Source organism: Phoca vitulina, unplaced genomic scaffold, assembly GCF_004348235.1.
Source record: "Phoca vitulina isolate PV1807 unplaced genomic scaffold, GSC_HSeal_1.0 scaffold25, whole genome shotgun sequence".
NCBI lineage: Eukaryota > Metazoa > Chordata > Mammalia > Carnivora > Phocidae > Phoca > Phoca vitulina.
The window spans coordinates 1086345-1158433 of record NW_022589728.1 but is presented as its reverse complement, the minus strand read 5'-3'; the positions used below and the strand labels follow the sequence as shown (position 1 = coordinate 1158433).

The 72089-nt window shown below is 37.3% G+C and overlaps 1 protein-coding gene across 1 annotated transcript; it reads right to left on the bottom strand.

The window, feature by feature from the left end:
* Positions 1 to 18401: 18401 nt before the first annotated feature.
* Positions 18402 to 59097, bottom strand: UBE2V2 (ubiquitin conjugating enzyme E2 V2). The gene is made up of 4 exons (XM_032421674.1): positions 59019 to 59097; positions 32414 to 32562; positions 27315 to 27440; positions 18402 to 20772 (listed from the first exon to the last, which is right to left on the bottom strand). The coding sequence occupies exons 1-4, from the start codon at positions 59032 to 59034 to the stop codon at positions 20626 to 20628; spliced, it is 438 nt and encodes a 145-aa protein (XP_032277565.1). The 5' UTR covers positions 59035 to 59097; the 3' UTR covers positions 18402 to 20625.
* Between the last annotated feature and the right edge of the window lie 12992 nt (positions 59098 to 72089).

Here is a 72089-nt window from a genome sequence, read left to right as displayed (position 1 = left end):
CCATCCATATGCTGTCTACAAGAGACTCATTTTGAACCTAAAGATACATCCAGACTGAAAGTGAAGGGATGGAGATCCATCTTCCATGCCAGCGGACCTCCAAAGAAAGCTGGGGTAGCAATTCTTATATCAGACAAATTAGATTTTAAACTAAAGTCTGTAATTAGAGACACAGAAGGACACTATATCATTCTTAAAGGGTCTATCCAACAAGAAGATCTAACAATTGTAAATATCTATGCCCCCAACATGGGAGCAGCCATCTATATAAGCCAACTATTAGCCAAAATAAAGAGTCATATTGGTAACAATACGTTAATTATAGGAGACCTCAATACTCCACTCTCAGCAATGGACAGATCAGCTAAGCAGAAAATCAACAAGGAAAAAAGAGCTTTGAATGATACATTGGACCAGATGGACCTCATAGATATTTACAGAACATTCCACCCTAAAACAACAGAATACTCATTCTTCTCAAGTGCACATGGAATTTTCTCCAGAATAGACCATATACTGGGTCACAAATCAGGTCTCAACTGATACCAAAAGATTGAGATTATTCCCTGCATATTCTCAGACCACAATGCTCTAAAACTGGAACTCAATCACAAGAAAAAATTTGGCAGAAATTCAAACACTTGGAAGCTAAAGACCACTCTGCTCAAGAATGTTTGGGTCAACCAAGAAATCAAAGAAGAACTTAAACAATTCATGGAAATCAATGAGAACAAAAATACATCGGTCCAAAACCTATGGGATACTGCAAAGGCGGTCCTAAGGCGGAAATACATAGCCATCCAAGCCTCACTCAAAGAAATAGAAAAATCCCGAATTCACCAACTAACTCTACACCTTAAAGAACTAGAGAAAAAGCAACAAACGACGCCGAAGCCACCCATTAGAAGAGAAATAATTAAAATTAGAGCAGAAATCAATGAATTAGAAACCAGAAACACAGTAGATCAGATCAATGAAACTAGAAGTTGGTTCTTTGAAAGAATTAATAAGATTGATAAACCACTGGCCAGACTTATCCAAAAGAAAAGAGAAAGGACCCAAATTAATAAAATTATGAATGAAAGGGGAGAGTTCACGACTAACACCAAGGAAATAGAAACAACTATTAGAAATTATTATCAACAGCTATATGCCAATAAATTGAGCAACCTGGAAGAAATGGATGCCTTCCTGGAAATCTATAAACTGCCAAGACTGAAACAAGAAGAAATTGACAACCTGAATAGGCCAATAAGCAGTAATGAGATTGAAGCGGTGATCAAAAACCTCCCAAAAACAAGAGTCCAGGGCCTGATGGATTCCCTGGGGAATTCTACCAAACATTCAAAGAAGAAATAATACCTATTCTACTGAAGCTGTTTCAAAAAATAGAAACAGAAGGAAAACTTCCAGAGTCATTCTATGAGGCCAGCATTACCTTAATCCCCAAACCAGGCAAAGACCCCATCAAAAAGGAGAATTTCAGACCGATATCCCTGATGAATATGGATTCCAAAATTCTCAACAAAATCCTAGCTAATAGGATCCAACAATACATTAAAAGGATCATCCACCACGACCAAGTGGGATTTATCCCCGGGATGCAAGGGTGGTTCAACATTCGCAAATCAATCAATGTGATAGAACACATTAATAAGAGGAGGGAGAAGAACTATATGGTCCTCTCAATTGATGCAGAAAAAGCATTTGACAAAATACAACATCCTTTCCTGATTAAAACTCTTCAGAGTATAGGGATAGAGGGAACATTCCTCAAGCTCATAAAATCCATCTATGAAAAACCCAGAGTGAATACCATCCTCAATGGGGAAAAGCTGAGAGCCTTTCCCTTAAGATCAGGAACACGTCAAGGATGCCCACTCTCACCACTGTTGTTCAACATACTACTAGAAGTCCTAGCAACAGCAATCAGACAACAAAAAGAAATAAAAGGTATTCAAATTGGCAAAGAAGTCAAACTCTCTCTCTTCGCAGATGACATGATACTTTATGTGGAAAACCCAAAAGACTCCACCCCCAAATTACTAGAACTCATCCAGCAACTCAGTAATGTGGCAGGATACAAAATCAATGCACAGAAATCAGTTGCTTTCTTATACACTAACAACGCAATTGTAGAAAGAGAAATTAGAGAAACGATTCCATTTACAAGAGCACCAAAAACCATAAGATACCTCGCAATAAACCTAACCAAAGAGGTAAAGGATCCATACTCTAGGAACTATAAAACACTCATGAAAGAAATTGAAGAAGACACAAAAAGATGGAAAAATATTCCATGCTCATGGATCGGAAGAATAAACATTGTTAAAATGCCTATGCTACCCAGAGCAATCTATACCTTCAGTGCCATCCCGATCAAAATTCCAATGACATTTTTCAAAGTGCTGGAACAAACAATCCTAAAATTTGTATGGAATCAGAAAAGACCCCGAATCGCCAAGGAAATGTTGAAAAAGAAAAACAAAGCTGGGGGCATCCCGTTGCCCGACTTCAAGCTATATTACAAAGCTGTGATCACCAAGACAGCACGGTACTGGCACAAAAACAGACATATAGACCAATGGAACAGAATAGAGAACCCAGGTATGGACCCTCAACTCTATGGTCAAATAATCTTTGACAAAGCAGGAAAAAACATGCAATGGAAAAAAGAGTCTCTTCAATAAATGGTGCTGGGAAAATTGGACAGCCACATGCAGAAGAATGAAACTCCACCATTCTCTAACACCATTCACAAAGATAAAACTCAAAGGGGATGAAAGACCTCAATGTGAGACAGGAATCCATCAAAATCCTAGAGGAGAACATAGGCAGTAACCTCTTTGACATCGGCCACAGCAACTTCTTTCAAGATACATCTCCAAAAGCTAGTGAAACAAAAGCAAAAATGAACTTTTGGGACTTCATCAAGATAAAAAGCTTCTGCACAGCAAAGGAAACAGTCAACAAAACAAAGAGGCAACCCACAGAATGGGAGAAGATATTTGCAAATGACACTGCAGATAAAGGGCTGGTATCCAAGATCTATAAAGAACTTCTCAAACTCAACACCCAAAAAACAAATAATCAAGTCAAAAAGTGGGCAGAAGATATGAAAAGACATTTCTCTGAAGAAGACATACAAATGGCTAACAGACACATGAAAAAATGTTCATCATCATTAGCCATCAGGGAAATCCAAATCAAAACCACACTGAGATACCACTTTACACCAGTTAGAATGGCAAAAATGGACAGGGAAAGAAACAACAAATGTTGGAGAGGTTGTGGAGAAAGGGGAACCCTCTTACACTGTTGGTGGGAATGCAAGTTGGTACAGCCACTTTGGAAAACAGTGTTCCTCAAAAATTTCCTTTGGAAAACAGGTTCCTCAAAAATTTAAAAATAGAGCTACCCTGTGACCCAGCAATTGCACTACTGGGTATTTACCCCAAAGACACAGATGTAGTGAAAAGAAGGGCCATAGGCACCCCAATGTTCATAGCAGCAATGTCCGCAATAGCCAAACTGTGGAAAGAGCCAAGATGTCCTTCAACAGATGAATGGACAAAGAAGATGTGATCCATATGTACAATGGAAAATTACTCAGCCATCAGAAAGGTTGAATACCCAACTTTTACATCAACATGGATGGGACTGGAGGAGATTATGCTAAGTGAAATAAGTTAAGCAGAGAAATTCAATTATCATATGGTTTCACTTATTTGTGGAACATAAGGAATAACATGGGGGACATTAGGAGAAAGAAGGGAAAAATGAAGAGGGGGGGAATCGGAGGGAGAGACGAATCATGAGAGACTATGGACTCTGAGAAACAAAACTGAGGGTTTTGGGTGGGGGGGGGATGGGTTAGCTGGTGATGGGTATTAAGGAGGGCACGTACTGCATGGAGCACTGGGTGTTATACGGACACAATGAATCGTGGATCACTATATCAAGAACTAATGATGTATTGTATGGTGACGAACAAAACATAATAAAAATTTTTTTAAAAAGATAAAAAAAATAAGAAGTCATGGCATATATACACAATGGAATATTACTCAGCCATAAAAAGAATGAAATCTTACCATTCACAAAAGGATGGGCTTCGAGGGTATTAATGCTAAGTGAAATAAGTCATACAGAGAAAGACAAATACCATATGATTTCATGTATATGTGGAATCTAAAAAACAAAACAAACAACAGAAACAGACTCATAAATACAAAGAACAAACTAGTGGTTGCATAAAGGACACAGTGGGAGGGATGGGTGAAATAGGGAAGGGGATTAAGAGGTACTGAATACCCAACTTTTACATCAACATGGATGGGACTGGAGGAGATTATGCTAAGTGAAATAAGTCAAGCAGAGAAAGTCAATTATCATATGGTTTCACTTATTTGTGGAACATAAGCAATAGCATGGAGGACATTAGGAGAAGGAAGGGAAAAATGGGTGGGGGGAATTGGAGGGAGAGATGAACCATGAGAGACTATGGACTCTGAGAAACAAACAGGGTTTTAGAAGGGAGGGGGGAGGGGCGATTGGTTAGCCTGGTGATGGGTATTAAGGAGGGCACGTACTACATGGAGCACTGGGTGTTATACGAAAACAATGGATCGTGGATCACCACATCAAAAACCAATGATGTATTGTATGGTGACTAACATAACATAATAAAATTAAAAAAAAAAAAAAAAGAGGTACAAACATCCAGTTATAAAATAATTAAGTCCAGCATAGGGAATATTGTCAATAATATTGTAATAACTTTGCATGGTGACAAATAGTAACTAAACTTATTGTGGTGAGCATTTCGTTACTGCATCATACACCTGAAACTAATATAATATTGTATGTCAACTATACTTCAACTAAAATTAATTAGGCATGCCTGGGTGGTTCAGTCCGTTAAGGGTCTGCCTTCAGCTCAGGTCATCCCAGGGTCCTGGGAGCCTTCTTTTCCCTCTCCCTCTACCACTCCCCCTACTTGTGCTTTCTCTCTCTGTCAAATAAATAAAATCTTTTAAAAATTAAATTAAATTAAAATATAAATTTGTTTTAATGGATAAAAATTTGAACATATTATCTGACACCACAAAATCCCTAGAAGAAAACATAGGTGGTAATCTCCTCAACATTAGTGTTGGCAATCAGTTTTTGTATTTGGCTCCAAAAGCTAAGACAACAAAAGCAAAAATAAGCAGGTAAGACTAAATCATACTAAGAAGCTTCTGCACAGCAAAGGACCCATTAACAAAATGAAAAGGCAACCTATGGAATAGGAGAAAATATTTGCAAATCATGTATCTGGTAAGGGGTTAACATCCTAAATATATAAACAACTCATACAACTCAACACCAAAAATAATAATAAAAACATCCAGTTAAAAATGGGCAGAGGATTTGAACAGAAATTTTTCCAAAGAAGACATACAGATGGCCAACAGACACATGAAAAGATGCTCAATATCACTTAATCATTAGGAAAATGCAAATCAAAACCACAGTGAGGTAACAACTCCTACCTTTTAAAATGGCTAACATTAAGAAGACAAGAGAGAACAAGTGTTGGCAAGAATGTGGAGAAAAAGGAACCCTCATGCACTGTTGGTGGGAATGCAAACTGGTGCAGTCATTGTGGAAAACAGTATGGAGGTTCCTCAAAAAATTAAAAATAGAATTACCATATGATCTAGGAATTCCATTCAAAGGAAACAAAAACATTAATTCAAAAAGATATCTGCACCCCCATGCTCTTCAAAGCATTATTTACAGTATCCAAGACACAGAAACAACTTAAGTACCATCAATAAATGAATTGCTAAAATGGGGTGGGGGGGGGAAGAAATATATATATATACTCACATAGACACAATGGAATATTATTCAGCCATAAAAAAGGAAATCCTGCCATTTCCAACAACACGGATAGACCTAGAAGGTTACATGCTAAGTAAAATAAGTCAGACAGAAAGACAGATACCTTATGATCTCACTTTTTGTGGAATCAAAAAAACAACAAAAAACTTTATATATAAAGAACAGATTGATGGTTTGCCAAAATGGGGTGAAGATGATAAAAAGGTGCAAATTTCCGGTTACAAAATAAACAAATTGTGGGGATGTAGTATACACTGGAGACTAAAGTTAATAATACTATATTTATATTTGAATGTTGCTAAAAGAGTAGATCTTGAAAGTTCTCACCACAAGAAAAAAAATGTCTTGTAATTATGTGTGGAGATGGATATTAACTAGACACTGTGGTGACCATTTCACAATATATATGTATGTTGAATCATTATGTTGTACACCTGAAACAATGTTACATGTCAATTATATCTCAATTATTAAAAATTATCGATTATGTTAGTTTTGATAATAACTTGACTATGTAGGACCCATGTTATTTTTAAGAAGTATTTAGAGGTAAATGTTAGAATGTCTGTATCTTTAAAAATACTTCAATATAAACATAGAGTTTTCAAAAAGGACGGTCAGTTGCAAAAACAATTGTAAAAATGTGAGTATAAATGGTCCAAGTTTCAAAAATCATGCTCCAGTGTCATGAATTATACTTAACTGGACAAAATGATGCATGGACACAGAAGCTTTAATCTCAAGAGACCTCCCTATAACCATCCCCTCACCCCCACACAAAATGCTAAATAAAAATTTCTCTAAAGTAAAATATCAACTTTAAGTGATCCCCTAATATAATTTTAGAGAAACTTTTAGGTTTGTTATACCAATGTTCAGAATCACTAAAGACAGGGATTAGAAGATCTGAAATTATAACGAAGTATTCCAGAATAATCACTACTCAGACAACACAGAATGTTGATTTTCATACTGTTGTCTTTATTGCACGTGCTTCATTTTCACACCCTACCCTGGAATTATTTCCTTTGTACAGTAACAAACATCCTTTGTTCTAAGCACATATCTAACAAGGAAGCAAAGATCAATGTTTGGGAGAGAGGAATTAAACTCCAGTTAATGCTAACAACTAACTCATTTCATCATATGACTTGATAAGCTGCTGTGGCTGACAGTGCTGGTCATTACCTGGGAATAATGTAAAGGCAACTAATGAAAAGTAGTAAAGGGCTTAGATTCTTTGGGATATAAGATCAATCTAATTAAGATACAAATGGGTTAGACCTAGAGAGTACACATAATTTCTCTTCAGGGAGCCTACTGCAGAGGAAAAAAATATTGCAGACACATGATCAATATACAAAAATCAGTTGTAGCAATTAATCATCTGAAAATGAAATTAAGAGAACAATTCCATTTACAGTAGCATCAAAAATAATAACATACATAGGTATATACTTAAAAAAGTACAAGACTTGTCTACTACAAAGACAACTATGAAGCATTGTTGAAAGAAATCAAAGATGTAGATAAATAAAGTCACCCCATGTTCACTGGTTGGAAGATTTAATATTGTTAAAATGGAAATACTTCCCAAAGCAATCTACAGATTCAATGCAATCTCTATAGAAATTTCAATTTTTTTTCCCACAAGAATGAACAAGCTGGTGTTAAAAGTCATATGGAAATGCAAAGGACCAGAATAGTCCAATCTTGAAAAGAACAAAACTGGAGGACTCACAATCCTTGATTTCAAAACCTACTGCAAAGTTACAGGAATCAAGACAGTGAAGTACTAGCATTAAGGCTAGACTTACAGCAGATTGATGGAATAGAATTGGAAGTCCAGAAATAAACCCATACATATATAAATTTGTAGAAGAAAACATAGATGTAAATCTTTGTTACTGTATCGGACCAATAGACAGATCAATTGATCAATAGATATAGGTAGACACAACATAGATAGACAAATTTATTACAAGGAACTGGTTCAAGTGACTATGGGGGCTGGCCAGTCTGAAATGTGTAGGGCAGGCTGGCAGGCTGGAAATTCGGGTAGGACTTGATGCAGAATTTATTCGGAAACCTCAGTTGTTTCTCTTAAGGCCTTCAACTGACTGGAAGAGGCCTACTCCCATTATTGAGAGTGGTCCCTTTACTTAAAGTCAGCTGATTTTAGATGTTGCCTGTATCTGTGTCTACATCTATAAAGTATCTTAAGAGGAACATCCAGTTTAGTGACTGATTAAATAACTGGTTACTATAGCCTAGCCAAGTTGACACATAAAACCAACCATCATAATGACCTTGGACTAGGCAATGATTTCTTAGATGCATGAAAGTATAAGCAGCCAAAGAAAAAAAATAGAAAAATTGGACTGCATAAAAATTTAAAAATTTTGTGCACCAAAGAATAGCGTCAAGAGAGTGAAAAGATAAGACAAAGAATGGGTTGCAAACCATGTATCTGATAAGGATCTAGTATCCAAAATATATAAGAACTCTTACAACTCAACAATAAAACAACAAAGAACCCAATTTTAACAAGGGGCAAAGGACTTGAATAGATATTTCTTTAAAGAAAATATACACATCTTGTAAAAAAAAAAATGCTCAGCATCATTAGTGATTAGTAAAAACCACACTGAATTACCACTTTCTGTCCATTAGGATTGCTAGAATCAAAAACAAATAAGCGTTGAGAAGGATGTGGAGAGATGAGAACCCCCATACACTGCTGGTAGGGATGTAAAATGACACAGCCACTGTAGAAAATATCCAGGCAGTTCCTCAAAATGATTAAACAGAGCTGCCATATGACTCAACAATTTTACTCCTAGGTATCTATCCAAGAGAAATGAAAACATTTGTCCATGCAAAAACTTGTAACACAAATGTTTGTAATAGTGTTATAGCCAAAAAAAATGGAAACAGCTCAAATGCCCATCATTCTGGAAATGTTCTAGAATTAGATAGTGGTGATAGTTGCACAATCTTGAGGATATATTTAAAAACACTGAATTGTACACTGCTAAATGGTGAATTATATGGTATGTAATGTATATCTCAATTTAAAAAGAAATAGAAATGAAACGCTCAGGAAATGTAGATATGACATCACTCCCAGCTATCCTGGCCTCAGGGCTAGTGCTGTCAGGGCTGGAATGGAGTGGGCCTAGTGGAGTAGCAGACCAACACTGCAGCATTGTCCAACATAGCTTCAACTTCAGGGAGCACCTTCATCGGGTGCATGAACCAATCATGCTTAGGAGAGGACCTGACCAGGTTGTCAGTCAGCACATTCTAATAGAGAGCACTACTGGGCAGTGTTCCATACCATGTTAGCTCAAAGGTAGACTGGCTTCATCAATATGTCCAACCTCTACATGGTTAACTTTGAGAGGCAGGTCAAATGGCTGTATTTCAGGTAAGCCAGTGAAGTGTACGCCAATACCTGTGTTGGATCAATGAACTACACCAGCAATACCAGTTCAATTTGTAACTTATCTTACAACAGAAAAAGAAGGCAAACCATCATAAATATCTATTAATGGTCACATGACCATGAAAAGGGCAGGTGGAAAGGGCAGAAGTGGAGCTGGGTTTTAGAGGCAACAGGAACCAGAATTGAATACCACACCATCCTTTCTGTCCATCTCTTATGTCTGTCTCTGAGGGCCAACCTGTCCTGACTGGCTGCACCCTCACAGTGAGAATAGCAGTCCACACCACCTCCTCTCCCTCAGCCCACACACATCTGCCCCCAGAGGGAAAATGAGCAGTGTCCACGTCTCAGATGAAAGGAAAGAGGTGGACAATGGTTGTCTACCACATTGCCTTTCAAAATTTGTTTCAAATTATACATAGTTCATTAAAATTTCAATCCAGACTAGAACATAAATATTTAGAAAGTGAGCTGATGACAAAGTTCTGGAAATCATGGGGTTTTTATTTGCACTTTTACTCTTTGCTTAGAGACAACAATTCAGAAAACTAGTATATTTGGTAACAACAACAGGAGTAATTTTCAGTGATGAAAATATTTTCTAACATGAAGGTGGCTCATGATGTCACTGCTCCCCATCTTTGATTCTAGCAAGATACCCCTTCAACATCGCTAACTCTTGACAAGTACCTGACTTTTCCCTTATCCAGGGAACATATCTAAACTCAGTGGTAATCATATTTAGAGCCATCGTTATTACATGAGTAATGTTTCTCAAAAGAAATGGTCTCAAAATTATAGTCATATTCACCCACAAGTGCTAACAGGGTGGCTGTAGATAAAATAGCAATACAACGTTAGAAAGAGAAATGTCTGTAGTGCTTGGAATGTTTTAAGAGCCATCCTACCTAACTCTACAACATTATGTGCTGAAGTTCGGAACTAGAAAGGAATTAAAATAAAGATCATCCAATACACAACATTGCAGGTAACCTTAAAATCACACTTTACATAGTAAACTATTAAATCAACAAGTATCTATTACATAATTATCTATAACTATCATGTATCAATTTGCCCTGGTCAATTAAAAACGTTTGAGAAATAGAGTTTAAAAAAAAAAAAAAAACCCTCAACAGTTCTAGTAGTAACTGAGGAGGCCCCTCTTTTCAATTATCTCCCTCTTGCACTGCAAGCTGGCATTTCTGTGACCTCAAGCAGCAAAGTTTGCTTCTTACTACCCTGACCCTTTCACTCAATGGTTATGCCAACACCAGACAGGTGAGGCTGGCCATGCTGGTGGGGGACTGCACTTACATCATAGCAAGCCACTTTGTTGCTCCCTCCAGGAAAATAATGCCTCCACCTACAAGTTTTTCCTTTATATACAGTTTGGGAGAAGAAGAAAGTAGTATGAGATAACATTTTAATTGAGATAAGATTTGAACTTAGCCATAACAGGATACTTGAAAGAAACCTCGGTTTGCAAAAGTAAATGGCCATGTGTCTGGAACAGGGGTGAGGAGCTTCCCAGGGTTGGTAAAAGAACTAGTATTAACAGGGGATGAAGGTTTGGATTCTGTGAGGCAGTGTTCAGAAATGCCTATCCAACCAGGGGAAGGGAGTAGCTTTGCAAATAAATTCAAGACCAGAGCAATGTGGACATACACCAATGGTGGGTCCACAGAGACCAGAGGTGCACTGAGGGGATGGGGGGCTGGAGGCATAGAAATATCACTGTCTGCACAGGAAATGCCAAGAGCAGCAGTCACAGTAAAACTAATTTATATACAGCCTAGATAGGAACATTTGAAAGAGAATTAACCTTCATGATGTAGCAATGTCAAATTTAGATACTAGGGTAGAATCAGCCCTACACCCCTCCACGTATACACACAAACACACGATTTGACAGTCAGCAGATCTCAAGTATGGGGCTGGTGAAGAACACCAGAGGAATTAACAGCAGAGGGCCAGAAAAGTAAGCAAGGGAGAATTTGGAAAGACAATCAGCACACATGGGGACTCCTCGGTGCAACTGCCCTTGCTCCTTCTCTGTATAGAGTAAGAGAATGAGCTTACGCACCCATATTGTGGTCTACTCAACAGTGTCTGCTATATGCTAGATTCTCTTCCATTACCTTCCCCCAAAATACTGTTTATTAGACCCTTTGGTACTGAAAGTGTGGTCCACCAACCAGGGACATCACTGGGAATTTAAGAAATACTGAACCTTAGGGCCTATCCCAGATGTACTGAATTTAAATCTTCCAACAACTCCCCACTCAAATGCCATTAAAATCTGAGCAGCACTGGTCTATACCACTAAATTAAATCCTTTCCAGATTGCACACTATACACAAACAAAACTATGATTCTGTGTGCCCCCACAGGACCAGCAAGGCTCAACACATGATAGAGCATTCTATGCTGCTTAGAGCACACACTGTAAATGACTGAAAAATCAACAAACTTGGCACTGAAGGCATTTCAGAACTTGTCTACTCCAACTTCCTTTTCGTGGGTCAGGAAACTACCCCAGAGAATATGTGGGCTATTTAAAGTCTAAGTTATTCTTTAATGACAACATAACCCTTTAATAATTCACAGGTTACCAAAGAAGATAGCAGGAGGGGAAGAAAGAAGGGGGGAAATCAGAGGGGGAGACGAACCATGAGAGACTATGGACTCTGAAAAACAAACTGAGGGTTCTGGAGGGCAGGGGGGTGGGAGGATGGGTTAGCCTGGTGATGGGTATTAAAGAGGGCACGTACTGAATGGAGCACTGAGTGTTATACGCAAACAATGAATCATGGAACACTACATCAAAAACTAAGGATGTAATGTATGGTGATTAACATAATAAAATTTATTAAAAAAAATAATTCACAGGTTACCAAACACCAGGATGAGCAAATCAGTATGTATTTATACTCTTTAAAAGACATGCTATCAATCATAGTATGTGTAGCTGTTCAAGAACCTTAGGAATTCAGTCCCAAGAAGATAGATGTTCCTTATGAATGTCACCCAAAGGCCAACGCTTCACCTCTCTTGGCATTTGTCACTAAATAAATTGCCTATTTGCCCATCTCTAAGCCCCAATAGCCTGTAACCATAAGATGCTGTGTGACACTACCATGTGACACTCACCACCGTACACACATGCCTGGTGGACTGCACAAACCTAATACAGTTTTGTTGAATTAATGAACTAATATAACCAAATAAAATCAACTAACCAAAATCAGACAACTGTTAGTGGTAAAGAGAGTATTAAAAGCCAGTCTTTTAACACCTGGCAGGAGAATTAGGGGCAAGTATTATTAACTTAACCCACATTTTTGACTAGATAAAACACAATTAAATAAACATTTACTGAGGTCTTAACCTATCCAGGAATTACATTATATACAACTCCAGGAAGGCAAGGATGAGCAAGCCCTTTTTTTTTTTTTTAATATTTTATTTATTTATTTGACAGAGAGACACAGTGAGAGAGGGAACCCAAGCAGGGGGAGTGGGAGGAGAAGCAGGCTTCCCGCCGAGTAGGGAGCCCGATGCAGGGCTCAATCCCAGGACCCCGGGATCATGACCTGAGCCGAAGGCAGATGCTTAACGACGGAGCCACCCAGGCACCCTACTCTTGAGATTTCCTTGGAGGCACCACATATTGACATTTACTACAAGTAGACTTTTTTTGCAGGGGGAAGGGGGCTCTACAACTCAGATGACTTCAATATGATTACATTCAAGAGTGAAGATGATTGGGACGCCTGGATGGTTCAGTCGGTTAAGCGTCTTCCTTTGGCTCAGGTCATAATCCCGGGGTCCTGGGACTGACTCCCGCATTGTGCTCCTTGTCCAGAGAGGAGCCTGCCGCTCCCCCTGCTTGTGCTCTCTCTCGTCTCTGACAAATATATAAATAAAATCTTTAAAAAAAAAAAAGAATACAGCTCTCTTCTCTTTAAAAAAAAAAAAAAAAAGGGAAGATGATTACCGGAGGATGTAAATTTGATGTAATCTTTTCCTTTAATGTTTCTTAGCACATACATTCACTTTATGTGGGCTGCATATACAAAATTTTCTACTGGAATGTAGCTGAAATAGTGGGGCCTTCAGCCCAAGTTACGCAAGCTCTCTTTTGCACTACAAGTAAGTTACTTCTTTCCAATGGAATTCATTGTAAAAACCTGCTGATACCAAAACAACCGTGCCCATCCATATGTGGATCCACCAGGCCCACCACACCCAGGAGGAGGACAGGGGGAAGGGATCCTCTGGCCAATGTCAGGGGTGCCAGTCATGCCAGAACTAACATCCAGAAGCCCATCTGTTTACCTTCAACCATGACCAGAAATTAAATTCATCCAGAATGCACAAGTAGCTAAATAAAGCCTACATAACCTCATATAACTTTTTGAAAAATCAGCCCACACTTTCCACAGTAGACACTTAATGCAAATGCGTATTTTAACATAACTTAAGATTTAATGCTTAGATTAATATTTTTAAATGCTACCACTTATTGATCACTCTGTATCAGACTGTAAATAAAACTTTCATATTATTTCATGAAACCACAACTCTGGGTAAACATGGACTTTAAGAAGAAAGTGAAGATTGCAGAAGCTAACTGGCCTGAAGTCAGGGCACATGGCAAAACAGTATTCACCCCAGGATTTGCACTAACTTCCTCTCTACTGCTCTTCTTCATTTACCAACTGTTACTATCCTGTTCACCTTAGAACCTTATTGCTAATGGGCACTTAGGCTCTATCAGTAAAGAGTATCTCTCCTCCTGCCAACATCATTCACTCAATAACCAAGAGTTGACCATAATTTATATTTATGTATAAACTCCATATCATCTATATTCATGTACTAATAAGTGGCATTTCATAAGGATTTAACACACGGAGTTCTTGAAAACAAGTATCCCAATGTGTTTCGTAAACAGAACTCAGTAAAGTTTTCATGACATAAAAAGTTACCTCATATCTGGTAGTCATGATTCCAACAACTTTTAATCCAAATAAATAATTCTAACATTTCTTTGTAGCCAAATACATTTGTTTTCAAAAGGTGATATTTTTAAAAATCTTAAGTATTTCAAATAAGAAAACATCCAATTTTTTAGTTTCAAAAAATATACTTTGGAGGTATGTTATTTAAAATTCAAATAATAGAATTATTAAAATACATTTATAAATAACTTACAACTTTACTGTGATGATCATGACCACCATAGTTGGCTGCTTGGACATCAACTCTCAAAAGTTAAAGCCAAAAACATCAACACAAAGCCAAGGAGGACAACAGAGATAGGTTGAGAAAAAGATCTACAATCAGAGTGGTAAAGAAGTTAGGAAGGAAACAGGATTACAAACATTAACAGAGGTGATGAACAAAGGGCACATGGTAGGAAGGAGTCAGAGTATATCAACTGATTCAAGCTGGTGAAACAATCTCCCAAGAGTATTCTTCAAATTCATGGTTAATGTTGATGCCAAAGGAAGAGGATGGAGGAGATCACATCCAGGATGATGCGGAGAAGAAAACTGAAAGTGCCTGAAGGAACTGCAAGGAAAAATCCACTCAACAGGACAGAAGAGAACTGGTCACAAGAAGAACAGAGGTGACCATGAGCTGATGGAAACGGAGATTCACCAGAGCATGGTGACACAGTACTCAAAACAGAGAGGGAGGGGTCTCTTTTAACTGCAGTTTATATTCTAAAACAATAAATGTGTTTAGCACTCCTTACCACTGAGCTTGGGGATCATACCATTTAGCTTGAAGACATCAGATTAAAATGTGTTACCCTAGAAACTAGTAATACACTATATGTTAACTAACTTGAATTTAAAATTTAAAAAAAGGAAAAATTGTTACCTTAAATTAAAATGTTATCAATATATCAAGTTACCTATCATCACCAATTATAATTGTTATTCCTGTACAGGACCACAATGACAGTAAAGTGAGTATCACTGTAATCCTTCATAATCAAGGGTTTAAGACAATTGTGGTCTCAAAGTAGAATCAAAGACTCAGGAATTTTAGTTCTTTGCAAGAACTGTCTGGCTAACAGAAAAGAACAGTAGTGGACTTTATGTAATAAAGAATTGTATTTACACCAAACGAAGGTCAGATAACATAGCAAAGATGTTTCTGTAGCAGTCTGGCAAGGGAAAAAAGGTAAGAAAATTTGAAATATGGCAGCATATGGCAGCACATCATAGTATGGACATGGCAAAAAAAAAGGTGGGGCAGGGGGGGAGCCAAAAAGAAACACCACCAATATTTACATTTCAAGCAAATTAAATAAAACATCCTCAATTCTAAATTATTTTACATTTTAATTACTCTGTAGTTGAATGTAATTTACTTTATAATTTTATAAAGCCCAAGAGCATAAGTTTATACAACATTTGCATTAGTACAGTTTTATGCATTAAACAATGTTTTAACAATAATTCAAAACAATACTGAGTCCACAAGTACTATTTTTCTCCTTAAAGAAGTCCATACGTTACTCAAGATTAAGAAATCTAGGCATTTAGATATTTTACTTTTCTTGTGTACTCAATTATTTTCATTTGGGTATTGCAATTACTGAAGAAAAACCTATCACCCACTTTGAATTTGTCTATCACCCACTAAAATTATCTGGAGTTTTTAAAATTATAGCAATAGAATGATAATTTATGATAATAAGCTGGACATCTGACAATCATTACTTGGCCAATGTGGCTTGAAAAGGAGCAAAACAGTAATACATTACTTTGTCAGTTATCAACTGTGAAGAAAATCTATTTTTTCTCTATTAAAGACTGCTAAACTACAATTCATCCCACCCTTGTATAATAAAGCATTTACATTTACCTTGCTTGTTGACTGTAAAAGGAGTCGTCTTTGGACCCCCCAAAAATGACATTATCAAAACAAATTTTACTACATTTTAATATGAGGATATCCTGTTAAAATCTCACATTATATTTTAAATTTTCGAGGTTACTTTTTTATGTTTTTAAAAAAGCAATTATACTACATGAAGAATATACACTCAATTGTTAACAGTGCTTCTTTATAATCTTTGAAAAAATATTTTAATTTTTTTTAAAGATTTTTTTTTTTTTTATTTGACAGAGACAGAGAGCACAAGTAGGCAAAGCGGCAGGCAGAGGGAAAGGGAGAAGCAGGCTCTCTGCTGAGCAGGGAGCCCAATGTGGGGCTCGATCCCAGGACCCTGGAATCATGACCTGAGCTGAAGGCAGACGCTTAACCAACTGAGCCACCCAGGCGCCCCGAACAAAATATTTTTAAAAATTATCCAACTACTGCACTGAACAAACTAAAGTTTTTACTCTCAACTCAGTAATTTGCTTCTTTGCTGGCCACAGGTTTCTCATTACTACTGGATTCTTAGTGCCAACTATTAGTCTTCCTTTGGGGTAAAATATTAACTTCACTTTTGTATAATTTCTTGGCTGCAAAAACTTCCAGATAAACAGCTGTGCATTGTTGAACAAGGACAAGATAAAAGAATTCACACAAGCCTACATTTGGCAGCCAACGGATCACTGCACGAACCTTACGTGGTATTTGGTCAGTTACTCATTTTAGAATGATTGATTCCTGGAACCTTTCTAAGTTAAGAAAGTGAGATCTATCTGGCTTTGATCGTTGATTTCCTAATGAACTTGCCAAAAAACTCGTGGCTCGGTCTTACACACTACATGGGAAATGAGATGAAGCCTACCCTTAGAAACTTTTTTTGGTGAGAATATCCAACTAAGGATGTAAACACCATGGTAACCTCTTCATATCCACTGATTTTTTTTAAATCATGTACTCACTCCATGAGTTCCCCAAACTCCCTTATTCCACAAATTGATGGTTTTGACGTCATTTTTCTGTATCACCGAATACCTTCAAATTTTTCTCTTCAGAAAATGCATATGGTGTATCTTTTATTTTCAATGTTCCACTATACTTTTAAAATAACATTTTCAGTGTGAACTGTGGTAAGATTTCCATCCACTCAATATAACTTCTATAAGGCATATTAACTTTAGCATATAAGGTATTTTATTTCCATACATTTCCTGCTTTTTAGTAAACACAGTTCTGGGTGGGAATTAACTGCTAATGCTCATATAAATTCTGTAATACACTGTATCCATTCCATTCCTTTTTATAATGTTTCTATTTTATATACAAAATACATATACTTCCCAAAATTGTGAGAATTGGAATCTTTTTGTGAAAATAACCAAAAATCAATCAAGATGATACTGGAAAATTACATTGATACTTATCAGAAAAGTAAAATCAGTGCCTTTTAGATCCTTCCCAGCAATAAACAATACTATGATTCTACACATAGGTCTAAAAAATATACTTCTAAAATGAAATCAGGGGGAAAAAATTCCTTAAATACCTACCAAATCCCACTATTCATTATACTAGACTTTATCATTAGTACTTACATTCTTTAAACTGTACATAAGAACACAATCATGTGCTCATTAAAAGGGTTAACATAGTTTTGACCAAAGTCTGTTAATTCCATGATGCAGCACCTACCTGAACCGCCCAAAGCCATACACACCAAATCTATTAAGGATAAGGTACTAATATTTTCCAGCTGTGTCCTCTAAATTTTTAAAACAATATTACTTTCACATGTATTTATCAGTAAAAATATATACAGTGGGAAATATTTAAATCAATGAACTGGCATTAAGTAATCCAGACTAATAAACCATATGTGAGTAAAACTAATGTACTCTCCAAGCACTTACTCAAATTGAAGTGTGATAAATTCTTTTAAAAGGATAATTTGAAATTATAAATTTCCTCTGTATTACACCCAGAAGACTCAAATGCCACTATCCTTACAAATGTTTTATGTTCCAAATTCTGAAAAGTAACACTTAACCCATAACAAATGCCATCACTTTAAAAATATTAGAAAAAATATGTTAAAACCAGCAATTCTGAAAACTAGTAACTAAAACCATTAAAACATAACACTGACCTAATAGGACAAGAATTTCATTTTTGTAATCTTTATTAAATGTGTTGATCATCCCCTAGGATTGCAACTGGTAGCCTTTTAAACAAATTTTGAAGGCAATTTTACAGTTCATAATACCATACACTCCTATAACCTTAGCCACTTTAGAAAACAAAGGAAAAATTGCTTCAAAAATGCAGTCTTAGAAATGTTACTATAATTAAGAGCGGTTCTATATTAGCTCCTTCTATAATCAACCAGTGTGTTTCAGATTGCCATGTATATCTTGATTGTGACATGCAAAATGGATTCTGCTTTGGAAACTGTCTAATTGGCATGCAAAATTCTGCAGAGATCCACAATCCCAAAAACAAAACAGGGGAAATAAATATCCTCAGGCCAACTCAGACAACATATACTTGGGGAAAGAAACCCTTCACAATAGTGGATTTGGAAAAGGAAGAGGACAAGAGATCAAGGTACCCAGATTTTCAGTGCACCAATTTAACATTCAAATGGTTATTAGCTACACTGTATGACAAGACACGCTTCCAAAGTGGAAAAGTAGTTGCTAGACTGATTTAGACCAGTAATGGTCTTAAAATGAAGTCACTGTAATTCAAGTTAATCTTCAACCATTTAAAATTTTTAAGAATGTATTCCAATATAATTCATTTCAAACCTACTTTAATAAATTACACATGCACTAATTTATGGGTATATAATTTCTATGTATCATCTGAAAGCATTTTAAACATCTTTGATAATTAAAAATAGCCATGTAGAAATTAGTAAATTTAGACAAACTGTCACTAACTTTCATGTATTATTAACCAAAAAAAAGTAGCTCAGAGCTTTAACTGTGAATGACTTGATAATAACATGTCAGGCATCTTTGAGAAATTTGTCCTTGTTACCTTACTGCCTTTCTATTTTCTTCAGGGAATTCATAAGAAAAGAACATTTTTAACAAAGTAGTATACCCAGTGCTTTGAAATGAAAAACAGTGACTTAAAGCCTTGAGTCATTTTGGTAAAGGCAGACCATAAATGAGCTTTCAATTAAGAATTACTATTCGCCAAAGTGGAGGTTAAGTGAAACTGGATAAAATTAATTGCAATTAGTAAGTATTAGAAGCATTGGGGGAAGAAATGTCACAGAAAACTAAAGAAAAAAGAGGTTACAAAGAAAAAATGGAATGTGTATCTGGATAATTTGCAATTTATAATTCCGTAAGAACTGCTAGAATTCAAACATTTTTAAATAATAGTCTGGTAAACTAAAATTCAAAATATAATACCTGGGATTCCTCTTTCTCCAAAGAAGAAATTAAACTAATTAGGTAATTTGTTCTCTGAAATACTCTGCAAATTCCAATTCAGAAGAAGTATATAAGATAGGATAATAATAAAAGGTGTTTATAGATGAATAGCTACAATAATTCCAATTTTTGCTACCTCAGCAAGGTACTGTATATATACCACATCAATATAATAGAAATGGCACAGTTTCTGAGGACACGTTCCACATTTTATTTACATTTTAAGACTAACTTTAATCTCAAAATCACATATCCATACACCTATTTCCTTTTTGTTGATTTCACTTAAATGCATGGTTTGTCAAACAAAGACTGTAAACAAATATTTACCATGTCTGTTACATGTAACACACAGGAACGGCTTTTAACAGAAATTCATCGACCTCCCCCACAACATTTTTTTATTATAAATACAGGTATCAAAACAATCCTGAACATATTTTTGATACTACTAGTAGTCAGCACCCACACCGCTTCAAAAATTAACACAATTTGTGACAATATTCATTGTACCTGCTACTTTAGACAATTTCAACTGAAGCTCTTTCACTAAAGCAAGATGGATAAAGCATGCCATTTCTGTTTTTCCTTCTTGAGATTTTTTTTTACTTTTCAGAAACACATATGCTTCCACAGCATCTGACTCTTCTCTCCATGCTTTCATCTTGTAAACCTGAATTCTATTTTGAGTACTCCAGGTTTATGCTTAAATGACAGTGCCTTAACAAGAGAAAAAAAATTGTGCTGCATTTTTCCTCCTGTAACCTGAAAACATAATGGTGTACATATATTAAATATATTCTTACAAATGTCCAGGTCATGTTTACCAGCTGGAATTCTTGTACTTAATGTGTGGGTATTCTGCATTGTGATATTTAATCAAGACATTAACATGAGTAGAAGGTTGTTGATTTAAGACAAGTTTGAGAGCCACTAAAATTAATTGTTGTATGTTTGTCCTTCTGGTGGCTGTGGAAGCTTCATATTTTCTTTGGACATCATTAGACGTCTTAGCTCTTGAAGTACAACTTTAATGCTATATGAATTTTGCCATTTTGCTAACACTGGTATGCTCCGTGCATCCACCTGAAATGGGGGGAAAAGAGCAAAATTAACTACAAAGTTTAAAGTACTATGGCACCAATTTATTAAACAAACTTTAATGAGAAGAAGTGCTTTTAAAATTCATAGCCTGGCTCTATTTTCACAAAAGAGAACATTATGAAACTACAGGTTCATATCATACTTAGGAAAAATAGTTACTTCTGTAACAGGTATTTCCTAAAAATGTATGTCTTTTGTGTGTATGTGCTTTTCTTTATCTTACAATAAACATGTAGTGAACTTTGGAGATCAGAAATAAACAAATGTTAAATAACTACACTGTAAACATATTTAACAATTGCTTCTTGATGAGATAAGGTCTGAAGGTTCCTCTCCATTTCCAATGCCACTACCCAGAATCTGGGCAATTATCTTCACTGGGATTTAGGAAAAAGCTGTGAACTTGATCTCTGCTTTTGGATTTTTCTTTCCAGTGTCTTCTCTGCACTATACTAAAATAACCTTCCACTGAAGAAGATGGACAGAATGGGACTGCAGCTCCTTCAAAGCCTTATTCCCAGATAACTGACATCACTTGACCTGTCTGGCAGTTCCCTGGAAAACCCAACTCACAGGGTTTTTCTTTATCTGACCTCAAAATTCACCCATTGAGTACTGCCTACTACTCCTCCCAACCACATCCACACCTACCCCAGGAATTTGTCAAAAATAATCAGCGTCAATTGCTTTAATATCTCTGCTGCCTGGGGAGACAATACAAACAGGAAGGTGATCAAAATATTTCAGAGGAAAAACTGGGAAATAAGATGCCCATAGGGGCTTTGAAAAATTCCAACATATCCCTGGGAATCTAGAAGACTACACATGTACAGGGCTGTGCACAGGCTCACAGAAGACTTGATAAACTCCCACCTGTGGCTGACCTTGAGTAACACATAAAAAAGATTATAACCAAGTGGGATTTATCCCAGAAATGCAAGTTTGGCTCAGGATTTTAAAAATTAGTCAATTAATAAACCATATTAATAGAGAACAAAAACCATAATTATTTCAACAAACACAAAAAGACATTTGATAAAAATCCAACAACTTTTCATGATAAAAAACACTTAACAAACCAGGAATAGTACTTCCTCAGCCTGAAAAAGGGCATCTATAAAAACCTACAGCTAACATCATACTTAGTATCACTGCTACTCAACATGGTTCTGGAGGTTCCAGCCAGGCAATCAAACAAGAAAATGAAATAAGAGGCAATCAGACTAAAAAGAATGAATAGATCAATCTCCATTTGCAGATGACATGATCTAGTATATAGAAAATCCTAAGGTATCCATTAAAGAAACTAGCAGAGCTAATAAATAAATAAAGCTGCAGGATACAGAATCAATTTATAAAAACCATGTCTATATACTTGTAATAAACAATCTGAAAATAAAATTAAGAAAACAATGCCATTTACAACTGGATAAGAATAAAATGCATAGGTATAAGTGTAGGACTGATATAAGGAAAACTATAAAATACTGTTCAAAACTTAGACCTAAATAAATGAAAAGACATCCCCTATACATGGATCGGAAGACCTAATATTGCTAGGATGACAATACTCCCTTAATGGGCACGGGGTTTCCTCTGAGAAGTTCTAAAATTAGATTGTGGTAATGGGTCCACTACCCTGTGAATACTAAAAAAATACTGAATTACATGCACTTTGAATGAATTCTATGGTATGCAAATTATATCACAATAAACTGCTTAAAATAGAAGAGAAAGATAATTTTTAAATAATTCTCTTACAAGTAACTGAAACAGTAAGAAGAGTATTATAATGTTAAGATATACTTAAAGTGCTTATCCTAATGCTTTAACTTATGGAGTAGCAAGCCCCTTAGCCTATTTTAAGTACACTCCATTAGTGAACAACAGTTTACAAGTGGAGAAAATACCAAGTTCTTTCCAAAGCAGAAACAAACACTTCCAGCTGTAAAGTTACATGATAGTTAAATAAACATAAGTGATTGCAAATCCTGTGAAATACTAACAGAGTACACAAAAAAATTGGGGGAAAAAAAGATGGAGAGAGGAGAGAAAAAAAGAGCATGGGAAAATAAATATCATGTCAGAACAACTCTGCATCTTATCATTCTATAATATACAATAAACTCCAAAACTTGAGACCTCACAGCATAAATAACTATGATTTACGTTTTACAGTGCTAACCACCCACAAGGAATAATTCTGCCTTGCTGTATTAAATAAATATAAACCAAAATTACTAAAGCAACACCCATAATTCATCAGGTACTTAAATAACCTCAAAATATATAAAATTATCCTGGCACATCACCAATGGTCAATGTGAGATTATGGCTATTTATTTACTAGTTACGAAAGTAATACTTTAAATTCTTAAATATCAATCAAAAGAAAAACTGATGTCCAGTGTATTCACCCTACCTCTAACCCTCTACACACTCATCTACACTCTAATAATTAAAATCAGTATTTCCTTTTCCTGTTTTCAAATCCCCATTCCAGATTGACAATATGAAGTGTTGGTGAGAATGTACGATCACAGGGTACTGTTATACACAGCTAGCAGGACAGATGTGGATAAAGCCCTGTAGAGAGTAAGCTGGCAATATTCAATCAAGTCAAAGGCAAGCCCCACACCTCAGCAGACATTCCACTTCTAGGTGTATGCCCTGGAGCAATGCTACTCAAAGTATGTTCCATGGAATGATGCCAGGCCTTGAACTAATTTTTTGCTGATGCACCACAAGATAAACACAGAAATTGAGAGTATTTCAAGAGTTCTATGATAATTTGACAGAGAAATTTTTATTTAAAAAATCTGAATTTGTATTTTATCTTCTTTATTTCATTTTCTTGGTAATTTTTATTGTATTTTACAAAAGTACTGATCTGTAACATACTGGAACCAACAAACCAACCAACCAATACCCAAGTCTTGAGAACCACTGCCCTAGGATAAAAGAATACATGTATAAGAATGTCCACAGTAGCAATCTTTTCAGTGAAAATTGAAAACAGGGGTGCCTGGGTGGCTCAGTCATTAAGCATCTGCCTTTAGCTCAGGTCATGATCCCAGGGTCCTGGGATCGAGCCCCGCATCGAGCTCCCTGCTGGGCGGGAAGACTGCTTCTCCCTCTCCCATTCCCCCTGCTTGTGTTTCCTCTCTCCCTGTGTCTCTGTCAAATAAATAAATAAAATCTTTAAAAAAAAAAAAAAAGTTGAAAACAGCCTAAATGCCCAGAAAGTGAAAAACAGATGAAGCAATAAAAAGGAACAATCTAATTTAAATGACTCAACATGGATTAAGCTCAAAAATCACTGACAAAAGCAATACAATACACAAGTACACACACACATGCATAGTAAAAGCACAACAATCATGCTCAGAAATGATAAGCACCAAATTCAAGATGAGACTACGTCTCTGAGGAAAGTGGAAGGGGAAACTGGGGAAAGATACACAGAGCTAACAACTATTTAAAATATAGTCTTTAAAAAAAAAAAAATACTAATAAGGGCTATTACAAACAAGACCAACATTCTAAAATTTGACAAGGGAAATGGAAGATGTTGGTTGTATCATCTTCTAAAACTTGTCTACATGTTAAAAATATTTCTTTTAAAAACACCAAAAATGAGGGCGCCTGGATGGCTCAGTCGGTTAAGTGTCTGCCTTCAGCTCAGGTCATGATCCTGGGTTCCTGGGATCAAGCCCCGAATCTGGCTCCCTGCTCAGCAAGGAGTCTGCTTCTCCCTCTCCCTCTGCTCCTCCCCCCTGCTTGTGTGCTCATTCTCTCTCCTCTCTCAAATGAATAATCTTTTAAAAAAAAAAAAAAAGACACCAAAAATGAAAAAAAAGAGAAAAGTGGTAATGAACTTATAGTAACTGCTACAAAGAAAAAGATTATCAGAGTAAAAAAAGAAACAGAATTCAGACTGGAGAATCAGGAAGGACTCCTCTGAGAAAGTGACGTTTACACTAAGAAATGAAGCACCTGTAAGGATTAGCCAGAGTGGAAGAGATGTCCAGACTGAAGAACAGACAGTGCAACAGTCCTAAGGCAAAATGAAAGGTGTGTGGGGCAATGTGTACCCTGTGAGTCCCAATGAGCCATAGCAAAAAGCATGCACAATGAGGCTGAAGTCGTTAAAGGATATTAAAGCACAGAAGTGACATGACACAATTTCTATTTTAGAAAGATCCTCTGGCTCCTTGCTCTGCAAAGACTGGAGGAGGTAAAAAAGCAAATTCAGAGATAGTGTTGCAAGACAAGAGATGATGGTCAACATTCATTCAGTGGCAATGTAAAGAGAAAAGTAAGACCTGACTCAAGTTACATTTTCAACAAAGACTGACAGGACTGATGGTAGATGGGCAAGGGAAGAAAAGCAGAGAGAGAGACAAAATGTCAAAAAGTAGATAAGACACCCATGAGATCAGATAAACTTGTTAGAGGTGTGCCTGAACTTTAATCCTGAATTTCCTAGTTCCCACAACAATGCAGAACCCACCATTAATTAATTTAGAGAGTCTATAATATGAAAACAAACCAGCAGTTGAGAAGAACAGCTCCTCCTGGTAGAGAAATTTAACAAAAATATCTTCCTCATAAAGGCAATGCTGTATGTCACAAAAGAAATTCCCTAAACAATATTCTTTCTGTAAATTCAAAATGTTTTATAATACTGCTTCTATAACATCTCTTAACATTACCTGACATAGAAATAATTATTTCTAGAATAACCACTGAAAGAACAGAAACAGAATTCAAAAAGTTGAGAACAACCATTTCAAAAGTAGACAAGAAACAGAAACACATGGAAAAACAGAAACCACAAAATAAGGTAATTTATTAAACCTAAACGTATTAATATATTGTATATTAAAAGGACTAAATATTCCCAGTAAATTACAAAGATTGACAGACTGACAGGAAGGACTCTCAGAACCCAGCTTTTAGTTGGCGTGCACCAGGTAGAGAGGTTTGGAAGTGACCCAGCAGGTCCGGAGCTGAGATTTCCAATGACCTGTTCACCTTCTTCCTGTTAGGGTCATGCTTTCATCCAGTGCACCCAGCAGCGAGGCACCAGCCATTCTGGGGCCTAGCTGTGTGCTTGCATATTTGACTGAGGTTGGGGGCTAGAGGGATAACTCTATGTCCAAGGCTCGACTTGTAGCCAGAGGGAATTACAAATGTGGAATAGATGAAATATGGAATATGCTCTATCGTGTTGGAATAGAATTAAAGGTACTAGCATAAACTCATGGTTTTTTTTGTTTTTGTTTTTCATTTATTTGCCAGAGAGAGCGAGTGAGCAAGAACGAGCAGGGGGGAGGAGGCAGAGGGAGAGGGAGAAGCAGGCTCCCCGCTGAGCAAGGAGCCCAATGTGAAACTCAATCCCAGAACCCTGAGATCATGCCCTGAGCCGAAGGCAGATGCTTAACTGACTGAGCCACCCAGGTGCCCCATAAACTCATGGTTTTTAATAGATGATATATTAAGGTAGGTATATAGGTAGATAAACAGGAAGAAAAGGAGGAGGAAGGATAGGTAGACACATGTGATACACTGGGTAAAATTTTAAAAAAAGTAAGAGCATAAAAGAAAATCTTTAAGATGTTAATTACCATTGGTGAGGAAAAGGAACACAGGGATGGGATGAGGAGGAACACACAGGAAGTTAAGGATACTGATAACACTCTATTTCCTAAGATGGATGACGTTCATTTTATTATTATGTTGTTGTAACACCTCCTAACATGTATTTTGCATGTCAGTGTGCCCTCAACATGGCATCTTAAGAGTCTGGATTTAAAAGTCTTAACATTAGGGACACCTGGGTGGCTCAGTCGGTTAAGCGTCTGCCTTCGGCTCAGGTCATGATGGAGTTGTGCATCGGGCTCCCTGCTCAGCCGGGAGTCTGCTTCTCCCTCTCCCTTGCCCCTCCCTCTGCTTATGCTCACTTGCTCTCTCTCTCTCTCTAATAAATAAAATCTTAAAAAAAAAAAAAAAAGTCTTAACATGAACCTTAACAAACTACTCATACTGAAATTCAGCCTTTCCACTAACTTCCCTGTGTGAATCTGGTAGAACATGTCATTTTGGTTTATTTGCTTTCAACAGACAAGTGCTTAACCTGTTTGTTCTAATACAGACATACTTGTTCCTCAAAGAAAAGCCTCCTCTTTAAGAATATTCATCCTCTTAATTTCACCAAATGTACCTTAACCTAAAGAAAAATAACATTCAAAAGGAAATAATGGTCATCTTTTCACCAAAAAGGATTCAACTAAAATATGACTACTGAAGCAATTAATAAAACCCTAAGAAAACTGCTGTCATCACATCTATCTAGGCTGGTACATAAAGGTTTTTTAAGGACAGGTTGATTTATAAGAGAAAAACAACATTAAGACTAACTTCTTTTAGACTTCCAGCTCAACAAAGGTCCTTTTTAAATTCTGTTTCTCCTGACTACATATTATTCATTATATAAGAATAAAATGACTATTTTAACTTACCATTCCACTGGAATTATTAATTCCATTCATATTAATTTTGGTTACAAATCTAACTGATGGAGGAGCTTCTGGGTATTTAGGTCCACATTCTACTTTCAGGCTATATATTCTGTTTTCATAATTTGTCTGAAAGGCAAAAAATAATAATAGTAATAATAATAATAATTACATTCAAGTGCTAATAAAGAGCAAAAGTACAATATGAACATATTTGATATTACTTTATGATCAAGAATTTGCTTTTCTACATTCAAATTTATTTGACTTATATGGTCAGAAAAAAATGGAGCAAGCATACTTAAAAGTCAAGATTTTATAATATTAAAATAATTCTACAAAGTAATATCGAGACAATCAGAACTTGCTTTTTGTGGTACAAACAATGCCTATAACAAAATTAAAAGTAAAAAACAAACAAAACAAATTCAGATTTTATTAAAAAGTTTATATTGTGGGGGACGGACTACTTGACTTGTATCAAACATATGTAAAGGTTCCCATTTGTCCAGAACAATTCTATCTATTCTACTGTCCCAGTATTAATTATTAACAACACTTCTTCACTCTCAAAAGGGTCTGGCTGGACAATGAATTACACGGTTATACAGCAATCAAAAACTTATAGCTAAAGGGAAACCAGCATATTATACCACCTTACAGCAATAAAACAATTATTTCATGCCTATTATATTTATATTACTTCATTACCCTTGTGATTCATTAAATTCCATTTTCAGAGCTACAACAGCAAGCTTTATGTCTCCATATCGTTTTAAAATAGGTTCTTAATTAAGAAGTTGAACATCACCACATTATAAAACAACTATTTTAAAGCTCCCAAACTAAAATACTTCCAAATTATTTAGGCTTATTTTCATGCTATAATTAACTCTTTACCCTATGGCTCTTGCTCACTTGGCTAACTTATTAATGTAGAATTAATAATAGCAAAGAAAAAAATAAATGAAAGTGACAAATTTAATACCTGTTGGTTATTGCATAAACCTGGAAAAACAAATTAGCTAACCAGCTACAGATTTCACTTACCCAAACTGATCCACAGCTTCCTTTCCCTTAAGAGCTATTCCCAAGTGGAGGTCAGATCTGGGATATTAAACTACTGTAATTTAAAGTGTATGCAACAATCTTGTACATATGATTATTAAATATTTTGACACTTTAAAAAGAAACACCTGTATAAAAGTCATCCCAGTTTAACAGCACAAATCGATTAAACAACACGCCCAGCACTTTGGATATGTATAGACAGGACTAAAATCAGGGAGATCTCAAGGAAATAATCCAGTCTGTGGTTCTCCAATCTGGATACACATTAGCCTCTCTATAAAACTTGCATTAAAAAAAATAATAGCCCCCAAGAAATTCTACAATGTTGGAAATACTCACTGTATGTAGAAACAACCAGAACTCTCACACTTTGCCGGGAAAAGAGAATGGTATAACCATTTTGCAAACAATTTGGCATTTTCTTATAGAGAGAAATAAGTGTCCACCTACCCTATGATGTAGCAATTCCAATCCTAGGCATTTTATCCCCCCAAAAATGGAAACAAACATGTTCACAAAAGACTTTTAAAAGAATGCTCATAGCAGCTTTATTTCTAATAACCACAAAGTAGATAAAATCCAAATACCATGAACACATTGTGGTATATATCCATACAGTAAAATACTACAGAGTAATAAAAAGAAAGACACTCCTACCATATGGAACAAGGCTGAATCTGTAAGATACTGTGCAGAGTCAAAAGCAGCAGACCAGTAAATACAAACACTGCATGATTCCACTTATACCAAGTTCTACAACCTGCAAAACTGCTCCAAGGTGCAGGAAGTAGTGCCTGGGGTGGAGGTGGGAAGAGGCACAGGTGACTGAAATGTTCTATATCTAGAGTATAGGCAACAAGGTATATTTGTGGAAACTCATGGTAAGATTTGTACATTTCATTATACATAAGTTAAAAAACTCTAAGCTAGCCTTTTGATCTAATTCAATGCTTAGAGTAATCATCATCTAAACTTTGGACACCTTGGACTAATTTTATAACCTCTAAATTTTATTTATTTTTTAATTTATTTTACTTATTTATTTGACAGAGAGAGAGACAGCGAGAGAGGGAACACAAGCGGGGGAAGTGGGAGAGGGAGAAGCAGGCTTCCCGCCGAGCAGGGAGCCCGATGCGGGGCTCGATCCCAGGATTCCGGGATCATGACCTGAGCCCAAGGCAGACACTTAACCGACTGAGCCCACCCAGGCGTCCCTATAACCTCTAAATTTTAAAAAACAGCCACATCTTTCTGTTATCTAATAAAATAGTAAAATAAAAAAGTAAAAAAGGCACTAATATTTACTAAATATATACTAGTCAGGCACCTTCCTACTGTCTAATTAAGTCATTTAATTCTCCATATTTCTTTAAGATTTTATTTGAGAGAGAGAGAAAGAGAGCACTTGCACATGCGTAAGCAAGGGGATGGGTAAAGGGAGAGAGAGAATCTCAAGAAGACTTCATGCTGAGCCCGACACAGGGGTCAATCCCACAACCCTGAGATCATGACCTGAGCTGAAATCAGGAGTCAGACGCTTAACCGACTAAGCCACCCAGGCGCCCCTCCATATATATATATACATATATATAAAGATGGATATAGTATCTTCATTTACACATAAGGAAACTTGGAAAAGTTACTAAACCTCTAATGCTAAAAAGTATTGCTTCAGAAAATTTAAAACACAAACATATATGGAAAAACAAAATTGCTAATCATATAAATCCAACAAATACTGGAATAACATAAAGAAACAGGGATCTTAATAATGCATAAAACAATTTAAAAACCATTAACCAAGTAACAGTATGGTAAGGTAAAAATTTTCCCATTATCCGGGTTAGATGTAGATACCTAAAGCTGAGGACAAACTGCTCTAAACATGGTACCTTCTAAAGAGAAAACAACTAAGGTGAGACAGCAACCCCTGCAGGTTTTATTAAAAGGCAACTGAGGGCGCCTGGGTGGCTCAGGTCATGATCCCAGGGTCCTGGGATCGAGCCCTGCATCGGGCTCCCTGCTCAGCGGGAAGCTTGCTTCTCCCTCTCCCATTCCCCTTGCTTGTGTTCCCTCTCTCGCTATGTCTCTCTCTGTCAAATAAATAAATAAAATCTTTAAAAAAAAAAAAATTCAAAAGGCAACTGAATGAGTGCACAGGCATTCACTCCACTGGGTCCCACATGCCTCAGTGAGGAAGGTTAAGTAGAAAGCGGGTGATGCAAGGGAGAAATCACTGGCTGGCTGGAAAGATGCTGTGCCTTTTTAAGGTGCTCCCCTCTTGCCTCTTCCTGGCACCCAAAGGAAGTGAGAAGAAGCTCCAAGACCCCCACCCCCAGAAAGGGGGAAGGCCCAATGAACAGAAGCCCAGCATGGCCACTGGCGGCACTGTGTCTACATGCCCTTTTCAAGCAAGCCAGACCCACTCCTCCCCAAGCTAGAGCAGCCTTCACTATGCACTGGGCATAGCCTGGACACAGGAGCTTCCTGCAGTTCAGTGACACCAGGAAAGGCAGCTAATCTGGGGAGCCCTGCTGGTGACCCCAACGGTGTGAGATCAAGTGGGAGCTGCTCTTCCATATTTGGGAACTATGCTATGAGACAGCCCACAGAACCACTAAGGAACTCACACACAAGCTTCAAAACATTCCTAACATTTGAAGTCCATTGGAGGTAGTGTCTGGAGAAAAACGAAATCTAAATAATTTCAAATTTATATTCTACCAAGTTCAGACTGTCAAATCTTCAAACTATTCATTAAGAGTGTTCATAAATCACTTTTTTTAACCAAACATGGTAATAACGTTCATAGGCAGTGAAAATCAAGATTTTCATTACAAATACCAAGTTATAAAATACATCAATATTACATTTCCTTCCTCAACTATCTTATAGAAAAATCAAAGCAGTGGAAGGAAGTGGGAGTTTGTTAGGTTAGTAGTGTGCTCAAATCTTGCAAAGGAATACCAGAAAATATAAAACATACATTAATTCACTCTCTAAAGTTAACATTGCTGATTACTTGGATCCATTTTTCTTTTGTAATAATCAAGAGGAAATCTAAACTATACCCAACAGCAAAACAGTTGAAATGCTCTCATCATAAGGTAGCCAATAGTATACAAAACTGAAGACTAAAAAAAAAACCTTCAAATTCGTGTTCTTTCCATTAAGTCAAAAACATTACACAATATATATTTCAAAGGCTCACTGCCAAGAGTGCAGTAAATGGGACCTTTGAGTAAGGAATGCAATGTAGAAAAATACTTCCCAGTCTGGAAAAGATTCTGAGTACAAATAAAACTTCATAAACTTGAGAAAGACCTAAGAATAAAACACAACCGGATCTGTTGCCAACAATGCTAGAAACTATGCAAAAATCACAGACTTTTCTATATACTTTATTAATGAAGAAATTGAGGCCTATAGCATTTACAAGGCAAGTCAAATGTCAAAAGGGCAAATAGCAGTGTGCACTCAAAACAAACCAATTTAGAAACCCTTGGTTACACACATAGCAGATTAGTAACATGTTATGTCAAAATATACTGTTTGCTCTTCCCAAATACCCCTCCATTTCCTCACCTTTTCTCCTCTCTATCTGGAATGTTCTCCATCCCCATCACCACCTTCTGAAATCCTACCAGTCAGTCCTTTAAGGCTCATTCCAAAGGCAACTTCCTCCACTGTTCAGCCTTCCTCAATTATTCCAGCTAGAAGAAACATATTCTAAAGTCCCGTAGTGAACTTTCTCTGCCATATTTAAAGTCTGTCATTTGTACTTATTTTTTCCTCTACTAAACTGCTAACACCTTGACGGCAACGACCATATCAATCTTTTCCCCCCAGTCCTCCATAAAATCAAGCATTATATCTTACACACAGGAAGCATCAATAAAAGTATACAAAATGAATTAAAAGGGAGGAATTGTTTCAGTTAGAAGTGATAATTATTTTAATATCAATACTATAAAAATGCTTATTCTAAAATGACAATAAATAATAAAAAATATATAATTTATAGCACTGACCCTTGGTGGCCCAATAATCATGCCTGTCCACCTTGTAAGTGTCATATCTTCATCATCTTCAAGGCCCCAGCTAACCGTACCATCGCCTACTCCTTTTTGTCCTTCTTCAAGTTCTTCCAACAAGCGAAAATTACGAGGAACTTTAACTCCTATACAAAAGAATGTCATGTAAATGTAAAAAGCCCGTAATTACAAGAGCTGCATATATTCAAATTCAGCTTTTTCCAAATTAACTTCTATAAATTATTTCCCCAAAAAGGCAAAATTCCCTTTAAGCATTCTGCTCAGAAAATGCTCAATCTAAAAACTGCTCAAAATGCAAACACTAAAGAAAACACTGTACCAAATATTTACTGCAATATAGAACATGTATATAAATTCCTAATTAATCAATGTTATCCTGATATAAATCAATCATAAAGAAATCATTATAAAATGAGTATTTTCCATAATTGAGATTTCTGTTGCAAGCCTAGAACAATGCATCAAATAAATGGGCAAAGACCAGAAAGTTCATAAAAGCTCAAATTTATTAACAAACACTCTCTAATGCTTTTTAAAGAATAGAATTATGTTCCATCTTAAAAAAAAAGCCCTAGAGGGTATTATTTTTTTCTAGAATGCTGAAGCAGCCCCATCCACAGTCCCCAGTCAGTCTCCTTTCCTTTTCTCCCCCCAAACCAGTAGGGTCTTACCTCTTCCATGTCAGAACAGCGCTTAATCATCACTTGGAGAGTTCCTCCATTTAAGAACAACTCTCCTCATGGATGTAACAGTTTCCTAAGACCCGCCCTTCAACTCTGGGCCCAACCTAGCACAACTGTTGATCCATTAGCCCTTCTCATACCTGTCCTTCTTTAGACCTCATTACCCCTACTTTATATCTAAAATCTTTTTTTTTTAAGATTTTATTTATTTATTTGACAGAGAGAGACACAGCGAGAGAGGGAACACAAGCAGAGGGAGTGGGGGAGGGAGAAGCAGTCTTCCCCCAGAGCAGGGAGCCGGATGCGGGACTCGATCCCAGAACTCTGGGATCATGACCTGAGCCAAAGGCAGACGCTTAATGACTGAGCCACCCAGGCGCCCCTATATCTAAAAGCTTAACACAGACATCTTCCCCTCTGCCTAGAATCTCCTAGCATTTCACAGTTTTCACTCTTTCATTCTCAATAAACCTGGTCTTTGCCACCACTGTGACCTCCAACCCCTAGAATCCAACCATGATTCTTCTAATTGACCACAACCTTTCCCAAAATTATTGGCCTAGCCTTTCCAAAGGATGGACCCTGTGGTCTCCCATGTTCTCAGCAGCACCTAGTTTCAAACATCCCCCAGTTCGACCACGTAAGTCTTGAAAAAATTATGTAAATGCCCCTAGAAGCCTCTCTCTCTGGCTCTGGAGCTTGCACACATATGCTTGCACTCTCTCTCTCTCTCTCATGCATGCACACACACAATTATGAAACAGAAAGAACTGATATCTCTTGCATTTTTTTTTTTAGAGACATCTCTTCTAAAACTGTCATTTTGTGTAACTTCTCTCTTGGTACTAATTCATAGTAATCCTTCTGGACATACAATAAAAACGCAATAAATATTGTAACTTATAAAGAACACTAGCCATTTTATGTACTGTGCTTTATTTAAAAAAATGCTTGAAAATTTGGGGCCAGAGAAATATGGAGCAGTCATAAATTACAAGAAACAAGAGTAGTCATTTATTACAACTACTATGATTACTAATAACCACTTGTTCAGCATACATTATGTGCTACTTTAAGCAAATTATCCCATTTAATCCTAAAAGCACCTATTTTACAGTTAAAGGAACTAGGATATGAAAAAGTTAGGTGACCTACCCAAAGTCACATAGCTGTAAGAGGCAAATCCTCTGTTTCTAGACCAAAGCCACTTTTAACCATCAAGTTGCACAGCAGTACAAACTACACAGGCAGTATGTGAGGGCGATGTGGCTGCGACATCTGTCACCCCATTGATCGCCAAGGTTGATTCAGCTGATCTGACTGGCTAGGCTAGTGTCCCCTTCCTCCCTCACCGCTCCATGTGTGTCCCTCCCGAAGCTGTGCGCTCGGTCGAAGAAGACGACCTTCCTCGATAGAGGAGGACCATTCTTCGGTCAAGGGTACACGAGTAGCTGTGCTCCCCTGCTAGAAACTCCAAACAAGCTCTCTAGATCCATTTGTAGGAGAACGTAGGGTAGTCAAGTTTCCAAGACTCCAGACACATCCAAATGAGGTGCTGCATGTAGCAGTCTGCCTTTCTTAGGGGAGAAAAAAAAAAACAAACCACACAGGCAGCATATTCTGGCACAGATCTAAGAATCAGACTGCCCAAGTTCAGTTCTGCTAACCACTGATATGTGACCCCCCAGCTCTGTTTTCTCACCTGTAAAAGTGAGGTAACAGTAGTTCCTACCTCACGGAATCACTGTGAAATTAGACAAGGTAATCCATCTTAAACTCAATAAATGTTGACTATGATGGTAATTTTAGTATTTGTTTTTAGACAGAATTACATAAAAGTTCTATTAACCTCCATCTAAGCTATGTGAGAAGAAAAGCTCTTTGTACAACCCTGAAGGGAGGACCCCAGAAATTGTATCCTAAGCTGTAAGTTTCTATTCACCTAACATTGCTATTTTCCTATAACTGTAGAGTCATGACCTCTACAATATATTGCTACTGAATTGTTTTTTAAAGTAATCGTAAATGAGCTTGATTACCCTTATCCTTAAGAAGTCATTCCCCAAGAATTATTCTAAATTTGCATTGAATTTTGCTGCCTCCTATTTATAAACAATTCAGTCAAGTGACCTTTATGGCCACCAAAACTACAAAGTGAACAATGTAAAATTAATGGGTTTTTTTTTTTTACATAAGTGCCATAAAAGTGATAAACCTAGTTACTGCTAAACTTTTTCACCCTTTCTTTTTTTTTTTTTTTTTTTTTAAAGATTTTATTTATTTATTTGAGAGAGAGAGAATGAGAGACAGCATGAGAGGGAGGAGGGCCAGAGGGAGAAGCAGACTCCCTGCCGAGCAGGGAGCCCGATGCGGGACTCGATCCCGGGACTCCAGGATCATGACCTGAGCCGAAGGCAGTCGCTTAACCAACTGAGCCACCCAGGCGCCCTTCACCCTTTCTTTATATAGCTTTTTGGAGAAATAGTTCTAAGATTGACAGATCAATTACTGACAACACTAACATTCAAAAAGTTATAGCAGCTAAGACTACTCTGCTTTTAAAGTATAAGACAAACAATAACCAAAACACACTGTGCCGTATTTTCAAATTCAGGACTAGAGCACTCTGGCTTTATTTCACCCAACCACTAATATCTGTGAAGAAAAAAAAAGCCACAAGATGGGGATGTTGTTCCATGAAAACTGAAGTATTACATAAACTGCCTTCTGGATCTCTGCCATCTACGAGCCTTTTTCTATAGTTCTACTTGTCTTTTTCCTATATGTCTGTGTGTGTTGTTTTTTAATAGTTTTAAACATTTTACTCCCTTAATCTGGGATCTTCGTTAAAAGAAAAAAATAGTAACCCACAAATCTACCCCTTTCTAGCTGAAACTTTTAAAATGCTGTCAATTTTTGGTCCAGAAGAACACCAGAGACCATCGAGTCCAAAACTTAACAGTTTAGAGGAAAGAAAATTATCACAAAAAGTCACTTAACTATTTGTTAGTTGACAAACCAATTCAAAAACCCATCTCCAGGCTTCTCCACTAATCTAGTTTTCTCTTGAGTACATTACAATGTAACCTGCACTTCTGAGAGATAACAGCAAAAATATTACCAACCTTTAACACAAACAACCTATAAAACATGCTTCCAGCTTTTTAAATCTGAAAGATATCAAATTCCAAATCACCTGCCTTTAACTCCCATAATACTAAAAATAAAGGCATAAAGACTGCCAAATAAATAGAATAAATCTTGCCATGCCATATTTATTAGGAAAAAAGATTTCCCAACTTTAATTTACAAATTTTTACCTTTTTCAAGTTACAGCGAAAAAAGTATAAGACCCTGAATGTAATAAATCTGTCAATCTATCCATACAAACATGAGAAACGATAACAAAGCAAATCTATCAGTTTGCAATTAATCATCTAAATTAAAATAGTTCTAAAGTAACACTAAAAAAAAGATGAGAGGTAGTGCAGTTTTAGAGAGGGCAGTGTGGATTCCAGTTCCAGCTGATGGGAAACAGTCTAAGATGTACAAAAGTCCCCAAAATTCAGGAATAATTATTGTTACCATTTAGTGTACTTCTCTTCAGATTACTACTTTGCATACACAATATATGATTTCCGTATTTTATCAAAACGAGATCATGAATCATAGTTTTGTAACTTCCTTTTTCCCCTAATTATGAACATACTTCTATGGCAAACATTATCAAGTGCCATTTTAAAATGCCCCAATGAATAATATTGGTCTTGCTTGAGGGGCAGGAGTAGGGAGACCGAACCAGAGGAATCACTGCCTACTCAAAAATTAAAGGAAAACACCTGTAGGGATGGAATAAACCTTTTCTGTGTTATGTGCTTTAGCTGGTCCTCAAGAACACCCAAGTTGGCTATGGGTCCCTTCCCCTTATCCCACTACCCAGAATACCTATGAGGTTAAGGAAGAGAGTATCTGGGGCATGTGTGCTGTGGGATGCAGCCAGGCCGTTTACCTGGCCCCTCTTAGGTGTGGGTTGCAACAAACCTGAGCAGACACACTGTTAAAATGGAACTCGTGAAAAGTCCCACCTGTGATTTTAGTTCTCTGGTTCTGCCCCATTTTGGGAGTTCTGAGTTCTCCTCAAACCCCCAACAAGCTGACTTGATTAAAGATAACATATTTATTGAGCTCCTCCTATGAGACAAACATTTGCTAAAAGCTTTACAGACAGAAAGTACTTCATTAAATCTCACCTTGTAAATTGATATAATATCACCATTTCACTACGTAAGAAAATTAAAGCTTAAATTATTAGGTTGAAACTTATAAAATGAAACTGTTACTATTCAGGCATCTTTTTAACCAACAAAAAAAGTAATCTCATAAAATTCAATCTAATTATATGGAGAGTGAGTGAGTCAGGGTTGAAGCTCTTAGCCATTATTCTCCAATGCCCCCTTTGGAACCCACTAGTCCCAGATGGAACTCTTTTCCCTAGCTACTGCTAACTTGTCCTCAGTCCCTGCAAATCTGATGGGGATGAGAGACACATCTTGGCCAACTGTGGAAGTAACTCTGACAAAACACATACTGTTCTGAACTTCTTAAAAAGAACCTTTCCATATGTCACAGACTGGGTGTACTCAAAGCAAAATATTCCTATCCAGGGAAGTAACATAGCATTTTATATTTTTCAAATTACTTTCTCATACAGCCATCTATCTGTATATAAAATAAATTTTTTGAGCTATGATGGACAGCTATATCCACATTTACAAAGACCAAAGACATGAAGTAACATATTCAAGCCAATGGTAAGCTAGCAGCTGGGTCAAAACTAATACTCAAATTTCCCAACACAGCTACAACACTCTATCACTGTATACTGCATCTCAAGCTCCAGAAAATTTTACTCATTTTTATTTTTTTTTAAGTAAGCTCTAAGCCCAATGTGGGGCTTGAACTCATGACCCCAATATCAAGAGTCACATGTTCCACCAACTGAGCCAGCCAGGCACCCCAAAATCCAGAAAATTTCTTTAAAAAGTAGGGAGATTACAGAATGTATACAACTTAAAATATGTATTTTCTAAAAACCATTGTTGAAATATGTCATATAAACAAAGAATTTCTGTAATTTGTCATGTAAAAAATACTGTAAAGAAAGTATTAAAATTGAAGTCCATGAAATTTCTGGTTTTATGGTGCTTAAAATCATGTATTAATAAAAGCATTTATAAAACCTCTCTGAGTAATACTCTACAATTTTTCAGTAATTTAAGACTCAAATACTTGTCTGATTTTCACATTATCTTCCTTAATGGGACAAACAAAATTATGAAAACACAAAGTAGAGGAACACACATAAGGTAGCAAAGTATCAGGAGACCTATATTTTTTTAATAGATTTTGTTTATTTATTTGACAGAAAGAGACACAGCGAGAAAGGGAACACAAGCAGGGGGAGTAATAAAGCCTAAATCCAGAAAAAGAGAAATAATAAAGATTAGAACAGAAATCAATGGAATAGAAACCAAAAGAACAGAACAAATAAACAAAACTAAAAGGTGTTTAACAGAATTAGCAAGATTGATACCCCAGCCAGACTTACTGGAAAAAAAAAAGAAAAAAACAGAAAGGACCCAAATCAGTAGAATCATAAATGAAAGAAGAGCAATCACAACCAACACTAAAGAAAAACAATTATAAGAAAATATTATGAACAACTATATGCCAACAAATTAGGCAATCTGGAAGAAATGCATACATTCCTAGAAACATATGAACTAACAAAACTGAAACAGGAAGGAACAGAAAACCTGAACAGATCCATAACCAGCAAAGAAATTGAAGCAGTAATCAAAAACCTCCTAACAAGCAAGAGTCCAAGCCAGATTGCTTCCCACGGAAATCCTACCAAACATTTAAAGAAAAATACCTATTCTTCCAAAACTGTTCAAAAAAACTGAAATGAGAGGAAAAACTTCCAAACTCATTCTATGAAGCCATCATTACCTTGATCCCAAAACGAAAGACCCCACTAAAAAGGAGAATTACAGACCAATATCCCTGATGAACATGGATGCAAAAATTCTCACCAAGTCACTAACTAATAGGATCCAACAGTACCTCAAAAGGATTATTCACCACGACCACCAGGAGTGGGATTTATTCCTGGTCTGCAGTCTGCAGGGGTGGTTCAACATCTGCAAATCAATCAATGTGATACACCACATTAATAACAGAAAACATAAGAACTATATAATCCTCTCAATAGATGTAGAAAAAGCATTTGACAAAATACAGCACCCTTTCTTGATAAAAACACTCCACAATGTAGGGTTAGAGAGAACATACCTCAACATCATAAAGGCCATATACGAAAGACCCACAGCGACTATCATCCTTAATGGGGAAAAACTGAGAGCTTTCCCCCTAAGGTCAGGAACATGACAGGGAACATCCACTCTCATCACTGTTCAAAACAGTACTGGAAGTCCTAGTCTCAGGAATCAGACAACAAAAAAATATAAAATAAAAAGCATCCAAATCAGCAAAAAAGAAGTCAAACTTTCACTCTTCACAGATACTCTATGTAGAAAACCCAAAATACTCCAAAAAATTGCTAGACTGATACAGAAATTCAGCAAAATCACAGGATATAAAAATCAATACACAGAAGTCAGTTGCATTTCTATGTACTAAGAAAGCAGCAGCAGAAAGAAAAATCAAGGAATCGATCCCATTTACAACTGCACCAAAAATGAAAAAATACCGAGGAATAAACCTAACCAAAAAGGTGGATCTGTACTCTGAGAACTACAGAACACTTATGAAAGAAATTAAGGATGACACAAAGAAATGGGAAAACGTTCCATGCTCATGGATTGAAAGAACAAACACTTAAAATATCTATGCTTCCCACAGCAATCTACACATTCAATGCAATCCCTATCAAAATACCATCAGCATTTTTCACAGAGCTGGAACAAATAATCCTAAAATTTGTATGGAGCCAGAAAAGACACCAAATAGCCAAAGGAATTGTTGAAAAAGAAAACCAAAGCTGGAGGTAAAACAATTCCTGGACTGTATTACAAAGCTGTAATCATCAAGACAGTACGGTACTGGCACAAAAACAGACACATAGATCGATGGAACAGAATAGAGAACCCAGAATGGACCCTCAACTCTATCGTCAACTACTCTTCAACAAAGCAGGAATGAATATCCAATGGAAAAAGAACGGTCTCTTCAACAAATGGTGTTGGGAAAACTGGACAGCCACAAGCAAAAGAATGAAGCTGGACCACTTTCTTACACAATACACAAAAATAGACTCAAAATGGATGAAAGACCTAAATGTGAGACAGGCATCCACCCAAATCCTAGAAGAGAACACAGGCAGAAACCTTGGCCACAGCAACTTCTTGTTAGACACATCTCCAAAGGCAAGAGAAACAAAGGCAAAAATGAACTATTGGGACTTCATCAAGATAAAAAGCTTTTGTACAGCAAAGGAAACAGTTGACAAAACTAAAAGGCAACCTATGGAATGGGAGAAGATATTTGTAAATGTCTTACCAGACAAAGGGTTAGTATCCAAAAATCTATAAAGAACTTATCAAACTCAACACCCAAGGAACAAATAATCCAATCAAGAAATGGGCAGAAGACATGAACGGGTATTTCTCCAAAGACATACAAATAAATGGCCAAGAGACACATGAAAACATGCTCCACATCACTCGGCATCAGGGAAATACAAATCAAAACCACAATGAGATACCACCTCACACCCATCAGAATGGATAAAATTAACAATTCAGGAAACAACAGATGTTGGCAAAGAATGTGGAGAAAGGGGAACCCTCTTACACTGTTGGTGGAAATGCAAACTGGTACAGCCACTGGAAAACAGTATGGAGGTTCCTCAAAAAGTTAAAAATGGAGCTACCATAAGACCCAGCAATTTCACTATTAGGTATTTATCCAAAGGATACAATCATAGTGATTCAAAGGGGCATATTCACCCCACTGTGTAGAGCAGCAATGTCCACAATAGCCAAACTATGGAAAGGGCCCAGATATCCATCAACAGATTCCATAAACAGAAAATATGGTGTATATATGTACAATGGAATAGTACTCAGCCATCAAAAAGAATGGAATCTCGCCACTGGTAACAACCAATAAGAGGGTATTATGCTAAGCGAAATAAGTCAGTCAGAGAAGGACAATTATCATATGATTTCACTCATAGGTGGAATTTAAGAAACAAAACAGAGGAACAGAGGGGAAGGGAAGGAAAAATAAAATAAGATAAAAACAAACAAGGAGGCAAACCATAAGAGACTCTTAACTATAGGGAACAAACTGAGGGTTGCTGGAGGGGAGGGAGTGGGTACGTTACTGGGTGAGGGGCATTAAGGAGGGAAATAATGAGCACTGGGTGTTATATGCAACTGATGAATCACTAAATTCTATCCCTAAAACTAATAATACAGTATATGTTAACTAAATTGAGTTTAAATAACAAATGTAAAAAAAAAAAAAAAGCTCAGTAGTGGGAAATTTGGCAGAATTTGAATAGGGCCTATATGTTAGAAGTTCTGTATCAATGTTCATGTCCTGATCTTGGAAAATTACATTGTTGTAATGTAAGAGAATGCCTGGTTTTAGTAAACACATAGAGACATATTTAGGAGTGAAGAAGCATATGTCTGTCACTTATTTTCAAATGGTTCAGAAAAAAATGTGTCTGTGTGGGAAGGGAAGGGGGAAGAAAGCACATATGCAAGTGCACATAAAACCGTTAAAATATTAACATTTGATGAATCTGGGTGAAGGTATATGGGAATTGTTTGTACTGTTTATGTAACGTATCTGTAAATCTGAAATTATTCCAAAAGAAAAAACTAGGAAAAGAATGTACTTTTCAGTTAATGGTGTTAGGACATTTTACCTATATGGAAAAAATTAGATCCCTATCTCACAGTATACATAAAAAATCAATTCTGGGCCAATTGATTTGCTAATTCTAGCAAAATAATAACTTTAAGAAAATATAAGGTATCCTTATGACCTTGAGATATAGAAAAGGATTTCTTAAAAGTAAAAAAAAAAAAACAAAAAAAGCAAAATCAAAGGACTGATAAACTTCACGAAATAAAAAACAAGTTCAATGAAAGATAAAAGATGAGCCACAGACTGAAAGAAGATTCGAGTAACATAACTGGCAAAATGTTACCATCTAAAATACAGAGACAAGGAAAAGAGTATTATGAATAAGAAACTCCACAGAACAGGAAAAAGGACTGAACAATAAACATATAAAAAGATGCTTAACAACAATAGTAATCAGGGAAACATAAATTAAAACCATAATAACTATCCCCCAGAAAGACAAACATTAAGTCTCACAATACTTGATTTGATGAAGATGTAGAGAAGAGAAGCTCATTCACTGTTGACATGAGAATAAACTAGTACAACTACTTTGGTGAGCAAACTGTAATATTTAGAAAGATCCAAGCATAGGGCTGAAGAAATTCATTTGAGTGCTCAGAGGAAGACAGGAATAAGAATGCTCACTAGGCATTATCTCTGATAGTGAAAACTTAGAAACAACCTAAGACTAACAAGGTATAATCAATGACACAAGACTATTGCAATTACAGTAAAAGAATTAGAGCTGTAAGTATCCATCAATTCTGAAGTTTTTAAAGCACACTATTTAATGAGTACATGGTTTATTTTGAAAGTTGAAAAAATTCTGGAGATTGTTGCAAACAACATGAATATACTTAACCTTACTGAACTGTACAGTTAAGATGGTAAATGTTATGTTATATATATTTTACCACAATTAAAAAGAAAAAAAATGAACCCCTCAAAAGCCATATATAAATAAGTCTTTATACTGTTCCAGAGTACACACATATGCAGCAAAAGTAGAAAGACGTTTGTGCAATATACTCCAAAATCAGGATAGCAGTCATCTCTGGGCAAAGAGAAAGAGGCCTAGTACTTGGAAGGGTACTGATAATATTTTATTTCTTCAAAAAACACCTGAAGCAAGAATAATTCACTAGAATTTGAGAGACCTTTTTTCCTGCCATTTAAAGTCTCTTTAAAAAAGGAGGGACATCACCAAAAAAAAAAAAAAAAGACAGAGAGAGAGAGAATGGTAGGCAATGTTTGGGGATAGCAGTTGAGAATGAATGAGCAAAGAGCCAGATATGGCCTGGAAGGCAGGGCTCAACACAGAAAGGACAGGTACACTTGCAAACTCAGACTTTACCTGCAGCAAGGGGTGGGGTTGGGGGCGGGCCATAAGCATTAACTCCATAGATAAGGAAGGAAGAAAAGGAAAATAGCATCAGTTGTGATGAAAGACAAAGGAAATGCCTCAACTAAGAAAACTGTGGTTCATTTTATTGTAATTCTGTAATTTCATTTACTTCCAATTAACCAAAATCAAAAATCAACTACAAGCTAGAAACTATGTGACACAAATGGGATCTAGCACTGACACACTCCCAGCCCTCTTGCAGCTTACAGTTTAATAGGGGAGCAAGACACAGAAATCAGAATATGAGAAGTGCTAAAGACAAGAAGAAGCAACACAAAATTTTCATTAATATTTTGCTCTACCCAGAAACTAGCCAGGTGACTCTGAGCAAATAGTGTTTTCTTTTACACTTTGCGTATTTCAGCGTGAAATGTGGAACTAAACTACATCAGTGATGTACAACCTTTTGTCCATCCCAACAAATCTCAATGATCAATACATAAAAGCTTACTATAGGAGGGAATCCACCAGACTAGGGAGAAAGAAGAGGCAACAGGAAGAAGAAATCCTCTCGCCTTTTCTCTGCCCTCATCTCCATTCTCTGGTTCAGAATCCTTCCTGAACCACAATTTTTCCAAATTTAGGATTCTTGAACTCCATGAAAGCAAGCTATCAGAGATCAATTTTGAAAAAAAAAAAAACAAGTTACCTATATGATTCCTGAAACGCCTTTAAATCAAAGATAAAATGCAGTTTTAGTGTTTGCAATTTATACTGCTTTACCTTCTAAAAATTCATGATTCTTTTATTAACTTGCAATCAAAATAGTTGAGAATCACTGTACTTTGTAGCACATTAAAGGTGGCCAGAAATTCTTTGCTATTTCTACCACTGAAAAGTGTAGTCTAATTTTCCTCCCCGTTTAACCTTCCTTCATTTTATCTAGAGGACTGTTTCAGAATGATCGGACATGACCCTATCCTAAGAAGTTGAAAAGAAAAATCAAAGAAGTACTAAATAAAGGTATAAAATTTTCAAGTTGATTTCAATACTTCTTAAATTATTAAAACCTGCTAATATCAATAACCAGTTCCTTGAACAAGCAGTAAATGTTCACACACGTTTATGACAATAAATGGGTAATATATATTTCACAGACATGACAAATGATAAAACAAGAACATAAGCCAAACAAGAAAATTTTTAAAAAACAGGCTAGCTAAAGTATGATGAAATTATACATCCATCAAAAAATAAAATTTAAAACATGCTAAACACAGTGCTGGTAGAACTGTGAGAAAAGTATATTTATACATAATTACACACAACTGGAAATCAATTCTACCTTGCTTAAGAGGTAATTTGACAAAATATAACAAGAATTTTTACTCATATGCTTTGACTTAAAATTCCACTTTATGAATTTGTGCTCAAGAACAAAAGACAAGGAGGGGCGCCTGGGTGATTCAGATGGTTAAGCGTCTGCCTTTGGCTCAGGTCATGATCCCAGGGTCCTGGGATAGAGCCCTGCATCGGGCTCCCTGCTCAGCGGGGGGCCTACTTCTCCCCTTCCCTCTGCTTCTCCCCCTGCTCATATTCTCTCTGTGTCTCGAATGAATAAAAAAAAAAAAAAAAAAAAAACTTTAAGAACAAAAGACAAGGAGTAGTCTATAGACTGCCTCCAAAGCCAACTATGAACAATTCTTCTCCCTCAGGACACAGCCCCCTCCCCCATCAAGGGATAGAGGCTATTTCCCCTCTGCTTGAATCTGGGATGGCCTTGCCACTTATTTTGATAGAATATGGTACAGTGATGCTGGTGCAGTTGTGAGAATAGCATTCTCAGAGGCCTGATGGCTTCTCTTCTTTTCAGCTCTCTTGGAAGCCACACTACCAGGATGTGAAGAAGTCAAACAGGCCAGAGAATGGCCAATCCTTATTGAACCAAGGCACCTGGGCAACAGGCCCAGCCCAACATCACGTGAAACCAGCAGAACCACCTTGTTAATGAAAATCATGAGAAAGAATGAATCACTGTTTGAAGCCACTAAGTTTTGCAGTGATTTTGCTATTTAGCCATAGATAGGTAAAGGTGAGAAGAGCAGGTGAAAAAGTACTCTGGAGAAAAATGTTTAGCAATGCAAAAACTTAAAAGGCCAATTGCCATACATTCAGGTAACTGTCATATTTAAAACATTATATAAAATCATTTTAAAATACATGAATTATGGGCGCCTGGGTGGCTCAGTCGGTTAAACATCTGACTCTTGATTTTGGCTCAGGTCATGATCTCAGGATCGTAGATCCAGCCCCACATCGGATTCTCCCTTTCCCCCTCCCCCCCACTCCGGTCTCTCTAAAAAAATAAAATTAAATACATGAATTGTATCCCACAGCTAACATCATCCTTAATGGGGAAAAACTGAGCGCTTTTCCCCTAAGGTCAAGAACAAGACAAGGACATCCACTCTCACCACTGTTATTTAACACAGTACTGAAAGTCCTAGCCACAGCAATCAGACTACAAAAAGAAATAAAAGGCAATCAAATTGGTAAAGAAGAAGTAAAATTTTCATTATTTGCAGATGACATGATACTCTATATAGAAAACCTGAAAGCAAGTCCACCAAAACACTGCTAGACCTGATAAACAAATTCAGTAAAGTTGCAGGATACAAAATCAATGTACAGAAATCTGTTGCCTCTCTATACATCAATAATGAAGCAGATGAAAGAGAAATTAAGAAAACAATCTCATTTCCCACTGCACCAAGAATAGTAAGATACCTAGGAATAAACCTAACCAAAGAAGTGAAAGACCCATATTCTGAAAACTGTAAAATACTGATGAAAGAAATTCAAGACAACACAAAGAAATGGAAAAATATTCCATGCTCATGGACTGGAAGAACAATATTGTTAAAATATTGTTAAAATGTCTACACTACCCAAAGCAATCTACACATTTAATGCAATCCTTAGCAAAATACCAACAGCAATTTTCACAGAATTAGAACAAACAATTCTAAAATTTGTATGGAACCATAAAAGATCCCGAATAACCAAAGCAATCTTGAAAGAGAAAAACAAAACTGGAGGTATCACAATTCCAGGCTTCAAGGTGTATTACAAAGCTGTAGTAATCAAAACAGTACAAAAAGAGACACATAGATCAATGGAACAGAATGAAAAACCCAGAAATAAACCTACAACTATATGGTCAATTAATCTTTGACAAAGTGGGAAAGAGTATGCAATGAGAAAAAGTCTCCTCAACAAATAGTATTGGGAAAACTGGACAGCAACATGCATAAGAAACTGGACCACTTTCTCATATCCTACACAAAAATAAATTCAAAATGGATTAAAGACCTAAATGTGTAACCTGCAACCATAAAAATCCTAAAAGAGAACAAGGCAGTACCTTTTTTCACATCGGCCACAGCAACTTTTTTCTAAATATGTCTCCTGAAGCAAAGGAAATAAAAGCAAAAACAAACTATTGAGACATATGAAGGAAATAATCAACAAAACTAAAAGACAACCTATGGAATGGGAGAAGGTATTTCCAAATGACATATCTGATAAAGGGTTAGCATCCAAAATATATAATGAACACCCAAAAAACAATTCAATTTAAAAATGGGCAGAAGACATGAATAGACCTTTCTCCAAAGACATACAGATGGCCAACAAAGATGTTCAACATTACTTAACATCAGAGAAATGCAAATCAGATGTACAATGAGATATCACCTCACACCTCTTAGAATGGCTAAAATCAACAAAAGAAACAACAGGTGTCGATGAGCTTGTGGAGGAAAAAACCCTCTTGCACCACTGGTGAGAATGCAAACTGGTGCAGCCACTGTGGAAAACAGTATGAAGGTTCCTCAAAAACCGAAAAATAAAACTCCCCTATGATCCACAATCACACTACTGGTTATTTACCCAAAGAATACAAAAACACTAATTCAAAAGGATACATGCACCTCTATATTTACAATATCATTATTTATAATAGCTACAATATGGAAGCAGCTCAAGTGTCCATCAACTGATGAATGGATAAAGAAGATGTGTGTGTGTGTGTGTGTGTGTGTGTGTGTGTGTGTGTGTGTGGAACATAATGAATATTATTTAGCCATAAAAAAGGAAGGAAATCTTGCCATTTGCAACGACACGGATGGAGCTAGAGTGTAGTGCTAAGCAAAATAAGTAAATCAGAGAAAGACAAATACCATATGATTTCACTCCTATATGGAACTTAAGAAACAAACAAGCAAAGGGGAAATAAAAACGAGAGACAAAAATCAAGAACTTATAGTCTTATAGAGAACTAATGGTTCCCAAAGGGGAGTCTGTGGGAGAATGGGTTAAATAGGTAATAAGGATTCAAAAGTGCACTTGTGATGAGCACCAGGTGATGTATGAAGTGTTGAATCACTATATTGTACACCTAAACTAATATAACACTGTTTACTAACTGAAATTAAAATGAAAACTTAAAAAAATAATAAAGTACACGAATTATATTTACTGTGTATAAATGAAAAAACAGGCCTAATTAACAACACATACACATCAGTCATATTTATCAGAAGTTTTCAAATGTTCATCAATATGGACCCAAAGATAACCTATAAATGATGCTTTAAACTCATTAGGCCTTTTTATCTTACAATGTCATTAATAGCAGAATATTTTAGAAAAGTATGAAGTCATTGTGTGTCACCACTTTACTGCCCTCTATTTTGGACTACGTACACTTACTCTCTTCCACACACCATCAGTGGAATTCCTAGCTAAGTAGGCCTATCATCCTATTAGCTCTGACCACTCGTTCAGCAAAGGAACAAATCTGACTGAATCATTAATCCTTATTCACAGTTCTTCACTCAGAAAAAAACCCATTCCACAATTCTAACTAGGCCTATAACCCCACTAGCTTTTTCAAAACCAGCAATTACAGTCCCACATTAAATGCTATCATCAAGAATGTCAAAAATGTTAATACAGAATTATTGACATCAAGGCTTATGACTTACATTACAAAAAATTTTAGAATGGAATTATATCCATCAATAGTATGAAACAGTAATATAAACACTGATTTAATATTAAAAATTATACTTACATTAAGTCACAGAAAAATACATTAAAAATATATTCTTTAGCTGAAATGGTTTATCATGTATAGCAATTTTAACTTTTGTCTCTAAAATATTTCAAGAAATTGCATGAGATTAAAAACTATTTCACTATATTGTGTTTAAGATTTTATTTTAGAGAGAGAGCGCGCACACATGTGCACACACAAGTGGGGGGGCAGAGAGCGAGAGAGACTCCTCAAGCCGACTCCCGGCTGAGCACAGAGCCCAATGCAGGGCTCAATCCCAGGACCCTGAGATCATGACCTGAGCCGAAATCAACAGTCAGGCACTTAATAAACTAAGACACCCAGGCGCCCCTACAATACATTTAAGTTTATAATAACTACTTAATATTTAATCAAGGAATGACAACACACGTTAACATGCTTGTAGAACCCTGTACTTTAAAATCTGGTATATGGGGCACCTGGGTGGCTCAGTCGGTTGGATGTCTGCCTTCAGTTCAGGTCATGATCTCGGGGTCCTGGGATGGAGCCCCATGTAGGGCTCCCTGCTCAGCTGGGGGTCTGTTTCTCCCTCTCCCTCTGCCCCTCCACCCCGCTTGTGCTCTCTCGCACACACGCACGCGTGTTCTCTCTCAAATAAAATCTTTAAAAAAATAAAGAACTGATTAAACATGGTAAATAAAAACATCTAAAAAAACAAAATTCAAATCAAATATTGTACATCTGAAGCATCTGTACTATACCTTTAAATGTAAGTGGAAAAACCTCTGGAATACAGGATCTGTAAAGTATCTCAATTCTACAGTTTAGGAGATGCATTATGCACAGAATATTAATTATGCTACTGGTACTCTAGGTTACAACCAAAACCACTCAGCCCCTAGATACTCCCAAAAAATTCTGGAACTATATGAATAATTCATTCATATAGTTATGTGCTGTATACTAACTCAGCTAGATAAGGAGAAAATAACCAACTTAATATGTTTATTTAATGAATAAACTTGAACATAAAATCTTTTAATACTGTTTTACTTCAGAAAAATAAACTAAAAACAGAATTCATGTGTAAAACATAATTTACAAAGAGAGAAAGCTAGATTTTACTTCAACCATTTATTTTCTCACTAAATCACTTAAATAGAAACTGTACCATAATGATGGCAACACAAGAGGCACTCAAAAAACACTTCGTGAATTTATGGCAGGTGCTTACTTTCAATCTTCCTCTCAACACTTATCGATCGACAGTCCAGTAGCAGGTGCTGCTGATTCTAACACCAACACAGAATCCTTTCCCCAAGCTTACATTCAGGTGTCAGATACATTCAACATTCAAACACAATAAAGTAAGTTGTTGAAGACTTTGCTCAGATACTCTATAGATATCTCAGTGAGATAGGCAAACCAAGGGAAAACACAAAAGTAACAGAAGTTACTATTCTCCAGGAGAGCAGCTAACAATGTCTATTCTATCTTTTTTTTTTTTTTTTAAGATTTTATTTATTTATTTGACAGAGAGACACAGCGAGAGAGGGAACACAAGCAGGGGGAGTGGGAGAGGGGGGAGCAGGCTTCACGCCGAGCAGGGAGCCCGACGTGGGGCTCGATCCCAGGACCCTGGGATCATGACCCGAGCTGAAGGCAGACGCTTAACGACTGAGCCACCCAGGCGCCCCAACAATGTCTATTCTAGAACTAGGAAAGGACATTTCCCTTAGAATAAACTAAGAAGTGGAGGAAAGTTAGGTAAGCTGTGATATACTGTGGTTCCTCTCTAATATGAATGTCTAAGTAAAATTAAAAATGGCATACACTCTAGAAGATATGAGGTCTTCTGACAGAGACCATTTAAATGAGTATAACTCCTCTCCTATGAGTCCAATTAGCTTGCAGTCAGAAAACCGTATTAAGCAAAATAATTAAATATCCCTCCAAATCACTGCTTGTAAGGTAAACACTTAAGAAAATTAAAAACTTTACAACTTAAGTGTTTCAGGAAATAACCACTTATGTCAATATAGTTTAGTAAGCCACAACTGATAAATTAAGTAACAGGTGACACTAGCATAGATAACAAATAGTAAGCCAACCTATGCATTGTTTAGATTTTTCAATAACATTCCAGTCACTAAACTGAAAAATCCACATCATAATTACAGTACTTACAAATCATAAACTGTTTAGAGTATGCCTTATATCTGGCTATTTAACTTCTTTAACTGTAAGGTTAAACCTCATACCTGGCAAGAGAGAGCTTGGACTCCTACAGCCCTCTGTCATACAATAATTATGTAAAACAATCATAATCAGATCATCAATTAGAAGTTACATTATGTCATCACTTCTCCCCCTTTGGCTAAAATCAAGTGCATAATTTACATATGTCAACATGATATTTTTAAAACAAAGAGACAATGAAATACATACCAAAAGCCATACTTTGCATCTTAATAAAGTGGAAAAAATAGATAACTGGACTTAACCAAAATTTAAGACTTTTGGGTTTCAAGGATACCATCAAAAAAGTGCAACGATTGGGGCGCCTGGGTGGCTCAGTCGTTAAGCGTCTGCCTTCGGCTCAGGTCATGATCCCAGAGTCCTGGGATCGAGCCCCACATCGGGCTCCCTGCTCCGCGGGAAGCCTGCTTCTCCCTTTCCCACTCCCCCTGCTTGTGTTCCTTCTCCCGCTGTGTCTGTCAAATAAATAAAATCTTTAAAAAAAAAAAGTGCAACGATTACCTACAAAATGGGAGAAAATACTTGCAAACTATATATATGATAAGGAAGTTGTATCTAGACTATATAAAGAACTCTTACAACTCAACAAAAGATAGCCTAATTTAAAAATAAGCAAAGAATCTGAATAGACATTTCTCCAAAGACCATATACAAATGACCAATAAGCACATAAAAAGATGCTCAACATCATTAGTCGTCAGGGAAATGCAAATTAAAACCACAATGAAGGGTGCCTGGGTGGCTCAGTTGGTTAAGCATCTGCTTTCGGCTCAGGTCATGATCCCAGGGTGCTGGGATGGAGTCCCACAGGGAGCCTGCTTCTCCCTCTACCTCTACCTCTCTGTCTCTCTGTCTCCCATGAATAAATAAATAAAATCTTTAAAAAAAAAAAACACACACACACACAATGAAGTATCATGTTACACCCACCAGGCTGAAATCAAAAAGTCAGGCAGTTTGTGAAATGTGGAGAAATCAGGACTCTTAGAAGCTACTGGTGAGAATATAAAATGGTCTCCCTTTGGAAAACAGTCTGACAGTTTCTCAATTAAATATAGAATTACCATATGACCCAGCCACTGTACTCCTAGATACACACCAGAGGAAACGAAAATATACATCCATACAGAAACTGGCACACAAATGTTTATAGCAGCATTATTCATAATAGCCAAAAAGTGGAAACAATCCAAATCAACAATGAATGGATAAATCAAATGTGGTGTATAGAATATTATTATTCAGCCATTAAAAGAAATGCATAAGAACTGATAAATTCTACAACATCAATGAACCCTGAAAACATTATACTAAGTGAAAGAAGTCAGACCCAAAGACCACATACTCTATGACTCTATTCATATGAAAGTCCAGAATGGGCAAATCTACAGAGACAGAACATAAATTAGTGGTTGCAGGGGCTGGAAGGGGACGATACAGGGATAAGATGGTGAGGGTTAAAGGATACAGGGTTTTTGAGGTAATAAATATGTTCTCAGGTGACTGTAGTTAATGGTTGCTCACATCTGCAAACATACCAGAAAACAATGAATTGTACACATAGGTGAACTGTATGGTGCATGAATTCTATCTCAACAAAGATTTTCAAAAAAAAAAAAAAATTAAGTAGAAAAGAGTAACTCCCTGAAACTAAATTCAGTATTTATTTACAGTTCCATCTCCCAGAAGCTTCAGCTTTCTCAGTGAACCATCACTCAAAGGTGTAGTCAAGGACCTCATGGAGAAGACTGGCCTTTTTCCAAAGGACCCCTGGATTTTATCTTTTTTTTTTTTTTAAGATTATTTATTTATTTGAGACAGGGAAAAAGAGAGAGAGAGAGAACAAGAGAACACGAGTGGGGGGAGGGGCAGAGGTAGAAGCAGATGCCGGGATAAGCAGGGAGCCCGACGCGGGGTTCAATCCCAGGACCCCGGGATCATGACCTGAGCCGAAGGCAGCCGCTTAACCAACTGAGCCACCCAGGCACCCCAGGACCCTGGATTTTAGAAACCATTTCAAACCCCTGGGGAGAATAAGGAGCCCAGGTTACATAGCTGTTGCCCAGTCTTCCCAGTCCCACAAAGCTTGGAACCAGGTTCTTCCTACCTGATGAACATACACAGTCCTGTCCAGAGGCACCCTACTTGGAGAAGTAGGTAAGAAGAATGGGGGAAAGGGGAGTCAGTATTAAGTGTCCTTAAGGGCAACTTTATGAGCAATATGGAAATGTTTAAGATAACTCATCAGGTTATGCTTCCTACTTCTGATAGAGCTGAATTTCTATAAACCTCATAGCACTACCAATAACCTCTTCATCCCATCCCCAAAATAAGCTCAGAGGAAAAATGTTAGATATTGTAAGAATCACCAAGGGAAACAATTACTATGTGTATTTGCCCGCAATACCAAATTTGTGCTCACAAAAAAAAATTTTGTTTAAATGTGTAACAAGATTTAGCTATTAATTGTTAGATTTTTTTATTTTTTCAACATAATCATTTACATCTTAAGAGAACATATAGTTTTAATTACTTATAATGCCATTACACTCTTTCAAGTGTTTTGTCTTGATTCTTAATGACATTTATTTATGAAATCACACTGTTAGGTTCCTACAAAATAAAAGCAAACAAAAAGTTTATAGAATACAGTGTAATACAAAAGTAGTATCAAAGAACTTGAAATCAAGAAACCAGCTCTGAACTCAACATCTAACTAAATAATCTTGTGAAAGTCATTTCATATCTATATTTCCATTGTTCATCTATAAAATGAACTTGGCCCAGGGCCTAGATAATCAATAATGCGCTTTCCTTTAGAACTACTATTTCAACTTATGTAAAGACCTACACAGGCTTTAAGGATTTCTCTCCTGTGGTCTGGAACTTTGCTGAGTTCTAACTTAAACTGAACATAACATCTGCTCTTATACAAATCAGTGGAGACTTTGTAAATAAGAATAAGTCACTCACAAACACCAGTCCTGAAGACCCACCTTATAATATTACCTCAAAGATTTACTTATAAATCAGCTCTTTTAAAAAGTCAACTATATTGGAAACAAACTTCTGAACACTGAATTTTATTCCATTTATTCTAGTCTGCAAGCCTCATGTATCCACTTCGAAATTTTGTGTCAAACAGCTCCCCAAATAATTGTCAAGTGGATGTTTCCACTAAGGATAATCTTTGCTTTCCACAGTTTCCATTTGCCTGACTTTCAGTTAGCATCGTTTAAATAACACCAGTCCCCCAACAACATGGCTGAAGCTTCAATTAGCAGCCTAGTAACTGTGAGTAACTGCATTAAGTACAAACTTTGCTGCTAGCTCCCCAGTCCACGAATCACTAAATAGATGAGCATCGTAACCAGTGGCCAATCACTTCACATCTGTTGGTGATGGGTCATTGCACATTTGTTAGTCACATACAGACAGCAAAGCTTATAGTAGTGTTGCCTCCTTGTCTGCCAGTAGTAAACCCATGTGATATTCTCATTATTTTCTTTTTAAGATTTTATTTATTTGAGAGAGAGAGAAAGAGAGCATGAGAGAGACAGCACGGCGGGGGGGAGGGAGATGCAGTGGGAGAGGGAGATGCAGACTCTGGGTCGAGCAGGGAGCCCGATGCAGGGCTCAATCCTAGGACCCTGTGATCATGACCTGAGCCAAAGGCAGACACTTAACTAACTGAGCCACCCAGGCACCCCAACCCATGTGACATTCTATAAAAATAGCCAATAAAAGAAATTAGCCAACAAAGATCAAAGCAATCAAAGCACAGCGAAGAAATGAAAACTGAAAGTGCAGCAAAGAAACAAAAACTAGTAACACTGAAGTGAAATGTGAATCAAATATAAGTAGTTATAGAAGAAATACCTGACCATAGAGTGTTGGAGACTCTAGATGAGCAGCCACATGAACTTTGTGAATGTGAGCTTATGGATGTAAATGAGGGAAGTAATTTAAGAAAAGGATACAATGTTCCAGAGGAAGTAAAACACTTCACAATAAAGAAAGTCACAGATTATTTCCTAACACTGAAAGCACAAAGGATAAAATATTGGAAATGATTCCAACTTGTGAGTATGACAATTCACCAAAGCACAGAAAAGATGCTTGCTCCACATCCTAAATTATATGAGAAAAAGGAAACATTGTTCCAACTACTCTTGACAAGTTTTTTTTTAAAATAAAACACTCTAATTCTTAATGTCTCATCTTTAATTTCGAGTACTAAGCAAATACTATTTTACAATTTTTTTTTCATTTTCCTATACACTTGTAACCACAGGAAGAGTTTTTAATGTCTGAGCAAACATTTTCAAAGGTCACAGAGTAATAATTTTTCTTACTTAATAAAACTGCTTTGGGGGCACCCGGGTGGCTCAGTTGGTTAAGCATCTGACTTTGGCTCAGGTCATGATCTCGGGGTCCTGGGATCAAGTCCCATCAGGTTCTGTGCTCAGTAGGGAGTCTGCTTGTCCCTCTCTCCCTGCCCACCCCCCCACTCATGCTCTCTTGGTCTCTCTCTCAAAAAAATAAAATCTTTTAAAAAAATGCCTTGAACAGTTTCAGTTTGAATGGTCATTTTTACCACTCTGTAGTACTGTACAAAGGGATGACTGCCTGTATAGTAAGGCTGTATTATTTAATCATATTGTCAAGAGCAAACGTGTATCAAAGGTATGTAGGTTCCTAAGGGACACAGAAAAATCTATCAGGCCAGGTAAAAAGTCTCAAGAGGGAAATGTACTAGACTACTGCAATTTGGCTCTCCTACTGTTTAGTTCCCAGATTGTATGTTATGATCTACACATGTAGATCTTTTCTGTTACTACTCCCAAATTCTGCTCATTAATCTTGAAGATGGGGAAAACAAACTCATGTTGTCCAACCTTTTCATAGAAGGGATGGGGAAAGCAAGGCTTAAGAGATCCAGTGGCATGCCTATCATGCCACAGTAATCTATCAGGGGCTGGCAGGGGAATTAAAACACTGCTAATCTAGTTCTTGTTCCCATATACACAATGCTACCCACTTCTGAGGAGAGTAATTAGTAAGTTTTATTTTGGTTTCATTTTTCAACCATATGGCTTACACAGACCCACTATCAAAGAAAAAATACTCCATTTTTTCCTGAGCTTCTCATTACTTAAAGATATTTTACAATCATCTACATTCAAAGACTAGAACACCACGGTAACACTAGTGTAACTTAAGTGATACGAAATTTTAAAATGTTTCACATTACAATGTATCCCAGATGGGATCCTGAGACAGAAAATCTACATTAGGTACTCTAATGTACAATCTTTATGTACTATCTTCACAACTTCTCTGTAAAACTGTTCTAAAATTTAAAATTTATTTTTTTTAAAGTACTGCACATACTTTTTTTTATCTACGTCTTTTCTTAGTGCTGGGATCTAATTAAATTTTTGAATCAAAGTTACTAAATGTACTAATAAATTTCTATTCCTTAAAGCAGTGTTTAAGCTATGTCCTATGAAATCCTCTTGACCCCCCAAGGTGACTCTGCCTCTTGGAAAAGGGGAACCTAGCCAGTGGGTCTCCACCACAGCCCAATTTCCATTCATAAGAAGCATCTAACAGTCCAAAACAAAGATTCTGCTAGAAAGAAAAGTGTGAAAGTCACTCTCAAGCATAAAAAGGAGTAAGATTCATGTTTGAGGAATATTCCAAATTCACAGTTCCTCATAACAGAAAGAACATTAAACTGAGGACAAAAAAAAAAACCCAAATTCTAATCTTGACTCCATCACTATGTACAATCTTGTATTTCTTTAGGCCTCAGTTTTCTCATCCGCAAAATAAGAGGACCAACAGTTCCCATTCTAATTAGAATTTTTTCTCCCCAATTTTTCTTCTAGTAAAAGGAAGGGTAATGCACCTTTAGATAATGCACATTAAAATATAATTCCTGGGGAGCCTCGGTGGCTCAGTTGTTAAGTGTCAGCCTTAGGCTCAGGTCATGATCCCAGGGTCCTGGGATCGAGCCCCACATCGGGCTCCCTGCTCAGCAGGAAGCCTGCTTCTCCCTCTCCCACTCCCCCTGCTTGTGTTTCCTCCCTCGCTCTCTCTGTCAAATAAATAAAATCTTTAAAAAATAAAAAATAAATAAAATAAAATTCCTTAGAAAAGATCAAAAAATATTTGTCAGGTGTCTCTTCTTTTTGTCCTATTAAATAACTATTTTTATCCAAGATTACTTTGTCTATGTACATTTTTAAATGATTCTCTTTTTTACAAAGTTTTCTTTTTTTTTTTGTAATCTCTCCACCCAAAATGGGGCTCAAACCCAAGACCCCGAGATCAAAACCATGTTCCTCAGACTGAGCCAGCCAGGCACCCCAAAACATGTACATTATTACATCCATCTAGCTCATCTCATTTTAATAAATTTCAAGTTACATCATTTATTTCACAATATACACATACTGTTTCCCTTCCATGCCACCAAGAAGCAAAGAATAAAAAAATATAGCTAACAGAAAGTATAATTTAAAAAGTCCAAAGCTGCTTCTGCACTCATATCCCTCTCAGTTCAACAATACTGTCAATAATGTAAAGCACATAAAATGAGTAGAATACTGAAATTTACCAGGGGAAGTTTTTAGTAATAGTTTCAAAATGAATATCAGTGGTTTAAGAAAGCTCAAATGCCTAAATAACATCCTTATTAATTATGCTAAGGCTTCAAATTTCATAAATCTAAAAACAGAGTGAAAATGTAACAATTGTGATGCTGAAGTATAAACTAGAAAACACAAGCATCCGATGTATGCATAAGGAAATATGACAATAATCAGCAACATCTTTATAATTTATATTTGACTTCCTTAAAAATGACTGAAAGTAGTTAACAAAAAGTATCTGCCATTAATATCATCTAATATTTGATCTTTTCAAAATATTTCCACACTTTCTCATACGTATAATGTTAGGGAAAAAATCATGTTTAAATAAACAATGCAATCCACAAAATTACTAATAACTATCAAATGACTGTAACTCATAACTATCAAAACTAAATTTTCAAGAACCCATAGGTACTAAGCACAGTTCTTAAAAAGATACGGCCCATTCATAAGCACACAGGATTTCAAATAGCAAGTAAAGTCTTAACAGTAAAACCTCATTTTTGAAATAATCCTTGTTTTACTAGTTCGCTCTGACCTCAAGTATATTTCTCAGCGCTAAAACTGTTAAAGATCTCATCACCTATGACATCTGTAAATAAAGATGAGACTTAAAAGACACAATTTTTCATTAAAATGTATGTTGAATGTATTCTGAGGTGTTCCAGTAACATACACTGCAACCTTCCATTTTTCAGCACAATATAGATTTAAAAATTCGTTTTCATGCAATGATGGCATGAATTATTAAATCACACTGTTCTATAACCTGGTTTCAATAATGACTAGGAAAAATGAAAGATCAAACATATGTTTAAGTAGTAAAACTTAACATTTTCATTTTAACATTTTTTAAAATGGTCAAGCTTCGAAAATCTCAGCGTTAATATTTAATTTCAAAGTCTGTGCTCACAGGAAACCACTTTACTCAGTACGAGAGAAGAGTTGAACAGCCTGAGAAACCACTTCTTCAATTAGCTTTTCCTTGCTCTATGCTTTTATTTTACTTGCACTACCGTTTTGCATTTAAATGAATAAAAAGACAACACGTATTCAGTCAGGTAGGAATGGTCATCCTTCCTCCGTTATTACAAAGATTAACAGTTCTCTTCTCCTCAGTCCTCTCTTCCTCCACCCATATAAAAGCAAGCCCAAGGGAACGCAAGCCTCACTCTATCCATGACGCCCCTTACCCTGAAACCCTTCCTGGCCTGAGGTTGACACCGCCCACCTTGGGCCTCCTCCCCCCCTCCCTCCCACACCGTCTTCCGCTCAGCAATCGGACCCGAACCCGCCAGACCCCGCGAGTGCGCCCGCGCTAGAGCCACCCCGCCCCCAGCCTGAGGACGCGCGGCCGACGCGCAAGCACGACCCACCGCCCCCGACGGCCGCCCCGAGCCCTGGGCGCCGGCGCCCGGCCCGCCCGGCCCCTCCCCGCTCCCGGGCTTCGCTCCACGGGGAGCCCGGTGTCCGAGAAGGCGCACTCTGGATTCTCCCACACAGTCAGTGCCCGGCCGCCTGCAGCAGGTGGAGGGGCAAAGCCGGGTTGGAGTGGGAAAGCAGGCAGCCCAACCAGGGAACCGACCTGTGGAGACCGCCATCTTCTCCTGCAGCCCGACGCAGCCGCCTGCACGCACAGCGACGTCAGTGCCACTTCCGGAAGCGCGCCGCTTCGCCCCCCGCCCTGCGGCGTCCCGGCGCGCGTCACCATGGGCTCCGCCCCCGGCGGCTTTCGCTCAGGTCACCTAGTCCAAGGGTATGCAGGGCCTCGGGGCTGTTTGGGCGGCTTCCTAAGCTACTACAGTTGATGGAAAGTAAAAGTCGAAAAGTCATTGGGACATCACGTTGAGTCTGTCATCCTAATGTAGAGCAAAAAGGCAAAGAGAAAATATTTGTTAAAAGGCATGTGCAATGGAGCGGAGGGGAAAATTTTCTTTTAATTTTTTTTTTTTTAATTTTTTAAAAAAGGCATGTGCAGTGCGGCTGCAATCCCTAATACGGCAACCACGTGTATTATGAGCTCGTGCCTGGAGATGTGCTGTAAGGGAGAGCGCAGGTTTGCAAAACCCTAACTGTTTAACAATTCATGTAAAGTAAAGAACATCTCGTTAAGAATGTTTTATGTTGATTAAATATGGAAATAATATTTTGATATATTGAATTAAAAGAAGCATATTATTAAAAGTCAAAACAAAATAGGGCATTGACAATTCTGTGTTGAAAAATGATTCAAAGGCGTTCAACAGAAAATTTAAAGAGCCCCTTAGAATTAAATGAATTTATTGCATTCATATTTTACTTTTGAGATATGCATGATAGTGAAACACTAAAATCTATGTCTAAGTCGGAAAGTTCTTTCAAAAACGTCTAAAATAAAATTTCTCAGTAATTAGGAAGCATGGCGTTCAAAAAGCAAAGATTTTACATCCTTAGTTTTCACTATAGTGACACAGAAATGTTGCCATCTGGTATTATGTAACTATCATGGCTCTTAATACCATCCTCACAAATATAATTAGTAATATTTGATACTACCATCCCCATTTTATAAGGAATGAAACTAAACCCCAAAGAACTGAAATGACTTTCCTAACAGCGTGAATCTACCAGTACTTACAAAAGAGCTGGAATTCGGACAAAATTCTGATTCCCAAGTTAATGCTCTTTTCATTCCCAGTTGCCCTTACAATGCTGGTCCTGACTGTAGATGCTGATGCTGCTATAGTAGTATTCAGGAGTCTGAAGTTTTTACTTTTAGTGGTTCTTAGTTCTTTCCATCCCACATACTTATTTACCCCATCTTTTTTTTTTTTTTAAGATTTTATTTATTTATTTGACAGAGAGTGAGAAAGCACAAGCAGGGGGATCGGTGGAGGGAGAAGGAGAAGCAGGCTTCCCGCTGAGCAGGGAGCCCGATGGGGGACTTGATCCCAGCACCCTGGGATCATGACCTGAGCCAAAGGCAGACGCTTAACTGACTGAGCCACCCAGGCACCCCTACCCCATCTCTTAACCTGTGTCTGAAGCTTTGGGAAAGAAAGGCCCTATTTGTAATTTCTGAACTTGGAGCACCAGCTGCTTTTTCTTTGTAGTCAGTCCCATCTCTGTCACATAACGTGAAGTGACGCTATACAGCATTCTTCTAATGTTTGTTTCACTCTTTGTGGTAGGCAGACCTCTGAGATGGCTCCCAATGATCCCCTCCTGGTGTCCATGCCCTTGTTTTTTATAATTCCCTTGCCTTTTATGGGGGCTGAGTTTACTAACTAGCTTTCAGTGAATAAAGTAAGACAGGAGTGCTGGGATATCACTTTTGAGATGATGTTTTAGAAAGACTAGATTCCATCTACAGCACTCTCTCTTGCTCTCTTGCTTCCCCTGAGGGTCACCAGCTGCCATATGGAGAGCTACCCTAGAGAGAAGCCCAGGTGGCAAGGAACTGATATCAGCTTCTGGCCAACAGCCTTGGAGGAAGTAAGGCCCTCAGTTCAACAGCCATGAAGAACTGAATCCTGTCAACAAACATAAGGGTGAGCTTGAAAGCATACCCTGCCCTAGTCAAGTCTTCAGATGACACTGCAGTCCTGGCCATCACCTAATTGCCTAGGACACCTAGGACCCAGCTAAGGCATGCCCAGATTCCTGACCCACAGAAAATAAGATAATACATGTTTGCTGTTTTAAGCCGCTAAGTTTTGGGACAATTTGTTATGCAGCAATAAGAAACGAATACATTCTCCCTGCTTACTGTTACTTTGTGTTAACTATTCTTACAAACATTGTTTGAGTAACCATTATCATACATTTTTCACAAATGTCCACTTACATTTAGATGTTGATGAACTTCTGCTGACATATATTTACCATCTTATTAGGGCAGACTGCTGGATAATGGCATTTAATAGCTTAAATCCTCTCCTCCCCACAACAGAATTAAAATTATCAACTAGCAAAACATTGACCAAATTCAATTCTACTTTACCAGTTGTAAATATTTTCTCAGGAAATGCTTGAATCTTAAAAACAAAATACACAGGGACACCTGAGTGGCTCAGTCAGTTAAACATCTGCCTTCAGCTCATGTCATGATCCCAGGGTCCTGGGATCAAGTGCAGCATCTCCCTCTGCCTGCCACTCCCCCTGCTTGTGCCCTCGTGCACTCTCTCTCTCTCTGACAAATAAATAAATTAAATCTTTAAAAAAATAAAATAAAAAATAGACACCCTTTAAAAAAAATACATAAATGTTGTCTTCACATTTTATAAACAAGACTGGCAAAGCCAATAGTAGTCCTACCATTTTCCTACCTATTGTTCTTTGAAGAGCAAATTACAATCTATGGGAGGAAGTCAGATTTTGTGTAACTTAAAAACAAAAATGCTCAATTTTTGCTTATTCACAATAGTATGTAAAAGCAACAAGCCTCAGTGACAACAAGGAAAAACTAGGGGGAAAAGTTACTTCAAATTTTTTGGGAGTTGAAGAAACAGAAGAAAACAAAAAAGAAAATTGGGTGAAAGAAGAATAAAATCACAGAAATAAAAAAAATTGACTAATCTAATACAACTTTGATCAATACGGAACTTAAATTGAAGAAAGAAGCAAATCAAAAGCTGTCTAGAGTGTTAGAAACAGTCAAAGAACAACTATGGAAGCAAAGTCTGGTATTTGTGGGGTATCAGCATGAGGCAAGGGACAGTGTGAAGGGCTCAAGAATCCGGGAGATTCAGGAAAGGCCAAGGTGAGCAATGGGTGTAGGTTCCCCCATCACCTTCCAGCACAGCTCCCTCAGCTCTTCAGTGTGCAATGAAGAAATGATGGATTTGGAATCAGAGAGATCTAAGTCCAACCACTTGTTCACCTTGTGACGTTAAAAAAGACATTGAATCTCTTTAATCTCCAGTTTCCCACCAGTGAAATAGAAGGGATCTTAGGATTTATACTTAACACATATATTTTAAATGTAGTATCTGGCAATCAAATGTGCACAATAAATTGTTGCCATTCTTATGATGATTATACCATAAAAGAAAACTATTCTTTTTCCTAGTAGGCAAATAATTTTTATAGGCATTTTGTGTTTTCCTCTGGCTCTGGCTGCGAAGAAACTCAAAACCAAATCTCTAGCACCTGTCTAGGAAATGTTCATGGTATATCATGTATGTTCCGACTTCACCTTTTCAATTCACTTTGTTTTCTCATTTCTTCCATGTCACAATTTACACTTATTTGGTTCCTTATCTTGGTATTTACTATACTGTACTGTAAACTACCACAAAGTCTCTTTTTTAGAAAGAAGTACGGTATTAATAAATGATAAATTAGCTATTTATTAGCTTTTGAGTTCTATATAACCACTGGATAACTGGTATATGTCATTTCCTAATCCCTTCTTGAGAAAAAATGCCCTATCGTGCTTTAGTGGAAGAGACCCTAAGCTGTTCCTTGAACAAAAGTGGTCCAGCTGCAACAGTTAAACCACTTCCTGCCAGCTACAGCTAATATACCATTCCAGGGCACCCATTCTATTGACTGACTAGCAGCCTATGTGAAGGTCTGTCACAACAAACATGTTTGACCTTGGTCAAACATGAATATCTCTCCCCCCACTCTCTCTCTATCTATCTCTCCTCATCTATCCAGGAAAATACAGAAAACAACTATGGATGGAAGCAGAAAGAAAAGAATGACATACAAGAAGATGCATAGACACAAAAAAGTCACAGAATCCCTTTAATGGCAACTTGAAGGCATTATGCAGACTAGGTCCTTAGATCCATGTTGGCTCCTTCTAGTTGCCAAAATAACTATTCCTCTTCTTCCAACAGTAGAATTACAACTCCCATGAAGTTCCTGCCTCCCTCATTGTCATTAATGTTTGTGCTGGACAATCTAAGGCACTGCATGATCCTAGGATGTTCATGCCCTAGGATGTTCCCTTCCCCTTGAGTGTGAACAGGACTTGTGGCTTGTCTTTTTTTCTTTTCCAGCTTTATTATTATTGACAAATTAAAAACGTGTATATTTAACATAACGTGATGTTTTGATATATTTATACACTGTGAAATGATTCATAATCAAGCTATATACATCACTCACATAATTACCAATTTCTCAAGTGATGAGAACACTTAAGACTCACTCTCTTAGGGGTGCCTGGGTGGTTCAGTTGGTTAAACATCTGACTTCGGCTCAGGTCATGATCCCAGGGTCCTGGAATCAAGCCCTGTGTCAGGCTCCCTGCTCATTGAGGAGTCTGCTTCTTCCCTCTCCTTCTGCCCCTCCCCCTATTTGTGTTTTCTCTCAAATAAATAAATAAAATCTTAAAAACAAAGATTTACTCTCTTAGCAAATTTGAAGTATATAATACATTATTATTAACTATAGTCCCCGTGCTGTAAATTAGGTCTCCAGAACTTATTTATCCTATTACTGGAAGTTTGTAACCTTTAATGAGTATCTCCGCACATCTCCTATATCCCAGCCCCTGGCAATCACCATTTACTCTCTGTTACCATCATATTTTTTTTTAAGTTTCCACATATAATTGAGACCATACAAAATGTTTTACTGTGTCTGTCTTATTTCACTTAACATAATATCCTCCAGGTTCATCAATAGCATTTACAAATAGCAGGATTTCCTTCTTTTTTAAAGAGGATAAATATTCCATTGTAGGTATACACATCTCATTTTCTTTATTTGTTTGTCAACAAACACTTTGATTGTTTACATGTTTTGGCTACTGGGAATAATGCTGCAATGAACATGGAAGTGCAGATATCTCTTCAAGATGGTGATTTTATTTCCTTCAGATATGTACCCAGAAGCAGGATTCCTGGATCATATGGTAGTTCTATTTTTAATTTTTTGAGCAACTTCCATATTGTTTTCCATAGTGGCTGTACTAGAACTTTGTCTTTAATCATTAGAGAATATGGTAAAGTGATAGGATATCACTTGTGCAATTATGATACCTACTATTGTAATGATCATCTTACAAGGAAGTTTTTTCCTTTGCTGGATTTGAAAAGGCAAGCTGCAATGTTGCAAGCTTTGCTTTGGAGAGCGCCATGTGTCAAGAAACTGAGGGCAGCCTCTGGCTTACAAACACCAAGAAACTGAGGCCCTCAGTCTGATGGTGTGCAAGAAACTGAATACCTCTAACAACCACATGAGCCTGGAAGCAGCTTCCTCCCCTGTCAAGCCTTTAAAGGAGACCACAGACCCTGAACTGACACATAGATTGAAGCCCTGCAGAGGACCAGTTGAGCCAGGCCCCAGACTCCTGACTCCTGATGCTGTGAAAAATAAATGTGTGTTGTTTAGGCTACCAAGTTGGTGATAATTGGTTATACAGCAATAAAAACTAATACTGTGTCCTTATATAAAGTCACCATGACTTGACAAAGCCTGAGGGAGTCTTTTTATTTTTTTGACAAAGGAACCTGACATAATAACCTAACTAGAATTTCTTATCACTATGGGAAAAAAAAACCCAATATCATCAAATTATTAAATATACTTTCCCCAAGCTTGTTTTCACAATTCCCACTGATCTCAGCATTATATTGCATACCTAGATTGCAACAGCCTCTCAGCTGAACTATCCTAAATATCAATGTTTCTTAAACATTGCGTTAATTCTGTTCTTTCTGATTGAGAAAACCTACATTTGCTCCGTTTTGCCTACAACCAGGTTCACAATAAGTTTCATATTTGTTGTCAATCCTGATCAATTCATAATGGCTACCTGAAGAGCTATTTGGAGAAATCTAAGGCTATATTCATGCTCAGCAGAAAAAGAAGTGCTGTCATCAAAAGTTGAAGTCTGCCATAGGGAGTTACAGCAAATAACTCTCTACTTAACAACCCGGACAAGGATATCGAACCCAAATACCTGACCTTCACAACCTTCCAGAATCCAACCTCTGCTGACCTTTCCTGTATTGTTTCTCATCACTCTCCAATGGTCAACCCGCACTTTACTCAAGCCATCTCTCAGGTATGCCATTGCTATTGCTATGTGCTAATTGCCACGTTCATGCTTATATCTCTACCTTAGATTTCCCCTCTCATCTCTATCTTCCAATATCCTGTCCTTATTCCAGGCCAAATTCAAATTCTACTTTCCTGAATCCTTTTCTGGTTAATTTTTCTTGTCCCTTCATTAAACTGCTCTACCTCTTCTAGTCTGTATTAAGGAGGTAGTACAGAAAATGCAGACATGTTCTATCAGCAACATAAAAATCAGATCCATTTAAAGTCAGTTAACTTGTCGACTCAGGAAGTTGTAAGGCCTCAAAAACCAATGCAATCATGGATTTTCTCACAAATGGGAAGCTTAGCACCTGTGATTGAAACACTCTTGTGCACATATACACACACAAAACCTCATTATCCATTCTGGGAATATTTCTGTCTTCTCAGAATTTTAATGCTATCTTCTCTGTGTTGCCCTTTTATGTAGCTGGGCTTTTTTTTTCCTCCTGTTTGGGACAAATTTCAATCATTTAAAGTCTTTGCTCCAAAGCTTACCTTTCTCCACTGTTGTTATCTTTTCCCTGCTTAAAAGCCGTCCGATATTGAAATGCTGTCCAATAATGGAATCTGATGGTTAATTCCCAGTGCTCATCCTACTTGACCTGCAAGCAGATGGTAGCATAATTGACCATTCTGTTATCTGAGAACCACTTTTTCATTTGGCTTCAAACTTATCACATTTTCCTGGTATTTTAAGGGTAACTGGGATTCATTTTAATCAGATATGATAGGACACATAGATAGAGAAATGACTGTCATGAAGAAAAAAATTTGTTATACTCACAGTTCCCTAGAAAAAGTAGGCATGGACATCCCTGTCATGTTCCTGACCTTAGGGGAAAAGTTCTGTTTTTCCCCATTTTCAGTCAAGAAATGAGCAGAAGACATCAATAGACATTTCTGCAAAGAAGACATACAAATGGCCAACAGACACATGAAAAAATCCTCAACATCACTCAACATCAGGGAAATACAAATCAAAACCAAAATGAGATACCACCTCACACTGGTCAGAATGGCTAAAATGAACAACTCAGGAAACCATAGATGTTGACGAGGATGTGGAGAAAGGGAAACCATCTTACGCTACACTATTGGTGAGAATGCAAACTGGTGCAGCCACTTTGGAAAACAGTATGGAGGTTCCTCAAAAAGTTAAAAATAGAGCTGCCCTAAAACCCAGCAACTGCACTACTAGATATTTATCCAAAGAATACAAACATAGCGATTCAAAGAGGCACATACACCCCACTGTATATAACAGCAATGTCCACAATAGCCAAACTATGGAAAGGGCCCAGATATCCATCGACAGAGGAATGGATAAAGAAGATGTGGTATGTAATGGAATAGTACTCAGCCATCAAAAAGAATGAAATTTCACCATTTGTAACGACCTGGATGGAAATAGAGGGTATTATGCTAAGTGAAATAAGTAAGTCAGGGAGGCGCTTGGGTGGCTCAGTTGGTTAAGCATCTGCCTTCAGCTCAGGTCATGATCCCAGGGTACTGGGATCGAGCCCCATATCAGGCTCCCTCTCCCTCCACCCTTCCCCCTCACTCATGCTCTCTCTCTCACAAATAAATAAAATCTTAAAAAAAAAAAAAAAACAGACAAGGAGGCAAACCATAAGAAACTCTTAACTATAGGAAACAAACTGAGGTTGCTGGAGGGGAGGTGGGGGGATGGGGTAACTGGGTGATGGGCATTAAGGAGAGCACTTGAAGTGATGAGCACTGGGTGTTGTATGCAACTGATGAAACATTGAATTCTACCCCTGAAATTAATAATACAGTATATGTTAATTAAATTGAATTTAAATAAAAAAATTAAAAAACAGAAGTAGGCATGGTATATCATGTTGGGCCACATGGGGAAGCACCAGTCAGTCAGGAGACAGAGGGGGTAAGGGAGAAATGTAGGCAAGAATCTTTATTGTGGATTCCACAAGAAAGAATGGACAAGGCAGGATAAGCAGGTTTAGGACTGACTAATTTAAATAATTTCAGTGGGTTCTGGAACATAGGGGACGTCCTTAGTTGGATGCCTTACTCTGGAGTGATTAAGGCAGGAAATAGTGACCCAGAATGTCTAATAAAGGAGGTGATGCGGGTGTAAACTCTAGATTGTTTGGTTTGCTTTTGAAAGGCACAATCCCAGGAGAGTTATTTACCATCTTTAGGAATTAACTAACCCTGAAGTTGGCCATCCCTCAAGGGCCAACAAGACCAAAGGATATCAAAGCATTGAAATACAGAAAATAAAAAGACATAGTTAATACTTCTTCTCTTCCTCCTACATCACTGGCCATTCCTTCTGAGTCTCCTCTTCTGATTTCTCCTTTTCTCTATGAATCAGAACAGTGAGGGCTAGTTCTCAGTCCTTGGAAGTTTTTTCTCTCTCCACAGTCACTTAGTGACATCTAGACTCATGGTGTCTTGTTGCTTTGCCTCCAAAATGGTCCTTCATTTCTCCTTCTCTCACATCATGTATTCAGTCCATCTGGAAGTTCTGCTGGCCCTACCTTTCAAAAATACCTGACATATTACACTCTTCATGGTCTCCATTTTTCCTGCCCTGCTGTAAGCCTCCGATGTCTCTCACCTGGCTTATTCCAAGAGCCTCTCTGCTGCTACCCTTCCCCCAAATAGCTCATTCCTTTTTCTTTTTTTATTTTTTTCATTGTTATGTTAATCACCATACATTACATCATTAGTTTTTGATGTAGTGTTCCATGATTCATTGTTTGTGCATAACACCCAGTGCTCCATGGAGAACATGCCCCCTTTATTTTTTTTTTTTTTTTTACAAATCAAAGTGTTCTAACTTTATTTTTTTTTTAATTTTATTATGTTATGTTAGTCACCATACAATACATCATTGGTTTTTGATGTGGTGATCCACGATCCATTGTTTTCATATAACACCCAGTGCTCCATGCAGTACATGCCCTCCTTAATACCCAGAACCGGGCTAACTAATCCCCCCTCCCCCCTCCCCTCTAAAACCCTGTTTGTTTCTCAGAGTCCATAGTCTCTCATGGTTCATCTCTCCCTCCAATTCCCCCCCCAATTTTTCCCTTCCTTCTCCTAATGTCCTCCATGCTATTCCTTATGTTCCACAAATAAGTGAAACCATAGGATAAACCATGACTTTCTCTGCTTGACTTATTTCACTTAGCATAATCTCCTCCAGTCCCATCCATGCTGATGTAAAAGTTGGGTATTCAACCTTTCTGATGGCTGAGTAATATTCCATTGTATATATGGACCACATCTTCTTTATCCATTCATCTGTTGAAGGGCATCTCGGCTCTTTCCACAGTTTGGCTATTGCGGACGTTGCTGCTATGAACATTGGGGTGCATATGGCCCTTCTTTTCACTACATCTGTGTCTTTGGGGTAAATACCCAGGAGTGCAATTGCTGGGTCATAGGGTAGCTCTATTTTTAAATTTTTGAGGAACCTCCACACTGTTTTCCAAAGTGGCTGTACCAACTTGCATTCCCACCAACAGTGCAAGAGGGTTCCCCTTTCTCCACAACCTCTCCAACATTTGTTGTTTCTTGCCCTGTCCATTTTTGCCATTCTAACTGGTGTAAAGTGGTATCTCAGTGTGGTTTTGATTTGGATTTCCCTGATGGCTAATGATGATGAACATTTTTTCATGTGTCTGTTAGCCATTTGTATGTCTTCTTCAGAGAAGTGTCTTTTCATATCTTCTGCCCACTTTTTGACTTGATTATTTGTCTTTTGGGTGTTGAGTTTGAGAAGTTCTTTATAGATCTTGGATACCAGCCTTTTATCTGTAGTGTCATTTGCAAATATCTTCTCCCATTCTGTGGGTTGCCTCTTTGTTTTGTTGACTGTTTCCTTTGCTGTGCAGAAGCTTTTTATCTTGATGAATTCCCAAAAGTTCATTTTTGCTTTTGTTTCACTAGCTTTTGGAGATGTGTCTTGAAAGAAGTTGCTGTGGGCAACGTCAAAGAGGTTACTGCCTATGTTCTCCTCTAGGATTTTGATGGATTCCTGTCTCACATTGAGGTCTTTCATCCCCTTTGAGTTTATCTTTGTGAATGGTGTTAGAGAATGGTGGAGTTTCATTCTTCTGCATGTGGCTGTCCAATTTTCCCAGCACCATTTATTGAAGAGACTGTCTTTTTTCCATTGCATGTTTTTTCCTGCTTTGTCAAAGATTATTTGACCATAGAGTTGAGGGTCCATACCTGGGTTCTCTATTCTGTTCCATTGGTCTATATGTCTGTTTTTGTGCCAGTACCATGCTGTCTTGGTGCTCACGGCTTTGTAATATAGCTTGAAGTCGGGCAACGGGATGCCCCCAGCTTTGTTTTTCTTTTTCAACATTTCCTCGGCAATTCGGGGTCTTTTCTGATTCCATACAAATTTTAGGATTGTTTGTTCCAGCACTTTGAAAAATGTCATTGGAATTTTGATTGGGATGGAATTGAAGGCATAGATTGCTCTGGGTAGCATAGACATTTTAACAATGTTTATTCTTCTGATCCATGAGCATGGAATATTTTTCCATCTTTTTGCGTCTTCTTCAATTTCTTTCATGAGTGTTTTGTAGTTCCTAGAGTATGGATCCTTTACCTCTTTGGTTAGGTTTATTCCGAGGTATCTTATGGTTTTTGGTGCTATTGTAAATGGAATCGTTTCTCTAATTTCTCTTTCTACAATTACGTTGTTAGTGTATAAGAAAGCAACTGATTTCTGTGCATTGATTTTGTATCCTGCCACATTACTGAATTGCAGGATGAGTTCTAGTAATTTGGGGGTGGAGTCTCTTGGGTTTTCCACATAAAGTATCATGTTGTCTGCGAAAAGAGAAGAGTTAGACTTCTTCTTTGCCAATTTGAATACCTTTTATTTCTTTTTGTTGTCTGATTGCTGTTGCTAGGACTTCTAGTACTATGTTGAACAATAGTGGCGAGAGTGGGCATCCTTCACGTGTTCCTGATCTTAAGGGAAAGGCTTTCAGCTTTTCCCCATTGAGGATGATATTCACTGTGGGTTTTTCATAGATGGATTTTATGAACTTGAGGAATGTTCCCTCTCTCCCCGTACTCTGAAGAGTTTTTTAAGGAAAGGATGTTGTATTTTGTCAAATGCTTTCTCTGCATCAATTGAGAGGACCATATGGTTCTTCTCCCTCCTCTTATTAATGTAAGAACGTGCCCCCTTTAATACCCCTCACCAGGCTAACCCATCCTCCCACCCCCTCCCCTCTAGAACCCTCAGTTTGTTTTTCAGAGTCCATCGTCTCTCATGGTTCATCTCCCCACTGATTTCCCCCCCTTCATTCTAACCTCCTCCTATCTTCTTTTTTTTTTCTTAACATATATTGCATTACTTGTTTCAGAGGTACAGGTCTGTGATCCAACAGTCTTGCACAATTCACAGCGCTCACCAGAGCACATACTCTCCCCAATGTCTATCACCCAGCCACCCATCCCTCCCACCACCACCCCCACTCCAGCAACCCTCAGTTTGTTTCCTGAGATTAAGAATTCCTCATATCAATGAGGTCATATGATATCCGTCTTTCTCTGACTGACTTATTTCGCTCAGCATAACACCCTCCAGTTCTATCCACGTTGTTGCAAATGGCAAGATCTCATTCCTTTTGATGGCTGCATAATATTCCATTGTATATATATACCACCTCTTCTTTATCCATTCATCTGTCGCTGGACATCTTGGCTCTTTCCACAGTTTGGCTATTGTGGACATTGCTGCTATAAACATTGGAGTGCACGTACCCCTTCGGATCCCTACATTTGTATCTTTGGGGTAAATACCCAGTAGTGCTATTGCTGGATTGTATGGTAGCTCTATTTTCAACTTTTTGAGGAACCTCCATACTGTTTTCCAGAGTGGTTGCACCAGCTTGCATTCCCACCAACAGTGTAGGAGGGTTCCCCTTTCTCCGCATCCCCGCCAACATCTGTCCTTTCCTGATTTGTTAGTTTTAGCCATTTGGACCAGTGTGAGGTGGTATCTCATTGAGGTTTTGATTTGGATTTCCCTGATGCCGAGTGATGTTGAGGACATTTTCATGTGTCTGTTGACCGTTTGGATGTCTTCCTCTAAAAATGTCTGTTTGTGTCTTCAGCCCATTTCTTGATTGGATTATTTGTTCTTTGGGTGTGGAGTTTGATAAGTTCTTTATAGATTTTGGATACTAGCCCTTTATCTGATACATCATTTGCAAATATCTTCTCCCATTCTGTCGGTTGTCTTTTGGTTTTGTTGACTGTTTCCTTTGCTGTGCAAAAGCTTTTTATCTTGATGAAGTCCCAATAGTTCATTTTTGCCCTTGCTTCCCTTGCCTTTGGTGATGTTTCTAAGAAGAATTCGCTAGGGCTGAGGTCAAAGAGGTTGCTGCCTGTGTTCTTCTTTAGGATTTTGATGGACTCCTGTCTCACATTTAGGTCTTTCAACCATTTTGAGTCTATTTTTGTGTGTGGTGTAAGGAAATGGTCAAGTTTCATTCTTCTGCATGTGGCTGTCCAATTCTCCCAACACCATTTGTTGAAGAAACTGTCTTTTTTCCATTGGACATTCTTTCCTGCTTTGTCAAAGATGAGT

Bases quoted from the DNA above. Each gene is read 5' to 3' on its own strand.
- UBE2V2 (XM_032421674.1), bottom strand. The intron at 27,441-32,413 runs GTCAGTGCTATA...TTTGCCTTTCAG, and splicing joins TGATTATTGGGCCACCAAGG to ACAAATTATGAAAACAGAAT. The intron at 20,773-27,314 runs GTAAGTTAAAAT...CCCCCATTTCAG, and splicing joins TTAATAATTCCAGTGGAATG to GTGGATGCACGGAGCATACC.